The sequence below is a fragment of the Mercenaria mercenaria genome, chromosome 6 (assembly GCF_021730395.1).
Source record: "Mercenaria mercenaria strain notata chromosome 6, MADL_Memer_1, whole genome shotgun sequence".
Taxonomy (NCBI): Eukaryota; Metazoa; Mollusca; class Bivalvia; order Venerida; family Veneridae; genus Mercenaria; species Mercenaria mercenaria.
The window spans coordinates 78,060,472-78,132,560 of NC_069366.1; the positions used below are offsets into that span (position 1 = coordinate 78,060,472).

A 72,089-nucleotide genomic window follows, 5' to 3' on the forward strand; every position below is an offset into this window, starting at 1 on the left:
TAGAAACAAGAGAAAATTTCAACAGCAAATTTTCGTCCAGGCATACATGTGAGGCATAATTTTCTGTATGTTACTACATTATGACAACTGTTATGAAAAGTCTTCGCCATTATCGTCAGCTAATATGGATTCTTTGAAATGCTAAACATTTTAATTTGGCGCCAAATTTTTGGCTAATTGTGAAAGTCCTTGGTTAATAATGAATCAACATTCTCAAAAATTAGAAGTCAAGCAGAAATCATGAATAAACAGAGATAACCTAATAGGATTACGCAGATTGTAAAAACCGCCTCTTAAATACTGTTGGCACGAAAATGATAACATACAAATAATTCTTATATAAACTACAAAATTCGTAAATAAACTTCAAAGTGATATAACTACGAACGGATAATCGTGGTATTTTCAGTAAGTTTAACACTATAAATTGTGCATTGGAAATAATGCGAAAATGTAAATAATACAACAACATAGAATGACATGTCTATTCACGCGAAAGAAGTGTTGGCGTAGCGCAGTTTCACTACAGTGATTATACCAAATGATTTGTGGGGTGTTTCGGATGTCAGTTTATATTGTAACTGTACTATACGCGTGTAGCATTCATTCATATTTATTCTATACCTAGAATTTAGAAAGTTTTTTTCTCATAAAACGTGGTTCGAAATAATAATCTAATTTGTTATTTATTAACTGTTCGTAGCTGGATTGTGTTTATTTGACTTTGCTGTACATTTGTGAATAACAAATAAAATTTCCTTTTGGAATTCAAAAATGTGGACAAATGCGAAGGATTTAACTTGAGTTTGAAAACCATTAACATTGTAAAATAAAAATGAAAGCAAATTTCCTCATTATAGGTAAGTGTTTTTTTTTTTTTCATAATTTTAATTAAATAATAATTAAATGAAATGTTACAGAATATTTTTGAAAAAGAAAAAAATTACTAAAGGAGAAGAAAGACAAGACAAGACATTGAAAGACTGGTTACATTTAGACATAATTATAAAAGGTTCACCTGGTTTAATTTGTCAACTTTTGTATTTCCTTGCATCATTTTGATTTGCTTACTAAAAGGTGGTGTTTTTTTTGTGTGTGTGAAACGCATATCTTTCAGAAATATATGCAGGACTTCTACTTTAGAAACTAAGGCCCTGGTATTTTAAAAATCTAAAAATCACTGCTTCAGCGTCATTAATAGACATAACGTATCAAGACGGTATACCTTTTGACGTGACGACACACTGTTAAATTGGATTCAGAAAACGGTTGCATTTTTTTGTGTGTCTTCAGTTATTAAATGGGCACGCGTCAATGCTTGTGCTATTTTTCTCTCAAATTTTAAGTCTTTTCTTATCATAGTAATTGTAAATAAAAAAAAAAAGAATCCATAGTGTATCTTGTTTAATTTAAAGGAAAAAGTGAATGCATTAGACCAGCTGTAAAATGTAAGATAGAAATTATTTAGATGTATTGTTTTACATCTCAGCCCCTAAAATACAAACTTAATAAATAATAACCATTCATGACAGCAGTTTCTATTATCTTTGGGTGCATCCGGACGCATGTCCCTATAAAACTATTAGTCGAGTCGGACCGACCACCCTGAATCACTAGACTAAAAACAAACTTAATTTAGTTTATTTTCTTCGTGATTCTTTGTCTCCATTAAAGATGAATTAATAAAATAAAGGAGAAGATCAAAAGACCATATCAGTATTCCTGGCAAATGCACCTTTTATTAAATTATTTCATTTTCAGTTTTCCATGCATCTTTAAAATTTTTCGTCGCTCGGGAACTCGTGCATTTGGCAGCAATTAGGAGGGAGATCTTGGTTCAAAGATACCGCCAATTACTTGATTAAACTCTTGTGAGATAACAGACATAAAGTTTGGCATTAAAACCGTCTGAAATCTTGGATAGGCAGGGCTTATAAGTCATGTTAATTTAACATTTCTTTGAACTTGGAAAAAACTAGTCTTATCTTGATTTCTATTCAAATATTTTTATTGACGAAAACTCATTTTTAGAGCAAAAATGTAGAAAATGTTTGTTTGTACTTCAAAATTAATCTTCTTTAAGTTCGTATCAGTTTAAAGAAATGTTTTCTAAAATCCTCCTTTCCCCTCAGAACAGTGACAACGTTGATTGATCAGTGTGATAGAGCATTGATAGAATCAACGTTATGCACTAAAAAGATTTCAAAAGATTATGTAAAATCTTGAAATATCCGAATGGAATTCGAGAATGAAGAACAAAAACATATCAACAAATAGATTGTAATGAACCACATAATTAAAATATGCCCATTAAATTCAGAATCGAAAAAATACTTGAAATTTCATACATGTGAATTAAGTTTGAAAGGAAACATTAAAATACTCAGATATCAACAAATTAAGAAAGACAGGTGGATCTTTAAGAATTTTTATTCACTTTTTACAGAAATCTGTATAAAACCTGTTTTACTATCAACATGCAAATTTAAGTACATGATTTTCATTTGCCAATACCGAAATACTCAATTAATTTGACTCAGTTATATCATTTCGATGTCTTATACAATTTATTATTCAGCGCACGTGGACTGCAGATTTTCGTCTCTTTAATAACAGCTGTAGTTTATATTTTGTAAAAAGCATCCTACTCAGGGATGTGAGCGTAAAAATAAACAATTTCTCATGTCTTATGAATGAGAATTAATTATGAAAAAATAAATACTGTAAATGAAGCCAAGAAATTTCGGCCACCACGATGCATTATAAATCAGGTAGGAAGACATTCTTTTGCCTCTGTCAGTTTTGACTGAATGAAAAATATAGTATAATACTTATTTAGTGAAACTCTTAAAGATATAAATTGTTATTCTAAAATGTATTTTCTAAGCAGCCACCGGCATTTGTCAACGTCGCCGTCACCATCACCACCACCAACACCACTACCACCACCATCATCATCATCATAATCACCACCACCATCATCATCATCATCTTCATCTATATCAGGACATGATTATGATTTAGGTATTTGATATACCATTGTGGTATACGAACAAAATGATCACAAGAAGTACTAACTCCTCATTCACAAGGGTCTCTTTAATCTGCTATCAGTAAAAACAGGCAAACCTGTGATAAAGGCCACCTGAAAACAGACCACCTCTTTTAAAGGCCATGACTTTAATTTCCGATATTAACATTAACAGTAAAATCTGTAAATACAGATCACCTGCATTTTTTTTGTCTCTCCCAAGCCTTTTGTTACGTTTATTTTTACATCTCACAAATATTACCACAAGACAAAAATACAGAATGATTTCAGCGGAAAGGGCGAGTCCTTAATTGCCCACAAATTGAAAATTAATGATCCTAACTAATTCCTGAAATTGGGCGGTAAATTCGACATCAGCGTCGTTGAACTTGATCCGAAAGATAATACCTAATTCGGTGCAGGAATTTTGTCTGTTTTTTAATGAATATTTATGCCGAATTAACTGCAATCTTTTAAGCTTTGCAGAAACGATAAAGAAAAATGTTTGTCTCAAACATTTTTTGCCCATTGATTTTCATCCTTCAAGGTGGGTCTAATCAAAGGGTCTATTTTTAAGCACATTTCGTATCTCGAACACAATACAAAAAATGTTTTGGTTAATTTAAATTAAGCGTATATAAGTGATGAGAACCCTATTCTATAGGTATGGTTTAAGCCAAAATTTCCCTTAAAGTGTACACAGGTGAAGATTTTCGAAAATTTTCTTGGCGTATGTAGGAATTGTTCAGCTCAGAAGTGTAGATAATTTCATTTTGGCGACATTCCCGGGACTTCAGAATGAATCCTTCCAATAAAGGTAAATAAAATTACAGTTTAGATAAATGTTGCAAAAAATGATCTGAACATACCAGGATATTGTTTTGTTATTAAACATACACCGTCTTATCCAGAATTTCAAATAAGTGGCGAAAATAATCACGAAATTCCACTCTTAAAAGCTTGTCACCAAGACAAGTATATAATATTGCTACAAACTAAGGCAGTGAACTTAGGCTAATTACAGGAAGAATTATAACAGTGTATTTACATACATTAATAAAGGAACTTCCTACGATACAGAAATATGACGGGTACCGGCTGCTAGCCATGACAGATAATAGAGATACGTACTTCGAACCACGGCACGGAATCATAATTACTATCTCGAATTAATAATGAAATAATTGATATCGGGATAGTTTAGACGCCTTGGTATGATCATAGCAGTAAAATCTCAAGAGTATTTCCCAGCATTCGAGGAAGCTATAAAAAAATGGAAACTGATAAAGGCAATACAAGAGAGCGATTATGGAATAAAATAAATCAATGATATTTGACAAATTTTGAGACCGTGTGTTCGAGCCCTGTTGTGTTCACGACTACATATATGAAGAGGACGCAGTTACTGCACCCCCACCCCACCCCACGCACACACACCCTTACCCCATCTCCTCTTACACCACCACCAACCCCACCCACCTAATAAATAGATCCATTAACGATTCAGGCGATTTTCGTCGAAATAAAACTGATATATATGATAATGATATAAACCCTTCTGTAGCATCGTATATTAGTATATGTATACAGTTCTGTTGGAGAATAGTTGGCAACAACTTTCTTTAATAAGACAGATATGATAAATGAATACAAAACTTTGAAACTCACACTCCACAGGTAAAAAATATTTTCATTTTTTTAATCAAAATATTTGAAATTATCGATAAAGAAATTAAGTTATAATATATATGTGTTCACGCACTTGGTTTCTATTCCAGGCTATCTTATAAATAAACGAAAACGAATTATTTTGAAATCTTGAATATAAAAAGGTTGCCTTAAAGTTTCGCAGCAATAAGATATTCGTATCTGAAAAAATTTCGCAAGATTTATACCGACAAAAACCTTTATCCAATTATCGCCCTTAATGAATTCAAGATGCTTAAATTTTGACAAATTGTCGATCAATTTGCAGCGGATTGATAAGGAACGTCAATTTTCGTGTTAGTTTTACAATTTATTGAGTACTACACATAATACCGCGTAATAAATAAACGGCATGTGCTTCAAGATAAAAATATTTGATGATTATATTTGCACAGGATTACATTAATATATCTAATGTCTTAAGATAAAAACTCCATGATTTACATGTTGATTTACTAGTGTCAGAGAAAAAGATATGCGGTGCAACGCAACAGGTGGGCTTTAAATATTTTTTGTGAAACGTCACGTCAAAAGGGACCATCTGGTTATACAAACGAATTTTGACTTTTTTGGTTCGTGGAAAATGGTCCATTCTCACGTTTCTGCATATTTGATATAATTTGTCATGAAAATAATGGGATGAATGCAGGCACGATTGAAATGGCGTCTTCAGGTAACAAGTTTCTAAATTTCGCAACAATTTCTCTTTTTTTTTTTCGTGCAACAGCACACATATTTGAGGCACGTCCCAATACATAATGATAACTCTCTTGTAAAATACAACAGCACACGTTTTTCAGATACAACATGTCTCACACATATAAATACATATGTCTACGATTTTCTTGTTGTCAAACGACGCTTAAAGTCACGAATTTGATCATACAACCATAGTTTCGCTGAGCACATACCAGTCTGTGGCATTCTTTTAACAACAAAAAAAAAAGACAACATCTTGAACACCCAAAGTTGACTTTATTGAATAACTGACAAAAAAGTCACAAAAGGAATTTATTTAGCACGTTTCAGTGTTGTTTAATCACAGTGTTGGCTGGCTTTATACTTTATTAGATGACAAGAATAAAAAGTCTATCAACAGATTGGTGCGAAAATATTTACCCTTCTTTTATTGGGGTTAACGACATCATATTGACATAATTCTCAAGTGTTAAAACCTACTGTTCATATAAACATTAATTGATCCTTATATAAAAGACGATTTAAAGATGAAAGGCCCTTCAAAAGACACCCCATAAAAACAAATGTTTGGATTACAGTTTATACTGTCTATTATTAGGATTGAAAAACGGACTAAATCTTTGGAGTGCACCTGTAAATCCGTCACTTAACACGGCCAACCAGTAGGAGGACCTTTCAGAAGCTGTCGTAAGAGTGCTTATAAATAAGAAGCTAACCACGAGAGTTTTAAGGCCCGACAAAGTCTTTTTTTTTTTGCTATCTTGTCATAACATGTAGGTATGATGCATTTTATGTAAGCACCCGATGAATGATTTTCTTAATCCATGTTGTGCCATACTTTATTATTGTTATTTTCATTATAATAATTATTATCAACGTCACCGTTGAAAACATCATCATGGCCCCAAGCTATAGCATCAGCTACAAAACATCATCATCAGCAGCAGCATCAGCAGTAGCAGCAGCAGCAGCAGCAGCAGCAGAATTGCCAATTGCCGAGTTCAAGCCTTCAATTCTCCTGTCTTTTAAGCTTGATTTTATAAAATGATTGTATGACATTCTCATTTTTCACTCCGTTTAATTACAGTTAGTTACATTCTTTCCGCGCAACATTTCCACTGGGGACCCCGTGCATAATTTCTCGAAACAAAGCTAATAACCCATAAATATAACACGTTAACGGAAGTTCATTAAGTACAAAAAAATCTTAAAGTTTTCTCGTAAAACACGCTGATAACTTTTAGAATTTTGAATTACATAGATAATATTATATCAGAGACTTTCAGTTCGCGATCAATAGATTTTCGTTGAAGCCCAGCCGTGATAGCACATATTATTCAACTGACAATATAAACGCCGAAATTGGTCATCAAAATGAAAACTTTGCATGTTAATACGTTGTTAGCGAAGTCCGCGACATGACAAAAATCACCTTCGTATTTCATGATACCAGTATAACAATTGTACGGGTATTACACGTAGCATAAGATCACGCTAAAGACAGATATATCATAATATTAACAATTTAAGTTCTTATTTGTAATTTATGGATATCTCTTAGCACTGTGAGATATCAAATTGAGGCACGATCTTGAACAGTTAGAGAAAAAGAAAGAACCTTGCATATTTCAATAGAAGCTTTCAATTAGAGCCCGTATTTGTATGACATCGGGTGTCTTGGAAACACATTAATGGATCAGTTTGTACGGAAACTGTCTCTAAAATGTTGTTTCCGAGCTATAGGTATGTGAATACATAAGAAAATAACGCATGTATTATATTTCCTTTCAGTTTTAGGCAGTTTTTCAACATTACGAAGTATTTTATAGCTTTATATTGCATTATTTTCACAGAGAAATTTATATTTCATTGCATTAATTAGAACCTTTCTGTAAGAAAATATCATAGGTGTATACACGTGCAGAAATTACCTCCCCTGGCGGTTCCTTTATTTAAAGGGAGACCACTGTGTCGAAGAAAGGCCGACGATCTTGCAGTCTTTTCCTTCATAGATTCTCGATACTGTATAGCACAGTCAGAAGGTCCCATACTTGATCCTTGTCGTAATCGATATCCGCAAGGGGCGCCAGGGACAATGTTGTAAAGTTTGGCTTGAGACCAGTATCTCATTGCAACATTGTCTTTGCCAAGTTTAAAAATTGTATTCAGAAACAACTTAGGCTACGGTATTTTGAATTTAAATTTGGGCACCAGTCTCACAACGCTGCCTTTTCATTGGTCAAATTTTAAACTGAGCTCAGAATCAACCAATCAGAATACTGGAGCTTTTGGACTGGTATCCAGATGGAACTTTGTAATCTGTGCACTGTTCCATTTTAGCTAGAGATGTCGCTTAAGCTGAAAATAAAGTATTGTTAAGGCATCGCCACAGTCACAAGTCAGTATCATTTCATATTTCAGCGAGTTTTTTCTCTGAAATTGCATAAAGCCTTAACATGGTCAAATTTCATCAACATAAGAAGCATATGATGATTTATATACATATGCCGCTTGTAAAATATTTGAGTCTCGTTTAGACTGAAATGTTACCCAAAATATGAAATTTTAGTGCAGTAGAACTCCAATATAAAATATACAAAGACAAAATTTAGTTAATTCATAGAAATATGTATACTGCAAACTCTACGGATTTTTGTCGAAATTATTCCTGGTTTTGCATTAGACCAAAGACAACCATGTAAATTTAATTTAAAATGTGTTTGTCATGCATTACTGACCTACAGGTATCCAGGTAAACCTATACATAATCCTATAATCACCTTTTATTACATGTAAATTATGTGTGAACAGATAACACAAATTGGATAAATTGATGGTGTTGGATTTTGTGTTATTCAGTAATCATAATTTCAAAATAATTTCTGAGACTTTATTCTTCACGATCTCTTACAATTGGCTGTAATATCTTTGAAATGTATGAATTATATTGAGTTTGACTGCAGATAAATTGCCAAATTTTGTCATAGAAAAATATCGAATAAAGGCATAATACAGGTGTGAAATGCATATCCTTCTACTGCATATGTTACATAGATATTAAATAATTATGACAAATTTATTGACTTTATTGTTACCACTTAGTCATCTTTTATTTTTATGAAAATTTGCATGTAAAATTTTGAGTCAAATGGCTGCCACTGTAGGCGATGCCTTAAATGTAGGTCTAATGTACGCGAAAAAGGGGAAGAATTTTAAATGATTCATACCGCAGGCAGTGTCGGATTATATTGAAACAGGTGTTAAATTCGGCGATGGCCACTTCTGATGTGGGTAGGCTTTGTTGACCATTTCAGCTGACCACTCGAGACAAGAACGGTACATGTGTTTGACAGCCTATTCAATAGATGTCGCAGCTTGATAAATCTAAAACATTTTCACTATAACAACAAAAACACATGTGCATTTGTCATGCACTCACGTTTCAAGACATGAACTTTTACCTGTAAGATGAGAAAAAATGTAATGCATTTAGTATGACAAATATGTTTAAAAATTTGAGCGTCCTTCGTTCTGTTTTGCTCTTCAGCTGTGCTGATTGTGGGATTTTTGTATATTTTAATGGAAAAACAAATAATATAATTATGGAATATCAGACAAAAACGATTATAACACAAACTTTTTGATGTTAATTCAGAGTTACTCCCCTTGGAACTACTAACCTAATTCATGAAATCGATACAAAGCAATTCAGTTTTAAATTTCTCGTTTCAATTAACAAAATAGAAAGAACAGTTGGAGTGGGTCAGTTTGTATATATTTCCCCCATTGCCTTATTATAAGGAAACGATCCAATATCGATTTTCCTCGCAATCCGGATCGATCCCTCTGTCGTATCATGTTTGATACCAAATTGTAAACACGAGTTATTTCCCATCAGCGAACATAAGATATAAGATATTTAGCGGTCGTGCAGTTACACTTATTACAGATAGACAATCTGACAACTGTGAGATTTCGAACATGAGAAAATTGATTATGACATCTAATCTATGACAGATTAAACTTTGCAGAAGTACTTGAATAGAAACATGCAGGATGTAGCTTCTTGACAGTCCCTATAACTTAGATAATAAAAATGCACATTTTATATGTAAACAAACAAGATTTACCCCATCCAGCGTTTCAAAGATATATTTTTCGTCGTGCAATGATTTGCTAAAGTAGGCCAGAAAATCAGAATCACGAGTACTCTGTGTTTGTTTTTAGTTCTGAGGGAAAAGTTGCAGGGCTCATCACGAGCGAAAACCCACAACGTAACGACTCAGGTAGGGTTGAATTTGCGTTGAAATACAAATAATACGTTTCATAATAACTAAAACACCTTGTTCATAAACACGCATTTTCATTATCAATTTCGATGAGTTGCAGGCAGGGCGATTCCCGAATTAGGCAGTGCTTATTTCATATTAGTTTTTATTGATTTTTTTCTGGATATCATGAAAATGTCTATTGCACTTTAATTCGAGCTGATTCAGAAAGTATTCCCGATTAGGCAGTGCATTTGTAAATAAAAAAGTTAGAAATTTTTCAAGGGATATATGTCATTCAAACTCGGTTGTCATCGTTTTGAAGAAACTTTCTAGCCCGCTTCTTTAAATAATGTAGTTCCGCCGGAGACGCATTCGTGATTCCTACTCCGGTAGCGTGCAGAATGGACCCCTATCACTTATCGCACGCGGGTTTTGTCTCAGGGCTTTTGTTAGCTCAGAAAGTGTCATTAAAGTCAAAATTTTAAACATGATAACAAAAACCTAAAGCGCTGAGGTCTGCGCTTATCAAAAATCAGAAGTCGGTGAAAAACAAAGACATGTCATCGCCGTACTTCCAGAGGCACGTAAGTCAGTTTTGGGCAAAACTGCATTTTTGGTATCGTTATCATTATCCCTTTGAACTCCACATGCTGGTGAAATCTGTTTCCTTGTACGACTTCATCCCCAACTCTTAACTTAATGACATTCCTATCTCTTAACTACGGAAGCCTTGGAGGGACTATTTTAAAAAACGTGTATAATGCTACTTGCGTCAATGTAAACCATACTAAGGTGAGGCTGTGATGATTACTCTTTCATTTACGACGTACAAATATCAACAACAAATTAACAACTCAAGCGCCTTGTAAAAAATTTACGAGTTTAGCTTACCTATCTTGTCTCAGTGTATACTTAACATACGATTTGAACCCGTAATGTATTTTAAATTTGGTTTCATTACAGAAAAAGGTAACGTTTTGCAAAATAAATCGTTTATTACGTTTCATTAAAGACGTATTAATGAGAAAATTAGTATTTACATAATTTTGCCATTTAAATAGATTGATTGTAGTGCATGAGAAAATTGGAGAAAATTGCGTTACCAATTTAAAACGCGTTTGAATTCAAAGTTAACCAGCTGTTAAATAGAAATTTTCGATCTTTTTTTTATTTTTTTGTTTTCTTGCAGTCTCTCGAAAGTCTTGTACTTATAAGTTAATAGCTTTTTTAACGTAGGAGTGTCTTTAAACTCCGTTTGATCGCCTGTAATTATGTTTATTATCACAAACTCTCAAGTGCACCTGTTAATAAGAGATTTTTTCGGAAATGAGTTTAAACCGTTTTCAAAAGTTCAAAATGTTTGCAACCTACCGAAAACCTTGTCGTAAAAAAATAATCTCCCCACTTCAAATAAATCGTCTTTACTCCAAACAAAGATTTTAACTTTAAGCAAACCCTTGAGTGGATCGTTTTCGTTTAATAAAATAATCAAACTCTCAGATTTATTCAAATAAATTGAAATCTATTGTAGCAGCTTTGGCCAGATTCTAAACAGTGTTACAACTTCATAACTAAAAGATAGATTTAAATTGCATAAGAGTACAAATCTAAGGTTCATATCTCCAGGTGTGCATGACAATATCTTATTTTTAACATTGTAACATCCGTATAATATCAGAAACAATAAATGGTTTAAATCAACGTATTATGAGTATACAGTTAAATTCCTTTTTCTGTTTTACATCAGTTGTTTACTGCGTGACTGACGGAGTAGAGTGGTTTTCTTGATATTTTAAAAACTTCGAGAATGGCGGCCAGTGTTTTTATATGACTAAACACTGCACCCACTTCACTATTTGGTTTTGTATCTTATTTTATTATCAAAATTATCAAATAAATGACAGACGCCTTTCCAATATATTTCAGGAAGCTTATTACTGACCTTGACGTTGAAATGCACAGAAGGTCAAGGTGAAACGTTTCCAAAATGGGCGGAGGACGACTGCCGGAGAATGCTCCGAGAAGCCACGGAAGTATCGGTTAAATCCCCGAGCCCTCCAAAACTTTCGGGACACTGGACGTCTTCTAGGTGAGAATGAGGCTCTTAGTCTTTGAAATGTTAATGTTGACATTTGGACCTTAATTAAATTAACTTATTCACAAATTTAAAAATACGTTAAAATATACCAACAAAACATTGCAGTACTTTAACAAACCCATCGTGTAATAATCTATATGGACTCAACCTCTAGGGTATTGTTTTATCATATTTTAATTGATTACTTACGTTTGGATTTAAATGTTAGGGATGCGCCATTTTATGTTAACCCCGAAATACAAATTAACGGAGGGGACTAAACCCCATGTGTCGCGAATTAAACGATGTCAAACTATTTTGATCACACTTTAAACTTTAATTTGCACAGCAGAAACTAAAGTGACTAAAACTTTTCGGTAGATCTTTAATAATTTTAGAGGTTTTGATATATGTTATTTTCTACGTTAATATTTGTACATTGAAATCAAACAGGTATGTCTTCACAGGCGTATCGAAGTATGTTTTGTACTGATTTAAATGTCTGAAATGTGACTGACGAGTAGAGCTATTTTCTTCATATTTTACAATCTATTACTGCTGCTTGTCTAGAACTCTAGAAGGACTTACCTTTTATGTTTATCTGTTTCTTTACAGTTATTTGCAAATTAAATTTCGGAACAGTTTGATATATAAATCTGGGGATTTTAGCGATATGTCACGAATTTCTACTAATCTTAAAACCACGAAAATAACAATATTCTGTCAACATATTGTTTACTTCACCTTAAGCCAGTTAAAGCCACTGAACCCGGGCGTATAACCATATTTCCTTTCATGCCTATAGTGTCATTTTTGCTCTAATCTGAGATACTTAAATATGATTTAGAAAGAAATAGGACTATGTTGGTATTTCAAATATTACATTACTATGAAAATTAAGATCCAATTATGAAAAATAACATATCATATTATGACATGTTCGTAAAAATATACACACATTCTGTTTCGTTTTTATTCCTAGAGATACTATTATTTCATTCAGATGAAAGGTTACGTGTAAAAAATATGCAAATTCGCCTAAGTATCTTTGTAATTTAAGATTTACTGGCAAAAAAATAAAGTAATATGGTAAAAAAAGGTTATAAACAGACATTAAGTAAAAGATTTAAATATTTACCTAAATATTAAGTTTGTTTTTATAACGACATTAAGAGTTTTGTAAATTTGAAAGAAGAAATACATATACCATACAGTCAAAAATCGGTCGGTGAAATCCCGTTAATATAGCCGAAATTTATGTTTCTTTTACGGAATCGCGTTAGGACTATGTACATAAGGATAATATACATTCTTTAAAAGATCTCGCCATCACTTTTTCACGTAAGATATTTTTTTTGCTGGATTAACCGATCCAAAATATCACGATATCTCATGACGATAATAATCGTGCCAAAATATCGGGATATCTCACTACTAAGAAGCGAGATATCAAGTAGTGTTTTTTTTAGCCCGAACGGGATTCCATTTGTACATATAGTGAGAGTAAATCTGCGTTTCTGGACTGATTTAATCATTTTTGTTGGACGTGTGGGCGAAATCCGGCCCCTTTTCTCAGTCCAAATAGTGTTTTATTCCTCCAGTTTTTGACAAAAAAAATCCTTCCAATTTCTTTGCACACTATTCCAACAGAAACTCTTAGTAGATATCAATAATTTTATGTAAACCCTATCATTTAAAAATAGACAGTTTGCTTTTAAGTCTATGACGTATTTCTGAAAAATATTGCTTTTATTGCGACGCGGTTTCCTCTTTTTTAAACTCGTTATGGCACGATTCACCTCTCAGCATTCTCCCAAAACTGGAAAAAAGACTGAATTATCAAGATTCATCTGTGCGATGAAGGATTTTTCATAAGCCACAGAAGTACAATACGACTACGAGCGCTCCTTATACATTACTGTTAAGTTTTAGATCAAACCATACTTTGAAACAAACAGAAGCTGTTTTCATGATATTTAAACATAAATGTTATGACAAGAAGTTTGATTATTATTTTTGTGATAATTTTATACGGTACAAATATGTCAAATGAATCTGGTTTTTAAGACATGAGCTGTCAAATACAACTGTTGCAATTTGATCCGAAATGTTTTTGACAGATATAAGTATGCCATGACAAATTGACTGTCATAATAACATGATATGATCTACTTTTTTCTTTGTTAGATTTAATTGAATTGTATTAAATTAATGGTATTGGCGATCTTTTTTTTATATCATAAAACTTTTTTTTTCATGTTTTCATTTTCTTTCTTTGTATGAGCGTTTACTTTTAACTTTAAACACGAACAGAAAATGTCATTGTTTTGTTGCTTTTTATAAATGCCATACTAAGTATATTTTATTATTTGCATTAAATTGGGATGGCGTAATTGGCGTTGTCGTAGACATTTTCTGACTAACTATATTCTGAACTTCTTACACGCTTCCCGGTCAGTAGTCAACTTTATTGCCCTGGGACCGAAGGACCATGGGTTAACAGTTTTGACTGCTGAACGGCAAAGTATTCAATGAGTGATTTATAACACGCCATCAAAATGAATTGTCATGTTTTCTTTCGAGTTTTGACTTTAAGCCAACATTATTTTGTGTCGAACTATTGGCTGGTCAATAGCTAAATCTGTGGACCTTCGATTTCTGTAAGGAAACATGTAGTTGATGATGAATATAGTCCAGTCTTACAAAAAAACTATGGACCGGCTATCTTTATGAGGAATCGTGTAAGCATTGTGGTAATTAATATAGGTCTCGTAATGCCTGTCAAATACGAGTCGCACGTGCACCATGACAGCGACTCTACATATATTTCAGACTGCGAATTCTAGAAAAGATTCAAAGAAGCTGAAAAAGTTCTTCACAGGCGAACTTAAATGGATTAGAATTTTACACTTAACCGAGGACAAAACAATATGCTCGAATTAAAACTATCACATTCTTAAGCCCACTGTATGGACTGCTGTCCATTAGTTTAATTGTTTACTCGCATCTTTTGACATTTGACACGCGTAACTTACATAGCAGAACATTATAGTTGTCATATAAATGTCATATACATAATTTAGCCACGTCGGTTTCAACTGTGCCATTAACAACATGTAAATAGTAATTCTAAAGTTGGCAGTGGTCTTCATATTATATTACTGCAACTGGAAAACTATCAAAAATCGTAAAACGTTGCGTAAAACGCAAAGTTTATTAGAAAAAATGCAGGCTACAAGAAAACCATTATTTTCGCTAGTTGCTGCAGCTTTTTGGTCCCGATACCAATATATACCAAATTTTGTTTTCGCATTTACGTACTTCATACTCTTTTAAAATTAAAACGATTTGTTGCTTGAAGAAGGGCCAATTATATTACTCGGTCATATGTGGGAAGACATTCCAAAACTGTGAATGAAATTGTTAATATATATGAACTCCGGATCGTGATCTTCAGAATAAAATGGATCCTAATGAAAATATATTGGCCCGCCCCGAAAATACAAACATGTAAAGACATTATTTGTGAAACACTTAAACATGTAGGAAAAATGAATGGGTAAGGAAAAGGGTAAATAAATGGTATTTATATTTTTACCGAAATTTAATTAAGACATCTAGAACAAACAGGGTCATTTGTTTGTTTAACTGGCATGGCGTGACATATACGATTCTGGTATACTTATATGAATGTACGGCCAGTGTAAAATGAATGACTGGGTATTACCCACACAACGGGGCATTGAATGGACTACATTTTTTTCAATTAACAAAATATTTGAGGTAAAGTATAAGCTACTGTTTTCTGACCGCCCAGAATATATGTGATGGCGATGGCACATCTCGATGGAAAAAGCTTTTAATAATTTCTTAAGCTGGTATCCGCAAAACTCTACACAGAAAGCAGGTCTTATAAGACTGAGGTAAAGGTATGTCCAAATTGATCTACAGCATTCGCTCAACAGGTGATAGTGTGCTAAGATTCGAATCCCAGTGAAAACGGAATTGGACTGTTATCCCTGCAACTGTTTATGTTCTATATAGGCGTGCAGTCGATGTAGAACATATGTCCGTTTTTCAGGGCACAGAGTGTGCGGATGTTTGTTTTATAAATTATCGTGGACGCTTTTTATGTACATATCTCTGTCTTGGTGCCATGGGATGACTTTTTGGTTTCTTTTTTTTTCCATTTTTTGTTATCTTTCGACTACGAGATAATATAGAAATCCACACTTGTCTCCTCTTTGCTTCCGTATGATTGCAGTATTCCACAAGTTATCCTTTATCTGCAAAATTTCTAAAATGTACTGATCCATCATTCAGTTTGGGCAGTACCACTTATTATTCAAAGGGGTGTTCACAGAAAATTACTGAATAAATAGCGAACAGTGCAGATCATGATAAGCCTGCACTGGTCGCAAAGGCAGAATCACTTACTGCCAATAGGCTAAAGCTTATCATTACGCAGACAGAGTATTATTTAAAATTGGGGGATATGTTCAAGATGAACTAAGCGATTATTAATTATCTTTTAAACTGTAAAATTAACAAATACTTTAAACCCGACGTAATGGAGACACCATACTCACGTGCAACATTTATTCTAAAAAATATCCTTTTTATCTAGATATATATATATTGAAGAGTGCATGAACATTACAATGGAACTATGTCAGAATGATTGATACCATCTATTTTTCCATTAACTGCAGACGCCCTACTTCATTTTGAATAATTTCACAAAATTGATTCTGTCGTAAGTTGTATTTGCAATATTTGTGATTTTAAAGAAAAAAAAAGCAAAATTGGGATCTGAAAAAAGAAAAATAACTTTAAAACAGAATTATTTTAAAGTTTAAAAATAAAATTTGTATTCAATTTGATGAAATTTTGTTTTCAGTTGATTTGCGCTGTTGAAAACTTACAGAATTTATAAATTGTTATTTCTTTTGTCGTTTTCTGTCATAACCTAATACGAATAGACCAAATTAGTTTAACTGCGACCAGATGATTCTAAAACACTATTTGTCATTTTATTCGAAACTGACTATATAAGGCGAAAAGCATGTATTTTCATACCAAAGAAAAAGACAAGAATTTTAGTGTGCAAATTCACTGAGAAACTGTATCAAAACTATCTGTAATAAGAAAGATAACTCATCAGACACGTATATCATTACCGGGGCAAAGTGTGCAACTCGAGAAAAACGTGCGGAATCTCTGGCATTTTTGTCATGGATTTGGTGGTATTTAATTCTAAGAATGGATCAGTAGAAATTAATGTATTGGGAGTTAAACAATTAAGGCCTCAACAGACGGTAGGGCTAAAAGGTCTGTTTCAGAAATTTAAGGAAACGTTTTATTTCACGTGTGCCCCTTTTTTTTGTTTTATGTCACGGCAACTGCCGATTTTGCTGAAATTGTTCATAAATGAATGTTTTTCTGTAAAAGTATGCATTTCTGTTCACAACTTTTTAAATACAAGATCAAAACTTTAGTGGTTGGAGCATCCTTGCAGAGTCTTGCTTTCAGACTAAGAAAATTGGTCATTACGGGATTGTTCTTAGTGTGACTATTGTTCTAAGTGTGACATTTAGACGTAGACCTAAAAGTGCCAAATATTAATCTCCCTCAAGTTTGTTTGCAATATACCAAAACTCTATCATAGAGGTTTAGCCTTCGGTAAAATCTGTATTCGTGCAAATCCGTTGAGTTGAAAAGAAGACAAAAATAATTTCAGAGATTGAAAATTGATGAATACCTACCCAGGTATCACAGATTAATTGCAGGGTTGTTCTATGTTATTTTTAGTGTCTTTAATACTAAAAACGCAATGGAATGCAAAGTTAACGTGGGGTTTAATGCCTGGTCATATTACTCGGGCCATTAAAATGTCAGTGTAAATAACCAGAACAAGGTCTGTTTAGGTTTTCAAGGTTAAATTGAATACTAAAAATCAATTCATGGTACATTGTTTCCGAAAAAAACTAAATCGCAGGATGTTTCAAATATTGTGCAATGTCTTCGGTAGTACTGCCAGGTTTGTAAAATAATGCATGATGACAATTTTGGGAGCACGTATTTGTAAAAACTCGATAACATGGTAATAATAATACATTTAAAATAATTTGTTTAAAATTGATCTTGAAACAAATGCAATGTAAATTCATTATTGACTTGTGAAAATTCACATGTTTTAGAAATGTATGTTTTAGACGAATACTGGGAACTATTTCACTATTTCTGTTAATCTTTATTTGTGATTTGGCTGTATCGGAGTTTATTATTTTCGCCTTTTTACCGTATGTTTTTTCCTCGGTGTCAGGGATGTACTTGAAATCCATACAGCTCACGTGAAAACTTCCATTCATTTAAAATTTCTCAATTTCATTTTGTTTCAGTTGTGAAATAAGACCAGGTCCGGAGTTTGTTTTGAGGAAATATTTGTTCCGGCGGAATAGTTTCCAAGCTCAGCTGTATTACTACGCAGATGAACACTGCAAACGTGCCACGCACTTTATTAGTGCAAAAGGTTCAGTGAAAATATCCCGACCCTCATGGAGGACCCCCGGGGCGCACGAAACCAGATACACACTGTCAGATATCTCCGTCATTCCGTACACACAAGAAAAAGCTGAACTATTTGGTAAACTCATGGTCAGATACTGTAAACGTTCTGAAGTCACGTATGTGCTTCCGTACAAAAAATTCCCAATCTTTCAGTTTACAAAATATAGTAAAAACAATGATAAAAATGATTTCATTGAAAGTGATTTTGATTGTGCTAAGATATTTAATTTTACAATGAATGAGCTACAGCTAGTTCGAATGGAAAAGAGAAAACTGAAATCAGCTCGTTACGGTGATGTTTCGAGGAAAACACGTGCAAGAAGTGAGCTATTTTTAGGTGATATCAGTACGAATATGAAGTACAGAAGACAGTACGTACCAACACACTACCAGACGCCTCTCGTGAAGTCCAAGGTTGGTATAACATTTCGTAACTTGATTTTATTTTGGGCCTACGAATCTAGATTTGAGAACTATTGTTACTCCTTAATTCTTAGGTAAGGCTGTATCATTTCCAAAAGATAGAATACAGATTACATAAAAAATGTGTACGACAGTCTTCCATGTTAATCGTTCTCGGGGTAAATTACCCTATGAATGAAGTTGAATATCAATGGCAATACAAAAAGATTTTGTCATTTATTCAAGCCCATCTTAACGCCTTATCGTGTTTCTTAAATTGGGCTCGTTTATTTTCACAGCATTTTAATGCAGCAACCCATGGGCTTTACGAGCATTTCAATTAATAAATGTGACATTAAGTATAGGGCATGGTAGCACTTACTATAAAATGTTATCACTTGACTTAAGCACGTCATTTGATGTTTATTACCATTAACCTTTACCCTGCTAAATTTCTAAAATGGACTATTCCATCATTATGTTTGGACAGTACCACTTATTATTCAAAGGGGTGTTCACTGAAAATTTACCGACTGAATAGCGAACAGTGCAGACCATGATCGCAAAGGCAGAATCAATTGCCGCCAGCTGGCTAAAGGTTAATAGCATTTCTTACAATTTATTACATTGAGGGTGACGCAATTACACATTAGCTCCTGAAAAGGTCAAGTAAAGTTCCAGTATACATTACTAGTATGTTCATTTGCGCATGTCTGTTTTCCATAAAAGTACTGATTTTGTCTGAAGTATTTTGCACACTTTTTATTAAAACCTTATTCCTGTTTCATAACTTCATCCCACTATTCCCGCGCCCTGCCTTAAACGGTGTGCCTAGTGTGTTTATGAAAAGATCCAAAGATACGGAAACTGGATAGGGATTCTGACGACTAAGCTGCTTTGATTTTTAAAATTTTAATGAAAGATTGGAATTATCCATTCTTTACACTATCTATCTGGTAGAAAATGAGAATGCTTGTGCCGAGAAAGGCTGAGAATGAGGCTGATTTGAACATGTAACTGTTTGTTTTTTTTGAAAGTGTCAGTTTCATCGGGTAAATTACCTATTTAACGCATTTAAATTTAAAATTTATTTAAATACAATATAGCAAACAATCCAAATTACAATACAATCACATATTTATTCTAAACAACGAATACCCCATACAAGAAATTGGTTTGGGTATTTCGTTACTGTTTGTGAGCCATTTTGGAAAATTGACAATACTACACCGCTGCGCTAAGGGAAATTTAACTTCGGGGTGAAACATTAAGTAAACGGGTAAAAGTTTACAAAAAGAGATAAATTCTGTCTCATAATGGACTTAAATGTATCCCAAACCCCAAAATTTAAATAGCACGCCCAATTATCAAACAAAGTCCCTCGACACGTTGCCGTCTCAGTTTTCACGAAATTACATGTGGATTTGGGTATAATTGCAGGTGTATCTGGGTATAAGTTAAATTCTAGTCTTACGTTATTCACTGTAAAGTAAATGACTTTCGACCCGGAGCAACTTTGTTAAATAGGATTCACTTATGTCCTGTCATGAATACCCTTGTAATGTTCCCTTTGATGGAGTTTAACATGACTATTAAACTTGTAATTAAATACTTACTTACGCAAATGAACTCAATTTGCATAAAAGTTACAAATGAGATCTAAAAACCTCTGTATGGTGTGACTTATCAAGGTTTTCGAATGCCGTGTTCGCCGCTAAACATGCATGTTTAAGGTGTAAACTGCAAACATTTCTGTGGATGATAAAAATAAAGGACTGCAGTCTTTAAAACTCTTTAAACTTTCAGGCGAGACCTTGTTTATATGGAATTTCACATGGGTATGTTCCCTCTCTACCTTGTTAAGACACCAGTACCAGTTGCTCCAAGACTCGCACTCACGACTTGTTGATGATATATCAGTCGGTCGAATGAATGAGCATCAACTAGACTCAGTCTTCGGTTGAATTTAAAAATACTTAATTTACAGAAAATCATTTAGTTAAACTATAATATCCAAAACAGCTGTAAAAGTCTCAACGTAATATGTTACTATCAAAGCTGTGATAGAAAATAAAAACAAAATGCTGTCTGAATCAACTGATTTTACTTGTAGCAAAAATATAAAGTGTCGTAATATTACTAAGAGATCAGCAAAGCATTTGTAACATGTTACAGTTTACATTGACTGTTACAGTTACGACTTTGAAGGGGGCCTCCGTGTCCGAGTGGTTAAAGTCACTGACTTGGAATCACTTGCCCCTCACAAATGTGGGTTCGAGCCTCGCTCGGGGCATTGAATTCTTCATATGAGGAAGCTATCCAGTTGTCTTATGGAAGGTCGGTTGTTCTACCCAGGTGCTCAACCATGATGAAATAATGCACAGAGGGGCACCAAAGCTGGGAAGTCGCCATATGACCTATAACTGTGCCGATGTTGAATCCAACACACGCACACACACGCACGCACACACACACACACACACACACACACACACACACACACACACACAAACACAAATACAGTTACGACAAAAATGTGTAACTTCGATATAACCGATTGCGTGGGCACACTCATCCCAGAATATAGCATTACAAGATATATATCATAACATTTGCATTTATGTAATTAATATCTTTTAACAATTTCATTCTCAAATATTGTTTTCATTATATTTGTATTTCTTTGTAACGTTATCACAAGGTTAAATCGCAAACAATGCATATTTTCTCGTAGTTTGTACGGTATAGTATTCACGTACTATTCACAAAAAGGCAAAAAGTTTTCAAAATTTATATATTTAAAGTTACAAAGTTATGTTTTTTTAATATCATTGCGTAAATTGATATAGCATCAGTGATTTTTATGAATACTTCAAAGTATTATTACCAGTGTATCAAATTAAGCTTTTTTTTTGCACGGTTAAGCTTTGCTATTATGTAATAAAGTCAGATTTTCGGAAGTGATTATCATGTTTAGTTTCTTTGATGCATTAGACGACAAATGGACTTCTTTCGAGGTGTAAACATTAGTTATGATGGTGACTTTAAGGTTCATACGTTACGTGTCTGACCGGTTAAAGTACTGAAAAGTGTCGGCAAAAGTGTCAACTTAAAATATGTATATACAGTAAATTACTTATATATAAATAACATTTATGCCTGACGTCATAATTTCTGAGTTATGTCTTCAAATGCTCTATTTTTTCCTCTTCATTTCAATACTAGTAGTCCAATAGGTTCTGGAAGGAATCAGTAACGTTCAGTAACTAACCTTAAGTAAGTTATTGTAAGTTATTGTAATATAACCTAAAATAGAAACAATATCCGTTCAAAATGATTCTAACAGGAAGTTTGTTATTCGCCATTAAATTTTGTGCCAGTATACTTTTAAATCAACGTAAAGATTTATTTTATTATATATGTATGACATCGTTTGTATTTTTTTTCAATGACAAACTTTCCCCTTTTGACTGGCGTTTTTGATAAATATTTGTAAAAATCTAAGTGAAATTTCTAATGTTTTTTGCCTATCAAAATGGACAACTAAGTTACAAACAAATTACTTATGTAGTAAAGGGCCGAATTTTCAAGATGAATGTCTCATTAAAAAGTAGATAGTTGAACAATTTGTTTCCTCGTCTAATAGGCCTGTTTAGCAGGGAAACATGGGTGGGTAACATGTCTTTCTCTATATCAGATGTTAATTTGATGATTAAATTTGAAATGTGATGATACACAGACTGAAGATTAAAGGGAGATTATCGCATTTTTTCATTTAATTTTGTTCTACGAATGTATTTTACTCAGTTCATCATTAAAAGCAAGAAAACGTTTCTTTATCCTAAAGCCATCTTTTAAAGGCCGGTAACAGACAAACACGGAATATCGCGAAAACATGTGACAATAAGTCCGATAAGAACGATAAGAATTTTACAGGTCTTCTCTTTTTAGTTACTTTTCTGATCTGCTAAGGGCAAGGTAAAAAAAAAAAAAAAAAAACCCTCCCCCCCTCCCCCCACTCCCCACAAAGATTACAGAAATATCGACTGGTTTTTGTGCAGAAAGAAATTATGTATGTGCCTATTTAGGGCAAGTTATGAAACGATTGCGTTTTATCCAGGAAAGAAATAATGTATGTATCTAAAGTATAAGTCGAGAAGTATTATATATCTGATATAGACTTTTCCCCCCCAAAAATTTATAAATACCCGTATCTCCCTTTAAAATAAGAACACAGACTATTATTTTGTAAAGTCATCCGTCTCGAATAACAAGATATCTAAATTTTTTAGATTTTGTAATTAACGACGGTATTTATTTGTTACCGATAGTGGTTTATGTAAAGGTAGTCGAGTATTTTTTCGGTTAACAGTCTGCCATGATTTTGCTGACATCTTTACTTACTATCATCACACTATTTAAAAATAAATTAATCTTTATATATTTTTGTCTTATCTCATGGGTTCAGGTATATTTTCGCTCTAAATTTTGTTTCATCCGTCCATGTGTCCGTTTGTCCATATAATATGTTGTTTCTCCACATTATTTCAACCATTATACTTTTATGTTCTTTGAGTGGACAAAATGTCCGCCGTTTAATTCTGGTCCTACTCTATATAAAAGTTATACACCAAAACTTACATCATTAATTATTTGCATTGCTTCTCATGTATACCAGTAGTAAACTGGCTTTCTTTCACATTCCATTTTCTCCTAATATACCTTTAAGGCGAATTGTCTACACATCAAAATGTCTTTGCAAACTAATCAAAGGTTTTGTTGGCCTTAACATCATTAAATAAATTATGCCTCTTGACCATTTCCTTAATCATTCTGTAATCAGCAGCCATCGGCACTAGGTGTCACTTGCAGACGACATTCTCAGAACGCCGTTCTGCAGACGACACCTTTCATTGTCTCCACGGTGATTAAGACGCTCGGAGGACACATATCCGGTGTCAGCATTCAATATTATTGAATTCCTCGTGATATGAGGAACCCTAAGGAGGGATCTCATTTACGCTTAAAAGTTCTTAATTGAAAAACGTACAATGTCCTAATGGCCTGGAAACAAGTTCTACGTATAATGTTGTAAAAATATGTCGAACTTGAATTGTTATCCGAATTGTAATTTTAGTCTGTCAAAGCTCCTCAAATATTAATGTATCAAGACTATTCAGGGCAAGCACTAATCGAAATTCTGTCTACAGTTAAAATTTAAACAATTAAAGGTAATGTTAAGACATTTTTTTAAAAAAAATCTTATTTTGTAATATAAGCATAAGGGAGGTAAATCATACTGGTTCATCGATAATTTAAACAGAGTTATTTTTCTTTCAGACGCAGGGCTGCAATGTGTGTCGCGTAATTGCTAACGCTACGCACATGTCACCGCCGGTACTCGACGATCAGGGAACCATAGAAGTTGGCCTGTATGGCGAATGGGTCAGTCAGAGGTGTGAGACCCGACCGAATGGCCAGTATCTCACTAGATATTTATCCTTCTTGAAGAACAGAAAATCGTGGCAGGGTGTGTATGAGTTCTATAAAGATCCACTCTGTTCGGAAGCAACATTCAAAATAGAGGTCAAAGGGACGTACGTCAAAGGGCGTAGGTCAGACAAGATACATTCGGCGAACAATTACCTTTTCAAGACATCTAGGTTAAAAGTGACCGCGTTAGATTTCCATACTGTCAGTTACTTGAACAGTTACTATGGAGACGGGTGTGGTAACCCGGGTACATGGAAGCTTGGTGTAACACAAGATGTCACGGACACAAAAGGTTGTGTCACCTTTGGCATTTCGTTACCAAATATAGAATATGAGTTGATGAAAACAGAATACGAGGGTAGGAAAAGTTTCCTGTTTGTAGGTCAAAGGCCAAGTGATTTTGTATCTATGGCGTCACCTAAAAATAGACCCACCTCGTTTCAGGGTGCACTTGTTAAATGTGGCGCGAAAAATGACGTGTCAAACGAATTGAAGCCAGTTTATAAACAGTACTCAGGTCATAGCGCTGACGATGGTGAAATTCAAGCAAGTACGGGTACTGTTTTAAAGCCATCGGCATTGATTATAGCGTTTATTTATACATTTTGTCAAATATTGAATCACAAGCTGGTGTAATATGAAAAACTTGCCTATAGTGTATTTCATTCGTTTGGTTTTCTGATTGGCGCTGATTTAACTTTACGAAGACCAAACCAGCAAAGGCAGTGATTTCGGAACTACTAGCTAGCAGTCCGAGGTATTGTATAATACTATGTGAACACTGTATTGAAATAGTTAGAATGATAAACAACAATGGCTTTATTCTTAAAGTCTTTAACCAAAATGTCATGTAACGTATTAAAGGAATTTGTCAATAAATTAAAAAAAAAAAGATGTTGATAATTCACGAGTTCGGTCTGTAGTCCGACAGATATCGTTCTGTTTACATCAAATTTTCTTTTTGCGTGATAGCGCTGTTTGCTACATGTTTTACGTATTTCGCACACAACATGAGTGATTTACATACATGTACAACACAGATCTCGTCGAATCAATTTTAGTGAACTTTTGAGTTACCAGAAGAATTACGTTTATTAAAAAAAGACAAAGTTGTGAATGGGGCGCTGGGGGAGAGGTGGGGCGGGAAGATGGATTATTTTTAGCTTTCGAAAGAAATATCTAGAGACGTGTCCCTTGAATGTCTGCTTTGGTAATTTTAACACATCTTATTAAATTAAAAATTTTCTCAACTCTTCATACGACCCTATATATATTTAAGGAAGAGAAATCATGAAAGAAATCAAAATTCCAGTATTAGCTAAAAATCAAAATGTTTTCATTATCTTTTTGTATCGTCTAAGGCTATTATCTTTCTTTTCAACATATCATTGTATTGTACATGTTATATTATGGTATGTGCATTATTTTTTTGTACTCGTAGAAATCCAAAATGTCATATTGAAGCATCAATTTTACACATGCCGGAGATTAACAAACAGGGTAATATAACATTTTCATTGTAAATGTGCTTGCATATTTTACTCTGTCAAACTTACCTTATTGATTTGTTTTCATATTGAGTTTTTGTGTAACATTATTTTTTCTCAAGTTAAAACATTGCCTGTAATCTTTTATATTAACAGCGTCAATTTTCGGTTTAACTACGAGACAACTTATAATATTAGTTAATATCTACACATGTTTTAAACGTATAAGTATTTCATTGATAATGTACATTATGAATTTTTTTTTTCATTTTGCACACCAGTTTGAAAATTAATCGTATGTTTTTTTTTTGTTTTTTTTTTTTGCAAATCAGTCAAAAACATATACACTTAAGTTCCGACATTAAAAAATAGTAATCACTTTTAAAACTTCTTAACAAGTGTCTTGTTAGAAACATAGGAAATTGCTTTTGTTGGCTTTAACACACATTTTCGTTTCGTTTATTGCCTCTGTTATTCTTTATTTAAAGAAATGGTTTGTTGCTCAAACTTGTCCCATTTTTATGCCAGTTTTGTTATAATGGTAATCACATGAATTTTTTGTTTCATTTCTAACAGATATACCTCTAACATTATGACGAGAATGTTTATGTAGCACATGTATTATATGTACATTTATGTATCAATGTACATAGAGTAATAAATAAAAAATGATGATGAGCATAGATGTCTTTTGTTCTTTAAACAGCAAAGGGAATTCTTTTTACAGTCAAACATAAATGAAGACCATAACTGGACATGCAACAGTGGTCTCTATGAACAGGTTGTCACTGAACCAGTGTAGTTATATATTCTGGTCCTCTGAGATCATAGAGTCCATTTAATGTTCCGATGTAAGGGAGTCTGACTGAGCCGGTGATGGTGGGGGTGGTGGTAAGCTTGAGGGTTGTTTTAGGTTTCATCTTCTCTGACTCGAACAAACCGAGTCTGCAACTGCATTGCTTGGTTGCGTTCTATGCTTACGACGCATCTTTAGATTTATTTTCATTGTTTGACGACTGTAAAATAAAGTTGGCAACAATTCACAACAACGTGAAGATAAAAAGAATATAAAGGATATCTGAAACAAAATATGAAAAAGGATAAGTGAGCAGTGAGGTTAACACTACTCACTGAGCAGTGCTGTACTCACAGTGTCATGATCACTCCTCAGTAAACATTTCTAACAGTACCGTAACACTATTACGTGAGCAGTATTCAGTGAGTTGTACTCAGAGTGTCTGCTCAATGATTAATACTCAAAGCGCCATGAGTGCTAAACAGTAAATTGCATAAACACTACACAGCGAGTACCGTGAAGACTGCTGAATGAGTTATACTCGGTGCCAAAAGCACTCGTCAGCAAGAATGATTAGTGAGATGTACTCAAGATATTGTGAACATTATTCATTGGGCCCTATTGAATAGCCTACTGAATACTTTTTGTTAGGAACTGACCATCAATCAACTGTTTACACACAGATCTCATATATATGTATAATAGGATGCAGACAAACGCCTTACAAGAGCCTTAAATTGAACAATAAATGTAAAATGAAGTTTGATTATTTAGAAAATAATGCGATTGGCCTCTGAATGAATCAAACGTTTTAAGTATAAAATAGTGGTTCTTTGCACAGTAAAAATGATCTATGGTCAATACTTCACAAATGCTGTCAATAAGACATGATATACACTCTTGTTTCGAAACTTTGTTCCCTAAAATATATTACGGTAGCCTATAAGAGACATTTGGACTTCGAACCTACTAATCAGAACCTTTGAATTAGATGTGCTGACTTAAAATGTAGAAGTAACGGTCGATGTACATAAATACCTTTATTTGTTTTTTTTTTTTATATATCTTATGTTTTGAGTCCGATTGACCCTTATAAGTTTCCGTACATTTTACTTCTTTATGAGCCATGTAAAGCCAATCCTTGTAATATTGATGGTGATCACAAGAACAATACAAAACTGAAGAATCAATATGGTGCCGTGCAAATGTGATTCAACACTCCATGGATACCTTGTCCAAATACATTTGGTGGTTTCTGTTAAAAACTGGAATTAACGCCTGAATTTTTAGTAAATTTGTTCAAAAATTAGTAAGAAAAATGTTTTCAAAAATATTCTGGTATTTACAATGATGAGAAGGAAAGACACAGACAAACGAATACCAGTACTGCACGTGCAGCTGACTGATACCATTTTGAGTACTAAACTGTTGAGTTCAGTACTTGCCAAAGTAAGGAAACAGTCATCGAACATAGCTATCATTATTCTGCAAGACCTTTCTGATGTCTATAAGCGATCTTAGGCATAAATAAAAATAAATAATATTTTTTTTTACCAGTTTCATATTAGTTGATACTACAGGCTCTCGTAATTGTACCAGAGGAGAAGTATTCTGTTGCTTTGTGGATTACAGCGAAAAAGTATGTGGAGTTTCAATCAGTTCCCATAATCAATTACTGGTATACCAGTTTATATCGGCAAAAATCTAATTCGAGAATGGGATATAAAAAAAAATACAAAATAGAGTTATGGACCTTGCTAAGTGTATGTCATAACGTTACAGTGAACAAGTGAGTGAAGATTCCACCCATTCCAACTAGTGGTTACATACAAAACTTACCCGAATCGGGACGTGAACGCCAAAACCGACGAACTGGTACGTAGAATAGTTTGATGCGCGGAATAGCTCTAGCTCTCCGAATAGACGACTGTCAATAAAGGTAACTCTGCACGTTATATTTTTGCACTTTTCTTACACTTGTCTCCCATTGCAAACTGTAAGGGACAGTGAGGTGGGCTTAGAAAATTGACTGTTTGGGAGATAGGGAGCGGTGGTCTAGTGGATAAGGTGTTGGCCGCACAATCCAGGGGTCGTGTGTTCGAGCCCCACTGGGGTCACGACCATGACGTCTCATATGACACCAGTACTGGTTTTTTTCAAGAAGCGGACATGAGTGGTTCCAATAAGCTTGAAGCTTTCATCACAATCGAGCTAAAACAAATTCGTATAAACTAAGAGATGGGTGAACTGCTTTCTAAAGGCATATTATGAGTATAGTTTAGTATGCGCAATGAATCAGCCTAGAGAGCACACATTTACTTGCATTACTGCATTTTTGTAGCAAGACAGTGATCATTCATGTAGGACAAAGTACTCTAAAAGGTTGTTCACGGAGCAAAAATAATTATACTGGATTGGTCAAGCTACTGTTCTGACTTTAACCCTATTTAGCATTCGCAAAGGAAAGCAGAAAACAAACGTATTTGACCAAAAGTAAGTATCTACACCATTTTCATTACAGAATTTAATTAATGTTGAAAAACGCAATCGGTTGACAGGTAGTTCTGTAATATGCAGAATAGGTAGGGAGAGGATGTGTGCAAGGATCTGTGCATATTGGGTTTCGTGCTTTTCCCCTACTTTTTGTCATCGGGTAAAATATGGTATAATTTCTAAATTTCACGTGTTAGTTATGTATGGATTACAGAGTCTTATAAATGGCAGATATTGTTTTATCATACCAACGCATGCTTACTTTATGTTTTATTTCTTTCTAATTTCAGTGTTAAGGTGATATCTGCTGAATGTAAGGAAGACGGTCTCTGGCCAATTTTTGAAAAGTCCAAACACTGTAATATGCATGACCTGACACAATTCTATAAATAGCGCACATAAAAATTTCACTAAGTTCCATTTTAATACCGAATAACATTGAAGATTTCGTTCAGTTAAAAAACAACAAACAAAAAGGTAGATGTATATAATAAAAGGGTCATTATAACAGTAGCTAGATCTGGGATTTTGTATTCGGCTCTCGTGGATTTTGCAAAGTTGGATCACACTCGGGGCTTGCGCGCATCGTGAGATCCTATCTGGCAAAAATCCACTCGAGCCGTACAGCATCCCAGATCTAGCTACTGTTACAATAACCCTATTTCATCGCACAGAAATACAAGCGGTCAATAATGACTCGGTTCTATTCCCGACTCTAGTATGTCGTATTGCTTCATTTCGTATCAAATTTGACTGTCGTAATCAGTGTCCGGGGAAATATCCTAATTACAAATACACCTCTTAGGCATGGGAAAAATGATAAAATATGCTATATTGTTTATAAATGCTTTATTAGAATTAGAGACACGCTAAATATAATAGAATTAGATGCTAATTAAGTCTACATACAATATTTCAATACTGTGAAAAAGCTAGATGTCACTTGAAGAGGCTTTCACTTAATCTTTTTTTTCATACAATTTTGTCCGAAGTCCACCAAGGAAACCGCATAAAAATAACGAGTAATTACTTAGTTTTTCTTTAATTCCTTGTATTTGTGAATCAGCTTAGTTGTATGAAACATTCCATCCTATGGTTTAATAGAAAGCTACAGAAAATGTCCTGACAAGAACAAGTGGATTGCAACAGTATTCCATCTGTGTCCCTTCTCTATCTTCCAATTATCAATGATATCTGTCCATCTAGTTCTTTGATACGATTCGAACGGACAGAGAAGGCAGAAAAGAAGGATGGACAAAAATACAACGTCAAACTGATATTTTTCCGCTTACAATGGATAGATTTAAGAACTATACTTGCATAATTTTTAATTCCTCGCAAAAAATCGTGACTGGAGAACAAGAGAAAATGTGCTTTAGTAGAAACAAGAAATTTAGCTGAATGTTTAGTAAAAAGTGAAATGTGAAAACTATGCTTTTATGACGCACCAAATAATGAGATCGGCCACAAAATTCACAGAAAATGTGAAAAATATGTTCGGTTTTCGTGAAAAATTAGAGCGTATGTGAACTTGACGAAATAGGGTCGTTTTTCACAGATGTGAATAATATGATTAGTGAAAAAGATGGGCCAACACGGCTCTAATATAGTCTGTTACGGATATGATTAGATCTTTTAAAAATGATAAAATGTTTCCATTATTTGATCATTTCTTTAATTTTTTCTTTTCTTCTTCTAATTCTTTTCTTGAATTAATCTTGATGGTTCCTTTTGCACGTGCCAGCAAAACGTTCAACATGAAGTCAGCAATTATGTCATTTCCGATTATGTCGAGCTTATAGCCATGCATTTCAAACGAGCGCTTTTCCAAATCTTTATCAAGCTGAAAATATAGTATACATATTTTTACATATAAACATTCACCTTAAATCAGAGATACAGAAAAAGATAAATTGGAATATCACAAAAGTATCAAAAGCATATTGACTTTTCTTTCCTCGTTAGATTCTGCTGACTGAATTTAAACACTTCCGATGTTTAAGATCCCGCACAGGCACGTACAAGGCCTCAGTCTATTGTTTCTTTTGTAAGAACATTTAAATCAAGTGGAATAAGTCGCCGAAAACGATTTGGTTTAGAATTAAAAACGTGAAATAGAATTTATCTCTTTAAAATCCACTAAAAATTTCAAAATGAAAAGGCGTCAGTTTTCTGGTTCAGTAAAACTATTGAATAAGGAAGCTGCACAAAAATAAGGACCTAGTGGTATTTATATCTAATCGATTATCATTCATGATGATGCTATGGGCACTATGAACTATGAGCACATCAAATACTTCTTTTAAAAATATTCTTACATTATTTATTACTTGTACAAAAATAAAGTGAACATTGCATTCATAAGAAAGAAAAAGGGAGTCTTAATCCTACAGTACAGGTATACAATGGGGACTAGCTCGTATGGATAGTCCCATGTTATTTGGGCGATATCTTATTTGTTGGTTTATTAAATTAGTGGTATATGTCCGTAAGTCAAAGCAAATTTAGTGGTGTTTGTCCGTGGCGCATATACCACGTCATCGTACTACGACACATTCTTTGTATTTGTGTTTACTATTTTTTGCTTTTGAAAAAGTAAAACGCTGTCCATCTTATATACTTGTTACTTAAGTCTTTTGAGAGTACCAAATAACTGTTTTAGCAAACGCATCCTCATTCGCAATACGATTTTAGCTAAAGAATGGTTTAGATTTTTGGTAAATAGGCATTCTTGATATACTAAATAGTTATATATGGTATATGGTTTTCATATCACTGAAATCTTTTAAAGTACTGAAAATGATGTCTGAGTGTATAAGCGTTTATATGAAATAAAGACAGAAATTAATTAGTATCACATAACCTATATCTATTTTGGGGAGAAGTTTTTATTTTTGTGCATATAATACTGAAGAAACTATACAGGTCAAACATAAGATACATGCTCTGGAGTTATCATTTATTTTTAATTATCATATTATCTGTTTTGTGCAATTTTGAAGAAAACTAGACTGAGATTAAAAAATCCTGAAAATACTTATCTTAAATATTTCAAGTCATAGTTAAAGCCTCGAAGTCAATGATTGTGTTATATATTTTTCACATAAAATGTCTATTTCGTATTGTAAAGAAATTTGCTTCGCGATTTAATTTTGTAAAGTGCTTGACATCTTTTCTGTTTAGAGATTATTCTACACCATCCTGGAGTTTTTCAAATACAGTCGCCGGCCGGCGACTTATAACTTTATTAAACACGTTATCTTCTAAAAACGAAATCCATTTTCTTGTTGACCTTGTATGGGCAAACATAATCTTGATTAATGTAAACATTCAATTTCTGTTAATACATTTTTGCGTACCCAAATGGTTGATCAGCATACATTTAAACAAAATGACATAAACATACAAGGTTATACAAATAATGCTTTGGACAAAGTACTGTTATTTGATACCATCCATTAAAAAAAACCTTGTCCCTTGATGCGGGTGTCAGTATTTATCGCTATTTTAGACACATTTAAAGATTATTGCTAATAATGTAAATTAGAATGCATACCATTCGAAAATGGGGGAAATGAGAATGTACTGCAGGAGAATGGCGCTTGAAAAAATGGCCATCATTCTAATTAAAGTTTGTGAGTGGAACAGAGACGGTTGTAAAATGAAGGAGGGAAAGTAATAAGACCGAGAAAAAAAAAGAGAACGTGGAACACGTTCAGACGACTAGAAGAAAGGCGAGAGAAATTAAACTAAAATTGTAGTACACAAATAATGTTACATACTTTAGGCTGAATGAACATTCCGATTCTCACTTCATTAACCGCGACTTTTGTGTCTTTGAACTCGGTCTGAGCGGCCTGTGAGATGCCATAGACGCAACCGCCGGCCACAATTATTAATGAAATATCAGGGATGTCCCAATCGTGCTCCGTGGCTGACCCTGATGTGATTGTATATGTCGATCCTGTTGAAAAAAAGGAGATTTACATCATCATACAAATAACACGAGAATCCCACAGCATATAAAAATGTACAGTCAAACATGTGCTAAACATGTCACTATTATAAACCGTGCATATCTAGGCCACTGTTTTCTCTTCCCATTTGACCGTAAATATAGTAAATATACGATGTGCTGAGAGAACACCTGACAACAAATACCACTCTTCATTTCCCAAAAGTGGTTTTTACTGTACATAACTGACCATAGGAAAAACCTGGCAATCCCATAAAATATGAATTAGATTTATATGAAAGTACAGCCTGTAAGACCTTGAATAAATCAAGGACATAATAACCTCAATTCAAACATATTTTATGATATGATATTCTCAGGGGAATCCATGGCCTTGAATCACTTGCACCTAACCAGAGTGAGTTCGAGCCTCACTCTTGGCGTCGAATTCTCCATCTGAGGAAGCCATCTAGCTTGCTTACGTAAGGCCAGTGGTACACGTGCCCGCTCATGATGAAAATAATGCACGGAAGGGCATCTTGGTTTTTCTCCACCATCAAAGCTAGAAAGTCATCATATGACCTACATTGTGTGGGTGCATCGTTAAACCCAACAAAACTAAAATGATATCATATTTTCAGTTAATCTTCACCACTTAAGTAGAAAATTCGACATCGGTGACAAAAATGTATACGAGTAACCCGGATTCCTCGTACACTAGTCTCATGTATAAAGTTTGTTCTGTTACATAAACGACTGAAAAACTTATAATGAATAAAGGCAAACATATATATTAGGAAATATGTTGTTGGTGACAACTGAGGTGGTGCTTGCGCTTGCAGCAGACATGTTCTAAGCCGGTATACCAATACGACAGGTACGTTGTTTTGGGAAAACGGACGTGTATAATGTGATGGCGTGTGCGCATGCGTGCTTCTGTCCGTCCGTCATACTTCTTGTCCAGAGCATAACTCAATAACCATTCAAGGTATTGACTATAGGTAGATGGCAATGAGACGATGTGTAGAGCATATGAACCAGGTCTTTAGGTCAAAGGTCAAGGCCACAAATGGAGCTCAAAGGTCAAATTTGCTTCTTAATTCTTGTCCGGAGCATACTTTAATATTGACTTCGATATTGGTATATAGGTATGTGACAATGAGACGACGTTTAGAAAGCATGAACCAGATATGTAGGTCAAATGTCAAGGTCACAGCAAGGTTAAATTTGTCCATCATGCTTTGTGTTCAGAGCATAATTTGATAACCATTCAAGGTATTGACTTCAAACTTGGAATACAATGTATAGGTATTTGATGACCAGGTGATGTAAGTAGTTCAACAATCCACATTATTCTTTCCCTGCGCCCCCACCCCCCTCTCCCCTTCCACGAAACATTATCACTTTGATATTGGCATGACTCAGTATTCTAGCGCATGAACCAGGTTGGAAGGAGTCAAGGTTAAATCTGTCCGTTGTATTTTGTATAAAGAGCCACATTACATTCCCACCCCACTCCTCAACAAAAAAAAAATCATTGGGCGTGTATTGCCGCGCTTTGCGGAGCTGTTGTTAATTATTTCTCGGTAATTGGTAATAAACCATGTACGGAAGCTGTAAAAAGTGATTTGCATGGAATTAGAGAAATAAAAAATGTTTCCACTGTTAATTTGAGACGAATTTCATTCAGCTACAACAGACGTTAAGAAATGTTTCTGGCAACATTCTATTTAAACATTTTATTACTTAAATACCCTTAAAGGGTGACAGATGAGTAAATTACAATGGAGCATGTCTCCTACGTTATTGGAAGCAAGCCAAATATCACATTCGAAAGTGCATTTAACTAAAAGTGTCTACTTAGGTAGAAACAGAAGCCCTGGAAGAGAGCTATGTTATCATAGAAATAACATGACGACCCTGCACATATTGATTATTTTAATCTGATCCTATATATATATTGCATTTTTCTGTTATCTATTTTATATCTTTTAAAAGCAAATGCTAATATTTATACGAAACATGAAATATATAATTAAATGTAACAATTACCTCTTAACGCACTCTAATAACGTAATGGACACTTACCATCAATATTTGCCAAATATGGGAGAAATATTTTAGCACAGATGAAATGTGACCTTGCCCTGTCATTTATTGCCTTGTCGAACTCCTCTACCGACTGTTTAGTCAATGATCCTCCCTAGAAACGGTGAAAAGATATTCATTATAATGCATACATGTGGATTTGAAATTCAAATGTCAATATTTTTCACAAAGGTAACACGGGTTACATAAAGTTTACAGTGTACACAACCTACAGAAAACATCATCATCAAGATACAAAGAATTTGTTTGTTCTGTTATTTGCTTTACATAGCTGTATTATCTTCTGGCAACGTTTAAGCGGATATACAAGTGTTTAACCAAAAGGACCAAACGCTGCGAGATCAACTTTGTATGTTCAACCACACAAGTTTCGCCATATCAAGGACCTTCCGTAAACATTAAGGACAAGATGTATTTCGTTTGCAAAAGCATTCGGTTCGTCGAGGTTTCTGTTCACTCATGTCCTCTAATAAATATACTAGCTTAAATTTATATATCTTCATATTTCTAATGTGGACTGATCCATCTTTCAATTTGGACAGTACCATTTATTACTTGAAGGAGTGTTCACTGAAAATTTACTGACTAAATAACAAACAGCGCAGACCATGATCAGCCTGCATGGACGTGCAGGCTGGTCTTGGACTGCACTGGTCGTAAAGGAAATATCACTTGCCACAAGCAGGCTAAAGGTTATAAAGATTATATTACATTATTGTAATATATCTTCATGCAGTTCCTCACTTACCTGCCACCATGCTCCCATACATGCCACAACATGTTGAACTCCCCCTTGTTTGATAAACGCCTCTAACGCATTCTTGGCCCCTGACTCTGTAGACACGTCTTCCTGACAGGTTATTATAAATATTATATAGTCAGTAATTCGTTAGCTTTCAAATCAGTACATATATTGGATTTGCATTTCAAAACTGTATTGTGTTATTTTTCACATTTAGGATTAAACTGTAATTTATCATTTTCCAAATTTTGGACTTTTAAATATGGCATAAATTGTATATATCATTTTTTAAATTAAGGACATTTGAGCCGCGCCATGAGAAAACCAACATAGTGGCATTGCGACCAGCATGGATCCAGACCAGCCTGCGCATCCGCGCAGTCTGGTCAGGATCCATGCTGTTCGCTTTCAAAGCCTATTGCAATTAGAGAAACGTTAGCGAACAGCATGGATCCCGACCAGACTGCGCGGATGCGCAGGCTGGTCTGGATCCATGCTGGTCGCAAAGCCACTATGTTGGTTTTCTCATGGCGCGGCTCATTTAAAGACGAAGTAAACTGTTCAAATCCAGGACTTCACAGACTGTTAAAATTGTTTATAATGAAACTTACAGTTTTCTTTCGCTTGCAATTCTGGCACATGCCAAAGTTAAGGGTTAATTTTGAAACAGAATTTTGAAGCTGTGATTTAAGGTAAAATAGCTATATTTTGGTACATTTCGATCAGATTTCTGTTTAAGTTATAAACTGGATTAATTAATATATATTTTAAGTTACACATATAAAGTTACATACCTTAATCAGTATTATGTTGGACTGAAAAGCTTGGTCCATTGACTTTTTGAACTCATCTAGTCGTTCTTGTGTCCGCGAGCTGACCGCGACCTAAAATGACAATTTTCTGAAAATGTTTTGCAAAGTGTAACTGTAAAGAGCCCAGTATAGACTTCGAAGCATACAAAGCAACAAAGAAATATACTCGAGCTGCGGTGGCTTAATGGATAAGGCACCTGCCCCGCAATTGGGAGGTCGAAGGCTCGAGCCCTGTCAGAGGCGGGTCTTGTTACTGAAGAGAGACCGGTTGTTGAGCCGCCAGCGAAGATTGCCACACGTCACTGACGTTACTGATGTCAGAAATTGATATGTTTGTCAATAAGCAATAACAAGTAGACAATCAAGTTATCATTGTTATTCACTGAGTATTTAACTTATTTTTCATAAAAGAGAGCTAGAAAACGCGTTAATAATTTCGCTGCTCATTTTTTTTTAAAAATACATTGGTGGATACGTTCGTTAACCAGAAATTGTCGAACCGTCACGGGTCTCTACAACAGCGATGGGGTGCACTTATATATTTTGTTTTTATTTACTCTGCAACACAAGCTTCAGCCCTTTTAAGCAGTAAATTGTTAAGGCACAGCTTCTCAGGCAGGGTTTGTTCGCTATACTGGTGGCGGTTGTCAAGAATTTTCCACGTTATTCCAAATTCTCGACATGTGGCGGTTAGGTCAGCCTCCACCAGTATATTCTAACGTTGTGTAATAAGAAGTTTGTTTGTTTCAAATATACTGTATTAGGCCTCTGTTCACAGGGCCTCCACATCTGCATTTTAAACATATACTTTATATCATATGTATTTGTATATTGACATTTATGTGAAGCTGTGACCAATTTCTGCCAACCATTAATTTAAACGAAATTAGATACTAATTGCTTGCTATAGAAAAATTGTAAATAGTAAAAGTAATGTATTCATACAACTGTCTTGGGTTGTTCTTTTTAGTATTATTATTTCTGTACCAAGCTATCTTCAGTAACAAGTCTTAGCACTACAAAACGAACTTTTAATCCGCGAATATGTCACAATAGTTTTCACTGATGACTACTGAAAAACATAACTACAAATCATATGAGTATGTGTGTTGTTTTGATGTCAATTGGTAATTGTTCTGGTTTGCTGTTTTTACTGTTTATTAAAAAATCGCTTTTTAGCGTGCGACGAAATGTCGTTAGGGGTAAAATTTGTATTTCTTCATATTTAAAACGAAACAACCCTAGAATTTAATATTAACCCATTTAATCATATTGAATTAGCTCACATCTTGATCTAATTTCTATAATAATACAACGATGAATAAATGCACAATGGACGAAGTGACATTATTTCTGAATCAGTCCTCTTTTTCTGCAATGTAGAATTTAATAACACTTTTCACAATCGTAAATAACATATGGTCGCTACTATGGCAAAATAATATGTATACACAAAATGTATGTCCGTTTTAAATCTTAAGGAGGCAATCATTTTAATGAAATGTTGTGATGATATCCACTTTACAGGTCAAATTGGTATAGTAAAACAGAAATAAAGAAATTATTTTGATAGAAGTCGCAAGAGTATCTGATACCTATTATACGGGATTTTTCATGTGCAGTTAGGAGATGGGACAATAACAAAATTCTATATCTAAGGATACAGTGTTGGATTTCTTCATATATGGTGAGCAAAAAGTAAGCACAAAGTGTATCTCACCCTTGCACCATTCTGGAGGAATGTTCTTGTTAATCCAGTACCAACAGTACCACATCCACCAGGAATAAAGATTGTCTTCCCTGAAATAATAATGATAGTAATTATACATTGTATATAGTAAATGATATATCAGTAGTTCAAATATTGTAGTAAAATACATTAAAGACCAACAACAACCGTGTGACAAAAACAAAAAGAAACAAAAAAAAAAACAAAAAAAAAAAAACAAAAAAACAAAAAAAAAAACAAAAAAAAAAACAACAAAAAAACGTGGAAATCTTCATCCCCAGCTTTTATCATATTTGACTGGCTCATCATAGTAGGTTGTCCCCCTTGAAAATTATCCGATAATCAATATTGGTTTCCCTGCTGATATTACTTTGAACAAAAGATTAAATAGGAAATTTATTTTCAATGATTAATTTCAAATATGTCTTTTGGTTTATGAATATTTAAGCAGATATGACATTCTTGCATACCAGACGGGGATTTCCGGTATTTTTGCCGGGGTGTAAGATGACTCTCGTGCTGTAAATGACGTATTACAAACTGCATATATGTAGAAGATTTATGTAGTAATTTATATTTTATTTCAAAAACGGAATAAAAATCCAGAACCTTGACAGTTCCTCTTTGTTCCTGATAGTATATTTCTCGATTCAAAACACGTTATTTTATCAAAGAATTACAAAACCGGAACTAAACATTGTTATTTGTCATTGAAATGTCATGACGTCTTTCCTTTTTACGGCCGATGGTTTCCCGCGCTTTGTTTTAATACGCTGCCATAAGAAATAGTTCTAAAATGATAGCCGTTCGATTGATTTTATTTTTATTATTATTCCTTAAAATCGGTATGCAAGAAAAAGATTCTATCACTGGTTATAGGTGCAGATGGGAATATCCGGCTCTCGCGTAACTGTTTCGGCGGTAACTCGGCTGGAGCCTCGTTACCGCCTAAACAGTTACCCTCAAGGTCGGAAATTCCCATCTGCACCTACAACCAGTGAAAGAATCTTATAGTATACATCAATTTCTTCCCTTCAATTTAATGTGAAAATATTTATTCTAACTGAACATCTTCTTGCTTCCAATTTTGTTTTAAAAGTATCTACAACGGTTATATTGAACATGTAGTGAAAATCACTAAACTTTTCAATTTGTTTTACTTTAGAGGCAAATAAGTTATATTTTCCAAAGCATGACAATTTATTATCACATATGTAGGTATTCTTGACTTTATAAACAATACAATAGTATAATTATATTTGTAATAGGGTAAAGGCTTCTTGCTTCCATTTAGCTTCAAAATGTATCAAGAAATAAAAACCTTTCTTAAAGTTTTGATGTAACTTAAACGGTGTATCAATGCAAAATCCATGAGAAAGAATTATTGACCCGGGTCATGAATGACATGACTTTAGCTAATGTAAGAGAGACAATCCAATTTGAAGGGTATTGCTTTAACACAGTCAATAATTAAGGGAGAGAATTCTTGAAAATTCTCATTAAAAGCGGACCTTGCGTGAACATTTCTGACAATACAGGTATAATACAGCTATACTACAAGTATTCCAGACTCTTCCTGAATTAATGTTTTTTCATGACTTTATCTGTTAGCTTTTCTCAGCTATTTTATTCAGTCAGTTTCTTTTCAGTGCAATTTAAAGTTTCAAATACACAGTTAAGTACCTAGCTTACACTGTGGGCACAAAGTGTGGCGTAAACTTAACAAGTAAATACATCAAGTACTGTGCATACTGCTACATTAATTCAATAAACTGTTTTTACACGTTAACACATTGCCCTGGCCTCCTATATATATGTATCCACTGTCCTTTTATAAAATGAAAACTGTAAAAGGTAAATACTTGCATTTTTCAAAAGTACTGCAGTTATTTTCAAATGGATTTTTAACAAAAATCCCTTTATATCGATTTTCTGTCATATTTAATTCTCCCATGTTCCCATTACTGTTTGACATTTTAACCCCTTATTTATTTGTTTAGAGCGGTTAGTGTTTTAGTTTAAACTAATTTATAACTGAATCGTCAGATAACCAACACAAGTTAGGTCATATGGCGACTTTTGCCAGCTTTTGATTGTGGAGGAAGACCCCAGGTGACCCTCTGTTGATTGTGGAGGAAGACCCCAGGTGACCCTCTGGGTATTGTTTCAGGCACAGGTGGGTATCTTGGTAGACCCCTCGACCTTCCGTAAGCCAGCTGGATGGCTTCCTCACATGAAAAATTCTACACCCCAGCGAAGTTTCGAACCCACATCAGGGAGAGGCATGTGATTCGAAGCCGGCGACCTTAACCAATCGACCACGGATGCAATCGCCCACGGAGAGCCCCTTTGTCAGGTAACAGTCCCGGCAAGTGTTCAGTGGGGGTGGAGTGGGGGCGGGGGCGCTTTAAGCATCTACAATGCACCCCACCCTTAGAACGGTTATGGAAACAGTGAATCATTTATAGTTCAAAATAGTTTCTTCATGGGAACATTTTTTATTTTGAAAGAGTTGGTCCTGCCGAACAATTTCGTACCTATGAAAAAGTCTAGAGGGGTGGAGGGGGTGCATGGTAGACGTTTTTGGCTCCCGTACTAAAAACATGTACATTTAAAAAACAGGAAGGTGCTGAAATAAGAGATATGTGCGGTATGTTTACCTTTGATTAATCCGTTTCCGAAAACTTTCCAACCTGTCATTGATTGGAGATAGTAGTAGAACCTGTTTTATCCCTTACCCTGCTAAATTTTTGAAATGAACTGGTGCATCATTCAGTTTGGGCAATAACATTTATTACTTGAAGGGGTGTTCACTGAAAATTTACTGAATGAATAGCGAACAGTGCAGACCATGATCAGCCTGCACGGATGATCTTGGTGTGCACTGGTCGCAAAAAATCACTTGCCGTCAGCAGGCTTAAGGTTAATATCAAAAGCAAAGGTCTTTCAAACTATGTACTAGATAATGTGTCTTCTTCTTCTTTTCTTCTTTCTTTTGTATGGTATAAAGATATTGCGATTATCAGAGTGAGATACTTTATGACACTTTCTTTTCGGTTATGCATGCTTGCGCCTTTTGCTGCACCAAGTATTTAGTGCATAATTTGAACCTTGGATTAGCAAAAACAATCTAGTTTTAAACGTATATATAATATCAATTTTGCACTGTTTATATTTAACTGTTTACACAGTGATTTAGATGTTTATAAGATACTTTTGTGTCTTATAATTCACTTTTGTGATATGTACATTTTAAGTAAAAATTTTTTACATGTTTTACTATATGTGTATTGTACATTTTTTGGGACTATAATAAATTATAAAACTAAATCCAATGGAAAAATATTGCGCTTACGTTGAAATTACCACTGACACTTTGTTACATATTTTCACGATATTGCAAATAAATGGGCTTGCTTTTTTTTTATCTCTGTCACTTTAATTTTAATTTGCCAATGGAATGTGAAAAAAGTATAAAACGGGCTCATGTTCTTAAAATACCTTAAAACTGAAGTGTATCAGCGGGCAGACCCAGGGTTCTTGGTAAGAGGGTCCAGGTATATGCTCTCTGGATAATTCTAAAATGGTATACCTCATATGGTGCTCTTGGAAATTCTTACAAGCTGATTTAGATCTTCAACTAACGACCAAAATTATACGAAACGTTCGCGTTTCAACGGTTAAAAGTTATGCCAAACACTACTTATGAAATATTTGATTAAATCAACAAAATAATATCAAAATTTTTCTGAATTAAATAATTGAAATTAAACTGAGAAATGCCTACCTTGTAAAGCCATATTCAGTTATTGTATCTGCTGTTTTAAAATATCCAGAAAAACGGATCAGTTGTCCTATCTCATTTTAATGGATCAAAATATAGAACATTTTACTCTTTGTGTAAATAAAGTGTCTACTTTTAAAGGTACATGCCGGTCACCGGTAGGTCTAGTCTATAGCTGTAAAGACATAGTAAGGAACAAGAAGTTTTTCTGCCCATGCGCGTAATTGAACATACTTTAGTTGCTACTTTACTGCCCTCGTATGCTGGAGTTGAGGAAGTTAAACAAAATATAACAGCGTCCGTACCGTAGACACGTCTCTTACACTTTCTTGTTTTTATTTTTCACTCCCTGGACTTTGTTCAATGTGAGCTGTAGTATAGGCGGATGGTCCGTCCTTCGTAGTCTTGCGTCCTACTTATTCTTTTTTTCTTTATTTTTTTCTCTCTCTTTATGTCTTATCACAAAGTGTAATAGCCTTGCAATGTTCATATTTTTGTATCATGTGTTATTATATTTTCTTTAGTCTATTTCTGTTATTACATTTGTGACAAAATTACAATATTATTTCTTTAAATGTTATCCAACGCTTTAACGCTAAACGATACAACCAACGCTAAATGATACAAATTCGAGGCTCGCTAAAAGACACAAAACTACTAAAAAACTACTTTTTTCACTGGACCCGCCCTTGTATTAACGGGAGAAAAATCGTGTGTAAACAAGGTAATTCACGTGCTGTTAATACTCGATTTTCATTTTTGAAATGCTTTCCCAGGGATGTATATGTATTTCTGCGCAGATTGACATCTGGTATCTGCCTCTTGTTTCTTTCATAAAAATCTCTTCTTGAAGCATTAAAAATGCAATCTAAACCAGTTAAGTTGGTCTGCAGTTCGCAGTTCGCGTTTCCAGTTGCGAACTGCAAACTGGTCTGCAGTTCGCAGTTCGCAGTTCACGATTCGAATTGCGAACTGCAAACTGGTCTGCAGTTCGCGATTCGAATCGCAAACTGCAAACTGGTCTGCAGTTTACGATTCAAACGTCAAAGTGCAGTCTGATCAGCACTGCCCTGCGAACTGCGGACAAGAATGCATTTCACAATTCGAAGCCTAAAGCTTTGGAATAGAATGTCAAACTGCAGACTGGTTTGCAGTTCGCGATTCGAACTGCGAACTCCAAACTGGCCTGCAGTTCACAATTCAAATTTCAAAGTGCAGTCTGATCAGCACTGCCCGGCGAATTGCGGACTAGAATGCGTTTTACAATTCGATGGTCATGACTTTGTAATCGAATGGCAAACTGCAGACTGGTTGGGGGCGTGGTGGGGGGTGGGGGAGTGCAGACCCTTAACATTTCAGAGTAACATTCCAATAAACTTTCATTATGAATCGTGAATTGCAGACCAGGTTACAGTTCGCAATTCGAATCGTGAACTGCGAACTGCAGACCAGTTTGCAGTTTGCAATTCGAATCGGAAACTAAGAACCGCAGACTAGCCGGCACTTTGCAATTCTAGCGGAGGGGGCGGGGGAGGGGGGAGAGGAGGAGTTCAGACCCTTAACATTTCATTTCAGAGTAACATTCCAATAAACTTTCATTTTTCAGACCAGGTTGCAGTTCGCAATTCGAATCATGAACTGCGAACTGCGAACTGCAGACCAGTTTGCAGTTCGCAATTCGAACTGAAAACTAAGAACCGCAGACTAGCCGGCACTTTGCAATTCTAGCGGAAGGGCAGGGGAGGTGAGGGTGCAGACCCTTTACATTTAAGAGTAACATTTCAATAAACTTTCATTATGAATCGTGAACTGCAGACCAGGTTGCAGTTCGCAATTCGAATCGTGAACTGCGAACTGCAGACCAGTTTGCAGTTCGCAATTCGAATCGAAAGCTAACAGCCGCAGACTAGCTAGTACTTTGCAGTTCTAATGGAGAGGGAGGAAGTGCAGACTATTAACATTTATATTTAGCAAACAATGACCTATTACTTAAAAAGTATAAGAGTAACGTTCAAATATATTTTCATTTTGAATCTTGAACTGCAGACCAGTTTGCAGTTCGCAATTCGAATCGAAAACTAAGAACCGCAGACTAGCCGTCACTTTGCAATTCTAGCGGAGGGGAAGGGAGTGCAGACCCTTAACATTTCAGAGTAACGTTCCCGTAAACTTTCATTATGAATCGTGAACTGCAGACCAGGTTGCAGTTCGCAATTCGAATAAAAAACTAAGAACTGCGAACTGCAGACCAGTTTGCAGTTCGCAATTCGAATCAAAAACTAAGAACCACAGACTAGCCGTCACTTTGCAATTCTAGCGGAGGGGGCGGGGGAGTTGGGGGTGGGGGTCGGGGGTGGGGGTGGGGGGGGGGGGGGGGCGGGGGGGGGGGGGGGGGTGGGGGGGGGGAGTGCAGTTCGCAATTTGAATCGTGAATTGCGAAGTGCGAACTGCAAACTATTTTTTAGTTCGCAATTCGAACCCGAAACTAAGAGCCGCAGACAAGCCGGCACTTTGCAGTTCTAATGGAGGGGGAGAAAATGCAGAACAATAACATTTATTTAGCAAGCACTGACTTAGTACCTAAAGTGTAAGAGTAATGTTCCAATACACTTTCATTTTGAATCCTGAACTGCAGACCAGTTTACAGTTCGCAATTGGATTCGCGAAATGCAAACTGGGCTGCAGTTTGAAATTCGACTACAAAGCTATGTGCTTCGAATTGTGAAATGCATTTTTGTACACAGTTCGCAGGGCAATGTTGATCAGACTGCACTTTGAAGTTTGAATCATAAACTGCAGACCAGTTTATAGTTCGCAGTTCGAATCGCGAACTGCAGACCAGTTTGCACTTCGCAGTTCGAATTATGAACTACGAATTGCGAACTTCGAACTGAGAACTGCAGACCAGTTTGCAGTTCGCATTTGAAAACTGTCAAATGCATTCTTGTCCAAATTCGCAGGGCAGTGCTGATCAGACTGCACTTTGAAATTTAAATCGTGAACTTCAGACCAGCTTGCAGTTGGCAGTTCGAATTGTGGACTGCTGACCAGTCTGCAGTTTGTCATTCGATTCCAAGCCATGACCATCAAATTGTGAAATGCATTCTAGTCTGAAATTCGAAGCGTAGTGCTAATCATACCGGGCTTTGAAATTTGAATCGTGAACTGCAGACCAGTTTACAGCTCGCAATTGGATTCGCGAAATGCAAACTGGTCTGTAGTTTAAAATTCGATTACAAAGCTATGGGATTCGAATTGTGAAATGCATTTTTGTCCACAGTTGGCAGGGCAGTGTTGATCAGACTGCACTTTGAAGTTTGAATCATAAACTGCAGACCAGTTTGCAGTTCGCAGTTCGTATCGCGAACTGCAGACCAGTTTGCAGTTCGCAATTCGAATTATGAACTAAGAATTGCGGACTGCGAACTGCAGACCAACTGTGAAATGCATTCTTGTCCAAATTCGCAAGGCAGTGCTGATCGGACTTCACTTTGAAATTTGAATCATAAACTGCTGACCAGCTGAGCTTGCAGTTGGCAGTTCGAATCGTGAACTGCAAACCAGTCTGCAGTTTGTCATTCGATTCAAAGTCATGACCATCGAATTGTGAAATGCATTTTAGTCTGAAATTCGAAGCGCAGTGCTGATCATGCTGTGCTCTGAAATTTGAATCGTGAACTGCAGACCAGTTTACAGTTCGCAAATGGATTCGCGAAATGCAAACTGGTCTGCAGTTTGAAATTCGATTACAAAGGCATTGGCTTCGAATTGTGAAATGCATTCTTATCCAAAGTTCGTAGGGCAGTGCTGATCAGAATGCACTTTGAAGTTTGAATCATAAACTGCTGACCAGTTTGCAGTTCGCAGTTCGAATCGCGAACTGCAGACCAGTTTGCAGTTCACAATTCGAATTATGAACTACGAATTGCGAACTGCAGACCAGTTTGCAGTTCGCATTTGGAAACGTGAACTGAGAAATGAGAACTGCAGACCAGCTGTTAAATGCATTCATATCCAAATTCGTAGGGCAGTGCTGATCAGATTGCACTTTGATTCGTAAACTGCAGACTAGCTTGCAGTTCGCAGTTCGAATCGTGAACTTCAAACCAGTCTGCAGTTTTTCATTCGATTCCAAGCCATGACCATCGAATTGTGAAATGCATTCTTGTCTGAAATTCGAATCGCAGTGCCGATCATACTGGGCTTTGAAATTTAAATCAGACCAACTGTGAAATACATTCTTGTCTGCAATTTGCAGGGCAGTGCTGATCAGACTGCACTTTGAAATTTTAATTGTTAACAGCAGAGCAGACCAGTTTGCAGTTTGCAATTCGAATCGCGAAGTGCAGACCAGTTTGCAGTTCGCAATTGGAAACGCGAACTGCGAACTGCATACCAACTGTGAAATGCATTCTTGTCCGCAATGCGCAGGACAGTGCTGATCAGACTGCACTTTGAAATTTGAATCGTAAACTGCAGACCAGTTGCAGTTTGCAATTCGAATCGCGAAGTGCAGACCAGTTTGCAGTTCGCAATTGGAAACGCGAACTGCGAACTGCAGACCAACTCTGAAATGCATTCTTGTCCGCAATGCGCAGGAAAGTGCTGATCAGACTGCACTTTGAAATTTGAATCGTAAACTGCAGACCAGTTTGCAGTTTGCAATTCGAATCGCGAAGTGCAGACCAGTTTGCAGTTCGCAATTGGAAACGTGAACTGAGAACTGCAGACCAACTCTGAAATGCATTCTTGTCCGCAATGCGCAAGACAGTTCTGATCAGACTGCGCTTTGAAATTTGAATCGTAAACTGCAGACCAGTTTGCAGTTCGCAATTCGAATCGCGAACTGCAGACCAGTTTGCAGTTCGCAATCCGAAACGCGAACTGCGAACTGCAGACCAGTTTGCAATTCGAAATGCGAACTGCAGACCAGCTTAACTGAAATACCATAGAATGTTTTGCTGTATCAGTAACTAACGCCAAATGCGCTGCCCACAACAATGTTTGTACTCGTTTCTTCCCTTGTTTACTCCCGGTTTAGAACTCGGCGTCGATTCATATTTTGTGGACAACCGTGAATGTTAAAGAATCGCGTGTAACCTGTGCGATTCTTTGTTTTTAGGAATTATATTTATGATTTTGGTAAGTATCAGTCGGTATGTTTTTATCTAATTTCTCGAAGAATTTATATAACAGCTTGGAAGCTTGACACTACGTTCGTACTCATCCGTCCTCCAACTGTGTCCGTACTCAATATAACTCGAATCTAAAGTTATTATTCTTGAAATTGTGCTTCAGTCCACCAAATTGTGAAGTGATATGAACAATTATTGGTAATTTTATGTTTGTAAGAACGAGAGATAAAAAAATCGTTTAAAAACCTTCAGGATGTGCTTTTGATAGTGTTGTTTATTTCTGGGCCCTGGATACGGATATTTAAAACATGTTTACCGTTTCAAGAACAACAGAATGGTAAATAAAAAATGTACCGGAATCGTCAAGTCATCACATATGAAAACAATACATAAAGTCGTCGTGTAATGTTTTTTATGCAAGAATAGCGACAATACACGTTTGTTTTGTGTATTAACGTCTGCAGAAGCCCTTGGGATATGTTTGTGACCTCAACCTTCGGTCTCGGTCACTAACAATCCCGCGGGCTTCTGCAGACGTTAATACGCAAAAAAACGTGTATTATCCCTACAATGATACAACATTTTTAGGCTCGCTAAAAGCTACAAACCGTTGACGCTAAAAGATAAAAAATTTCTACAGTTTTATATGTTTCCTGTTAAATAAACATATACATGATCCCAATTGTATTTTTCTGGATTGCTCGCCAGCGTATAATAGGTAAAGAAAGAAGAAATTGTGATGTTTCAGCAGAAAAAAACAAAACAATTTACATATGATAAAACGAATATTACAAGTGTGTCTTCCCACATTGAACTTATTAAACTCGTTGAATAAAATTGATAAAATGCTCGACAGAGCCTCGCATTTTATTATTTTATTCAACTTGTTTAATGAATTCAATATGACAAGACACTCGTGTAATATCCTCTATATAAGTGAACGTATATTTTGAAATGTGCGCGCACGCAAAGCAGACTTCGACCGAATAGGTTTTAACCATATGTACGGGCAGTCTGTTATCCAGGCATCCTCTCTTGTCGTAAGACAGACAAATAAAAGGTAAAAGATGAAATATGATTTATATAATCTGTATTGCCGGCTTATAATGCATGTGTCATCAACTTCCTTTCCATTTTCACTAAATTATGTAATAAGTTTTATGAATATGTTACGCATCAAATTATGTTGTTGGTATATCTGAAAGGATGGTTATTCTTTCGGCCTGTACTGTATAGTACCCATGGCCGTTCGATATAGGCTCCTTGCTACAAGAGTTTCTTTCTTCTCTTTCTCCGCCTCATGGCTAAGGCTGCGGGGATACTAAGATCTATAAAAGAATAAAAATCTTGTCAGCTCCCAATAACATTTATTTTTTTACGAAGCCAGAGTTTTTTGGTTTTTTTATTAACATTCATATAAATCACATACATAACATCAAACATACATTAAATCAATGCTCAATAAACTTTAGAAAATGATAAATAATTCACCAAGCCTAGAGATTAACTCTTTAATGAACCAGAAAATCATACTCTAAGTTTATCAACAAATAGTTTTAATATACACAAACAAAAATCCTACCATTCTGGTTTCTTACATTAAATCAAAATTCATGCAACATAAATATCATGTATTCTAGTTTTTTCTTATAAGCTTTGGAATGCCTAAAAGTTATATTTTCAGTTTGCTTTAGTTTTTTTTTTAATATACATCTAAATTTGTTTTCCTACGAAGAGTACTCAATGCCTAGAATATTATTCCAATGGACGAAAAACGCAAATTAAATAAGTTCTCAATGAGAGTACGCTTTAACTGATCGAGAATTAGAGTACTCAATACGTTTCTTTTCTCTATGTGAATAATAACTAGTTCAATTTCATTATAAAACATAATTTCTGTAATAAATCAACAGTAAAAAGAACCTACTAAATCTTACTCATAAACAAAAATACTTTGAAGTTTTCTGAATAGCGAAATGCATATGTATAAAACTAAACTATAGAAGTACAAATCTTACACATGAACAAAAAATACTAAGTTGTTGTCTGAACAGCTGCATAGATATAAACAAACAATTCCAATACACATGTGCCTAGCATTAAGATAAGATCTCTGTTAAAATTTAAAAGTTACCAATCCAGATTTTACAAAGTTGAAAAAAAATACAGAGTACAAAATTTGACTTACCTATAAAAAGAATAAAAATCTTGTCAGCTCCCAATAACATTTATTTTTCTACGAAGCCAGAGTTTTGGCTTTCTCGGGGTAGCTGATGTGCTTATAAAGGATTTGGAAACGGTTGATTTCTTCGAAATTATCCAACTAAAAATCTTATTACAAATTCAACTGACCAATGAAAAATACGTACATAAAATCGGTTCGTCTCGAACCCTAAAACAGGATTTGGCAAGTAAGCAAATTAACTGCCATAAAACTGCCCGTAATACAGAAAAATAGTGTCTAAGTAAATCTTTGATGACACAATCTAATCCCTATTTATTGATTAAAAGTCATGTAACTAGTGTGCTAATTGTAAAAATGTGTTTGATTAAAGTCATGTAACTAGTATGCTAATTGTAAAATGTGTTTGACATCTCAGTTAGATATTTCTGTTCAAAGGTCCTTATGCGTAATCGCAGGTAATGTATTATTAAAGGGATATAGCGTTAGACATCTTCAGGCCAGAGATTTCCAATTTACGCATACCGTTATTCAATTATATATCTATCTTTTATTTGTTTAGATCTACCTTAACATGTTATAATGTCTGGACATGTCGAATTGCTTAGACTCCCAAATATATACAATTATTAGAAATCAAAATTAAAAGAATTTCATACCATATAACAACAATTTACATCCCCTTACTTATAGTTATTAAAATCAAAATTCATAAAGAATTTCATAAAATATACCAAAAATTTACCGCAGAACAAATACAAGAAGTGCACGGATGTTACTGACGAGCACTCCAGAAAAATTCAATTGGGATCATGTATATGTTTATTTAACAGGGAACATATAAAACTATATCTAAATTTTCGTGTGACAAGTCCTGCATGAAATAAGGTAATACTTTCGTGAAATCGTCAACAAATGTAGAAATTCTCCATATACTCCTATACAAAATTTGTATCTTTTAGCGTCAACGGTTTGTAGCTTTTAGCGAGCCTAAAAATGTTGCATCATTTAGTGTTAGTTTTGTATCTTTTAGCGAGCCTCGATTTTGTATCATTTATCGTTGGTTGTATCATTTAGCGTCAGTTTTATATCATTTAACGTCAGTTGTATCATTTAGCGAAGTTGTATCATTTAGCGTTCCCACAGGGTATCTAATCTGTAGAAACATCATTATTTACTAGGTTTCTACCTGCTTCTACAAAACTGTGTATAACATATGTTTAATAACCAGAATTTTGTTTCATATCAAACATTGCTAATGTAGTCTTTGCAAAAGCCATACAGCTTGAATGTTATTATATTTATATGCTTTGTGAAATAAAATATATGCCCCCCCCCCCCCCCCCCAAAAAAAAAAAACAAACAAAAAAAAAACAACAACAACAAAAAATACTAGTTATTTTAAAAACGTTTAAAAAACAAAGAATAAAAGAAATTTGCATATTGCAAATGTTTTAATGCCAAACTATGTAATTCATAATATTTTCAACAATGAATAAGATTATATTACCTTTACAGGTCTATCAGCGTGTGGCTGCCTAAATCTCAAAATGATTACACAAGATACTGCAAGACCGTAGAACAGCCATGCAGCAAAACTGAAGAAATCAGTCAAGGATCTTACGTCGGCAGGAATTACCATAAGAATCGAAATGGTACACTGAAATGAACAGAAAAATGATAATGTATATATTTATTTATGTCACATACTCGTTGATTGTGTTATTAATACTCATACTGTACCTATTTTCTCTTACAGTCAGCGATATGCATTTGTACCACTTCACCACTTATGTTAACTAAATGATAACTCAAATAATCGACTGTTTCAGTCGTGCCCATCAGTATTGCTTTCCCTTTTTTCTGAGAAATATCATGAAGGATAAAATTAAATTAAAGTATCGGAGACGTTGGTCAAATTGACCTGTTTATAATGGTTAAAGAAAGTATATGTTTCATGTTTTGGCTGGAAAAAGCGTACATGTGATCAAAAGAATATTACATTTGTGACTTTCCACATTGAATTTATTAAACTCGTTGAATAAAACTGATAAAATGCTCGGCTTAATATTTTATTCAACTCGTTTAATAAATTCTGAAAAGACACTCATCATGCAATATCCTTTATTTCCTAGTATAATACGGGAAATTGAAGGAAAACATATTGGACTTTATCGGCTCGTCCAATGTTTTTTTCTAATGGATACGAGTCCCAATACAGACTCGTCCAATATGTTTTTCGAAAGAAGACGAGTCAAAATATATTGCCATATCATATAGAAAAATATTATACAACCTATTATATGTTATTATCTAATGCTGTGATAATATCGACGCCCAGAACGAAAATGTCGAAAGTGCAAAAAAGTAGTGAAAAATATTTGTTTTGTTTACAATTTTCTTACAGCTAATGTTGTTAAATATCGACAGTAGCGATTTTCACATAGGTACCGAGCTTAAGTTACACACGTCTATTTACAATCGTGGAACAGGAAATGTCCTATCTCTATGTGCCACTTACGACATATTTTGCCTGTCTCTACCCCTTTCTCATTTTTCTATCTTGCATATAATTAAGATGTACTTGTTGCTGCATTTTTGAAGCAACCCTTCTGCAATATCTTTCTTGTCTAAATGCAGTAAAAGACCACGTGCTGAAGTATTGCTCTAAGGTATATGAGAACTCGGGTGTTAATCTGTTTTGGTCCATCAAGAATTCCGGAGATGTTATCAAAAAGCTATTAAACAAACACTATAAATGTTTGATGATTTTTCTACTCTTTATATCACTGTACCACATGCATTGTACATAATAGTATATTTTAGACCTTACTCGTATATGACCTATTTCGGAGACTACATTCAAAATGGGATATCATACACGTATACCATGCATAGGTGACGCTATTCGTATCTCTCACTTATTACCAGTTTTTATCAGACAGTTAATTCTGTTCTACTGAAATAAATGACAGATATCAGTTAAGACCTTATAAAAATAAAAGGTAAGGGGAGATTTCCCGGAAGCACAGTACACCCAAAACACAGCCAGAGAACCGTGCATCGCAAATAGGCACACAACAAAAAACTGTAGTGAAAAGATATAGTAGACGGATTGCTTTAAAAATTCAATAACAAGTACATTTTAAATAGGTTCAATCTAAGGCATGATTACACCATTGTACTCAATAACACAACGGGCACGACTAAATATGTTGCAAGACACATCTCTTCTTCCGTTTTTTTTTTTAGGATTTAGGAGAAAAGCATCACGGAATCTTATATATAATAAATATCCTGTTGACTTTGACCTTGACCACTGAACGAAGGGTCATCTAGTGGACTACCAAGTTTGAGGATCCTAGGTATAGGCTATGCAGAGCTTTTAAGCGTTTTTTTTTCGTGGTGGCACTGATCTTAACTTTTGATCTAGAGGTCACTTACTCATCAGGTCAAACATACCAAGTTTGAGACTCCTAGGCCCACGCATTGCCAAGTAACAGACGTTTGTCCAAATGATCTTGAACTTTGAATTACTACTCATCTACTGGTCAAAGCCAGCCTCATTTCAAGATGTAGGGTTCTAGACCCAGAAATTGTCGAGTTACACAGTTTTTGGTAGCAGTGACCTTGACCTCTGACCTAGGGCTCATGTACTAATCAGGGCCAACCTCCCTACCAAGTTTGAAGGTCCCAGGCCGAAGTATTGTCAAGTAATATGAATTTTGGTTAGGAGAACTTGATCTTTGACGTTTAGATTATCTTCTGTTAAGAACCAACCTCCCTACCAAGTGTGAGGGTCCTAGGTCTTAGCATTGCAATTAAAAGGATTTTTTTTGCAATAAAAGTCATGGTAACCTTGACTTTGACCTTGGGGTCATCTATTATGTCAAACACACTCTGTCAAAATATGATTTAAGAATTGGTTAAAAAAGAAGGTGCTAGAGTGTCCATAAAGTGAAATATATCATATTTTATAAATCAAGGGCCCATAACTCTAGACCAACCAGTCCGATATAACCCATAATCGAACTTGGCTGAGATCATTTGGCCATATTTATATATTGTCAAATTCTAGGAAATGTGGTTGCTAGAGTGTACACAAACCAATTATGGACGACGACGGACTGACAGATGGACAACAGACTTCCAACGATCAAGCAACCACCATACGAAGTTTGAAGAATGTAGGCCTCCAGAAACCATTCTCAAATATGAAGGTCAGTATGACCTTGATATTTTAACGAATGACCTGAAAATAGGTGTGTCAGGATACTGGTTATATGACCCAGGGAAGTGCCTACGCCTTTAGTATCTTGAACAATGAAATTGGCCTTATCCCTAAGGTGACTATGTCTTAGACTAGCTGACAAACGAAATAGAATGTCCTTTGTTAAAACGTATAGCTGGTGAGACCAAATATCTCATATATAGAATTTTCCTCTAGCTACCTTGCCTAAATTATTCGTGTACCAATGATTCGTAAATGATTTTAATTATGAGCTAGACAATTTCAGGGATCAGGCAGATCACTAAATGTTTCAAACTAACGAGTTTCTTTTAGCTCAAACTCCCATAGGCTGGAGATTCTATACTTGATTTGTCTTTTTGTTGAAGTTCCCGTCAGACAATGTCTTTGAATCAACAACATACGAGTCCTGTCGCATAGATGCTCGGCCTCTGTCCTCTTAATTGAAGTTACAACTCTATATGATTGCCCTGACTCCTGGATGCTCAGCGCCAATATGCTATCACATGTAGCATTCAACTACCATATAGGTATATATATCCCCGATGCCTTGGCTGTACTTCGCCAATAACGCTGAACCGTCTATAAGCTGGAACTCTCCTACTCTCAGTAGATTACCAAACTCTGGGTCTCTGTCTCAGCTTTCCGATGCTCAGCCTATATTTGCTATAGTCTATAGCATTCAACTACCATAAAGGTAAAATTCCTATGCGCTGGCCCTATAGCTCGAAACCTTGTTGAAATTCTGCAACTCTTCTTTAGTCTATAAACTTCAAACGTCTTTTTTTTTTAAAAATAATTTATCCGCCCTGACAAGGTAACTGCGATAGTCTCCTTACCAAGGTACTGGGATAAATTATTAGTTGAATCCTCGATGTGTCTTCTTCGACCGCTGGATACTGAATGAGCTCTCTGTCATCTATCTATCTATTTATACCCTAGCAGACGTGCTATTTATAGAACTTGTTTCTGATTAGTCCAAATTTAAACATTTAAACATAGTGTTTTACAACGAGCACTTGCTCTATCAAATATCTGGTTCCCTTTAACTATTGTATATAACATAATGTGTGATGCTGGGATCCAGCTATCAACATAATGAACCCAAATCAGCCGCAAATGACCCAATGTCTATTAATAACAGCAATTCAACAATACTTATAGCAATGATAGCATAGAAAGGGAGTCAGGCACTATCTGTGCTTAATGTGTTATGTTATCAATATATCAAACATACAAATTATTCTGACAATAGCCCCCTTCTCAAGAAAATACTTTCAGTTTTTCAAAAACTTAAGGAATAATTTGTGTACAAAATCTCCTTTTCTTTTTACTATTTCTCGATTTTTACAAATCATGTAATACTGCTATCATTAACATACATTCAGTAATATACTTATTAAATTAGTATCAAAGATCAAACATCTCTAAAAGACTCAACATAAAGTATATGATTTCAAGAATATCATATAACGTTCATCTCCTGACCCTTTTATTTTACTATCATCATGAATGATATTCATTTGTTTCTCTGATCGTAAGAGTACTTGTCATCTTTTTTGTTGACATAATAATTGTTATCACCAAAACCTCGTTTTACACGATAGCTCCTGTCAGACCTACGTATAAACGTCTTTCACCTTTTTTTTATTTGCAATGTACTTAAATGACATTGAAGAACGTTTTATCTTAAATGGATTCGAGGGGGTAAACTTAGACATGTTTAAACTTTTTCTTTTACTGTACGCTGGTGATATTGTTATTTTTTCTGAAACGGAATCTAGCTTACAAAAAGGCCTTGATATGTTATTTGATTACTGTATAAAATGGAAGCTAACGGTTAATGTAGGCAAAACTAAGGTGATGGTTTTCAGAAAAGGTGGCACAAACAGGAGAAATTTGAATTTTACATATAATGGTCAAATTGTAGATATTGTTAAAAGTTTTACATACTTAGGAGTTACATTTACCGCAGGTGGCTCATTTACTGCAACTCATGAGGCACTGGCGGGCCAGGCGTTAAAGGCGATATACAAACTTAAATCCTATTTAGTAAAATTTACTAATATTGGTGTTAGCCATTCTCTAGAATTATTTGACAAATTAATCGTCCCTATTTTATGTTACGGGTGTGAAATATGGGGATTTAGGGAAATTAATGTTATAGAAAGAATACATCTACAGTATTGTAAACAACTTCTTGGTGTACGTACACAGACTCAAAATAATTTTGTATATGGAGAGTTAGGTCGTACAAGTTTACTTAATAAAAGGTTGTTATCTATATTAAGATACTGGTTTAAGTTATTAGAATGTGATTCTACAAAATATGTAAAAATTGTGTACAATATGATGTTACAAGATTTGGATGTGTATCCTAATAAGAAATCATGGGCATATCACACTAAATATTTACTTGAATCTTTAGGTTTTAACCATGTATGGCTGTTTCAAGGTGTTGCCAATAAAAATATGTTTTAGAAGTATTTAAACAAAGACTGCACGATACTGGAGTGCAGCAATGGAACGCCCAACTAGAAACCTCGACCAGGGCAAGAACATATAGATTATTTTCTTGTTTTAAATATCAATCTTATTTAGACATTGTTAATATTAAAAAGTTCAGAAATGCTTTTACAAGACTGAGAGTATCTGCACATCATTTAGAAGTAGAAGCAGGCAGATGGCATAAACCAAATAAAATAGCGTTTGACCAAAGAAAATGTAAGTTATGCAATACACTGGAAGACGAATTCCATTTCCTATTTGAATGCCCACTGTATCAAGATATTCGACATATGCATATGAAAAAATACTACTGGAAAAAACCAAATACCCTAAAATTTAAAGAACTGTTTCAATCTGATAACATATGGATAGTCAAAAATCTAGCAATGTATATATTTAAAAGTTTCGAAAAAAGAGGTGTTATACTTTACCAACAGTAACCATGTCCCCTCACCATTTAGTAAATTTTATTATAAAAATGTATTTTGATATGTTTATATAATATGTGTATGATATGCCATTGACATGTTTACATATTAATGACTGTATATATATTGTGTACTGATGGGTATATTGCCTTTGTACGAATAAAATCTATCTATCTATAAACCCTTTACCGAGCTCATCTCTCATGTCATTTTGTGTCCATGACTTCTTATGCTCAGATTTATTTTGGCCATGGGCTTTATTACCCCTATCATCTCGTCTGTTAACATCTCTGTCTATACCCTTTCTATTAGGCCAACGTGATCCTCTGTTCATATACTTAATAGATCACCTCTCATGATATCGGTTCAATCCTCTATCATCACAATTGTGTGACTCTGGTCTGTCATCAGATTGTCTCCAGTTTCTTTCTGTTCTATCATGATGCCTATATTCTTGCAAACCATGTCTACCGTAACTGCTCTTTGATGCCAGGTCAGTCTTTACTTTCTGGCATACATCACATGACCGGCAAAACCTTGTTACTTCATTTGTGATGCCTGGCCAGTAAAAACTCGTTCGTATTTTATCAAGTGTCTCTTTAGCTGATAAGTGCCCCCTGGCTATTGACTTATGAGCTAATGTCATAACACTTCCCCTGAACTGGGTTGGGACTACTATCTGTTTAACAACTCTTCCCTTTTTCTTCTCGAAGATTTTATATAATACGTTTTTCCTCACTTCATAATGAAACATGAAGCCTCTTTTTGTTTTCAGTTTCGTTTTATCTGTAACATTAGTCCAAAGTTTCTTTAACTTTACATCATATTTCTGAGAAATTTTCATTTGCTCAACATTAAACGTTCGATCAGACGGTTCCGTAGTTTCTATATTTATTGAATGCTGGGTTTTCGTCATCCCAGTTGCAGCAGTATCTTCGCCGGATGAAGACTGTCTTTCTTCTCGGGCTTTCCAGTTTTTGTCTGGCATGAAGCTGTCATCAAACTGTCTGTCTTTCTGCGCCTGGTCTTCCTTTCTCCAGTCTGTGGGTGTAGAATCTTGCATGCCATGCCTATTTCTCTGTCTTTCCTCATAGGATCCCCTACTAGCTAAAGCAGCACCACTTATTTTCTCTTGGATAGGTCTCTGCATTCTCTAGCTATGTGACCGTCCTTATTACATATAAAACATACAGGCTTTTTAAAAGCTGGCCTTTCTCTTTGTGTAGGCTGAGACACTGGCTGAACCTCGGTCAAAGGCTGTTGCTCCTTGCTGTATGACAAATTACTTCTGTTTATCCGGTTAGATGTGATAGAGCCACCATGAGCTTTAATATATTGTTCTGCCAACTGTGTAATCTCAGCTCTTGACTTTGCAACTCTTTCCTTTAAGAATAAAGCAAGATCCTTGGAACAAGTTTGTATGAACTGTTCTCTGATCATAAGGTCTTTCAGCATTTCAAACGTCTTGTCAGCTTCTGCCATATCTCTGTCCATCGACTGAAATACCTGTCCAGCGTTGCCATAAACTGAAAAACAGTTTCACAACGCTCTGGCTTGCATTCCCAATCAATGTAGAACCTTCTTCTGTTAACTGATAACGCTTCAGAACTGCCATTTTCAATGCCGTATAGTCATTGGCTTGGTCTGGAGGCATGCTTGTGTAAACGTCCAGGCCTTTACTGTAAGTAATGAGCTGAGGCTCACAGCCCATGTCTATTCTTTCCATCCCTGGCATTTTGCAAACCGCTCAAATAGTTCTAGGTATGCATCCATATCATCTTTACTTTCCTCGAACTTCGGCAGCCTTGGCCACAGTGTCTTACTATTATGGTGCTCAGCACCTTTATCATCTCCCAAAGCTCCAGCATCAGCCTTTATTTTATGCATCTTCAACTCCTGTTCCTTCAAAGCTCGTTCTTCCCTCAAACGTTCAATTTCAAACAATCTTTTCTTCTCGGCCTGTTGTTCTTCATAGTCCCGTTTTTGCTCCTCATAAAGCCGTAATTTCTCGGCCTGTTCAAGCTCAAACAGTCGTTTCTTCTCAGCTTCTTCAGCCTCAAACCTACGCATGTCTTCGTCTCGTCTCTGCATACGCTCCTCACGTTCCGTATATTCCTTCTCTTTCCTATCTACAAATTCTATGAGTTATGTCCCTGACAGACCCATACGTTCACCCATCTCAACCCATTTATCATAGTTCATCTTTAAGCTTTAGGCTGGAACTATGTCTGGAACAAGATTCAATGTAGCTCAGACCACTTTAAGTCACAGCGCCTTCTGGTACAACAACAGAACGTTAAAACCACTAGTCTCTGTACCTCCTTGAATATAGATCCCGGAAGAGCCCCCAAATTGTAAGGATACTGGTTATATGACCCAGGGATGTGCCTTTTTTCAATTATAGCAACCCGCAGCCCGCAACCCGCAATTTAGTGTATATTTTGTGGGTTGCGGGCTGCGGGTTGCTACAATGGAACATTTTTCCATCATAGCAACCCGCAGCCCGCAATTTAGTGTTACTGGATATATGACATTCAACGACCAGACTATTATGGCTTTTCCCATGAAAATCTAATTTACAGCGAAAATCGATAAACCGAGATTAGGGTAGAAAAATAAATATTTGTTTCCTTTTAGCTCATAAATATCGATTTATTTATTTATTTTGTTGGGTTTAACGTCGCATAATTAACCGACACAATTATAGGTCATATGGCGATATTCTAGCCTTTTTATGGTGGAGGAAGTCCCCATCACGAGCATGCACCTGGGTAGAACCACCAACCTTCCGTAAGCCAGCTTGATGGCTTCCTCACATGAAGAATTCAACGCCCCGAGTGAGGCTCGAACCCACATCGATGAGGGGCAAGTGATTTGAAGTCAGCGACCTTAACCACTCCGCCACGGGGGCCCCTTCATAAATATCGAAGAATTCATAATTCATTAGTACAGTGTATTTAACTTTTTTAATCATATTTTTGTACCCACATGTGTTCAATCTGTTATATTTATTATATTTTCTGTAGTAACTGTTTTGTAGTCTTGACGATATATTCAAGAAAATTTGTATTGTATTGTATTGTTAACGGCGGCAGAGAAATAAATATCTATTGTTAAAACTCCCAGATAAAAAACACTGCTGTACAGAGAGAGAGAGAGAGAGCGTGATATATGGGTCAAAAATCGGAGCTGTTGAAAGACGCGCTGGATTTTTTTAAAGAATTTTATGAGAGTATAGCAGTTTAGTCCGCGTTTTAACGAGAGAAAGTCGTGTTTTATACATGCGAAGTAAAAATTATGTCTCGATTATTGAAGTGAAGATTTGTTTCTTGATTTGTTTCTTGGTGGCGTATATTTCATTGTATATAATCATGATAATTGTTAATTTGTTTGGCGAATATTTTCGTTTTTGGTTGTCTGGTTGTGGTTTTGTTTTCAAGTTGATACTTTGTTAGAAGTTGGATTTGCTGGTTCATTTTGTGATTTTTCTTACATGGTTTGATTGATCATTTGCATTTTTGGATTGATCGGTTCTTCCGCGTTTTAGAAGTGTATAAATGTATCTTCTGCTGTTTGGTTGTGAATTGTTTAGAGTGTATGGTGTTAAGCGCAAATAACCAGTCTGTGCGATTTACCAAACGCGCAGCGCATAAAACAATGTTTTTTTTGCCAGTTGGTTATCCGCGCGACGATTTATCAATCGTTGCACCTGAAGTAGCAGGGTACACTTCGAATTTTGGCCCCCGTCAATATTTGTTATAAATAGAACTTCGTGATTTTGGATGTCTGTAAATTAATGTGAGAGATAATGCTTATTAATTCTTTAGAAAATTTATACAGCCGATACATGTAAAATTCTGATGTCAGTTGGAAAACTAACTGCTGGTAGCTTTGTATGATCAATGAGACACCTTATCGCGGAAAAAATCAAATCACGGAAGTGTTCTGTGCTTGTTGATTGATACTCAGGAATATTTTCGCTATTTTGTGGAAAAACGAGCTGGATGGGCCCCCATGTCCTGACGTTCAGTAAGGACTATTAAATTGAGAAATGCAATAAAATTGGGCATTGTTCTTGCAGCGGGATTATTGCAGGCTGTTCAAAAAGTGCAAAAATGATGGTTTTGGCATGCTATTTTTCATGGATGATGTAAACCTTTCGTTTTGATAACTTTCTTTATTCTTGTATGAGAATCCTGATCTTGCCATTAATTAAAAGCACAAAACATGCACGCAATTTATAAAATGGACACCCTAATTCTGCTCATAAGGGAAGTGCAATATCGCGACTCGCTACATGTAAGACCGTCCGTGCCCAAAATTGTCGCATCTAAGTGTACCCTGCTACCTTAAGGGAAATCTGCCAAAATTAAATTTTGAAAGAACTCTTAAATTTGTGCGGTTTCAAATAGTTTAGAACCTCTCCTTCGATATTTTAAACTTTCTTGGGACTTAAAACTCTACCTGACGGCACAGCAGCTCAAAAATGTTACGGTGAGGACACATAAAAGCATAAAAGTCAATATATACGCATACGATTTTTTTAGATTCTAGCTCCAGTAACAAGGTTCTGGTACAATAAAAACATCATTTTAATCGTTATTAGCCCACACAGCGCATATCTGGCCCACCAGCTATGCATTTCGTCAATAAGGGGAATGTTCGGACGGTGGGGACCCCATGAAATAGGAAAATAGGGGATGGGGACATTTTATTTTCGCAAAATGGTGCAGAATTTCCCTTATATCATTCCTAATGACAAAATACGTTAAAAAATGTCAGAAAATGGTAAAAACGGATGTATTGTACGTTCTTTGTCTCGTAGCGACAATTTGTAAATTTTGGCTAAATTTGCGCATTTGGGGTGGGCAAGTTTAGACTATCTCATACAGACTTCTTTTCATGCTATTGAAAACATTTTTATTTGGTTTAATTTGCTAAAGACATATAAAAAGTTCAGAACTAGTAAAACCCTCTTTTGTTCATTAACTGAAAAATCTTAAGGTAGCAGGGTACACTTCGAATTTTGGCCCCCGTCAATATTTGTTATAAATAGAACTTGGTGATTTTGGATGTCTGTAAATTAAGGTGAGAGATAATGATTATTAATTCTTTAGAAAATTTATACAGCCGATACATGTAAAATTCTAATGTCAGTTGGAAAACTAACTGCTGGTAGCTTTGTATGATCAATGAGACACCTTTTCGCGGAAAAATTCAAATCACGGAAGGGTTCTGTGCTTGTTGATTGATACTCGGGAACATTTTCGCTATTTTGTGAAAAAAACGAGCTGGATGGGCCCCCATTCCGTTTATGTTCTGACGTTCAGTAAGGACTATTAAATTGAGAAATGCAATAAAATTGGGCATTGTTCTTGCAGCGGGATCATTGCAGGCTGTTCAGAAAGTGCAAAATTGATGATTTTGGCATGCTATTTTTCATGGATGGTGTAAACCTTTCGTTTTGATAACTTTCTTTATTTTTGTATGAGAATCCTGATCTTTCCATTAATTAAAAGCACAAAACATGCACGCAATTTATAAAATGGCCCCCCTTATTCTGCTCATAAGAGAAGTGCAATATCGCGACTCGCTACATGTAAGACCGTCCGTGCCCAAAATTTTCACATCTAAGTGTACCCTGCTACCTTGAACGATTTGCCAAACGAGCAGCGCAAATAACAAATGTAACTATAAAGATCTGTAATTTGACTTATGGTATATATTGGTATATATATTTGATAAATTTGTTTCTACATCAGTTAATTCACAGCAGTCGGTCATCAAGTTTCAATATCTCCAATCTGATACAACAGACAATAAAACCCAAACATGCGTAAAGGGCTAGCACACAATGTTTTAGGCTATTTTTATACTTTACATAAACTTAGCACATTTCACTGAATCGCTTGTAATACTGAAATATCACATTTGTTTTACCAACGTAAGTATACCTCTTGACATGGCTAAAATACAAAAAGGAACAGCTGGCTCAACACAGATAAAACAATTCTTGACATTCGAGAATACAGTGAAGGAAAGTTTCAGATAATGAAATGAGATGTAGCTCTGTTTTTTTTCCCCAATAGTTTTTAGTTGCAAGTTTATGACACTAAATCATTCATGAAAATGTGATATCATGTTGATGAAATGAAGAACTTCACTATCATTAGTGATGTTAAAAAAGAACAAATCTTGAAATTATACATGTTTCTATGTTTTTATGAAACACGAATAAAAAAAATTCATTCTCTCAACATAAATTTTGCCTGGAGATGCGTGTCCTGTGCTCAAGGATTTACGTGAATAATTTAGGTAATTTAAAAAAAAACAACTCAATCATTGATTGAACTGAACACATAAGGTAATGTCCTAGCAGAAAAAGCAATGAGGTAAACTTGTATTTTCCTTATAGTTACAAAATACCTCGATACTGAAGCAAAATATACATTCTTATAAGTATAGAACTTTACTCCGGTATACCGTGAAGTGCAATGAAAATAAAATAATGAAAACAGCTGTAACGTATTTATTAAAAGCCCAGTATTTACATTCATTTTACAGAAACCGCGAATAATAAAGGCGGTATATATTGGTATTATAACAAAGTTAAGGTTAACATGGTTTATAAAAGATATTCAAAATATTGGAGTAATGTCCAGATTTTCTATTAGCGCAGGACAGACATCCTGCGCAGATAAAAAATGTAATATTTCGTTCACATTTTGACAAAAAAAATACGCTTTCGTTTTAGTATTTTCTACTATAAAAAATATATTATTCTAACATGGTTCGATTTGTTTTCCAGTTAAACAAAGAAGAAAATCAAGCTCTATATATTCTGCGATAAACAACGGTTGACGCGCGGACCGGTAAGAGAGCATTATGACGTCAATTATGACGTCATATTGCCGCATGACGTTCGATACATTACTCCTCAGGTAAACGAAGTCCAGTATAATATCTATTAAAATATATCAATGAGCATGTCAGAATGAAAACAATCAAGGCCTTCTTGTTATTTATCGTCTAATTTACCACGGTTCATCGTTCAGATGCTTCAGTATTTAACCACTCGGGCTAACGCCCTCGTGGTTCAATTCCTACGCATCTGAACTCTGAACCGTGGTAAATCTGACGATAAACAACTCGAAAGCCTTGATTATTTGTTAAATAGGATGTTTTAGAAATAAAATATGCTTGAAATATCGGCGTCAATTCTGGATGTGCTATAAGCACAGGACCGACTGCAAAGGTGGGCACCTTTGTAAAACTTGATAGCTTCCTCGCACCAACAGAATCCATCAATACGAGATTACAACCTACATTGGTGAGACACATATTTTCAAAGAAAGCGACGTTAATTACAAACCAAAGAGCAATCGACTACGTAAAGATATATTCTGGTTATATAAACGTCCATTTGGAGCATTTTCTTCAAAATCTAAGACAAGACAACTTAACATACATTACAGATATACAGTACAACCTCTCCAGAGCGGCCCTCTCTTAAGCAAAAACCTCTCTATAACAACATCATCAAAATTTCCCAAAGCTGAAATATACTATCAAATTTACCTCTCCAGAACAACAACCTCTACATAACAGTCAAAATTGTATTTCCCAACGGTTGTTGCCCTACAGAGGTTGCACTGTACAGTTAATATATCTCTTTTATTTGTAACTGTTTTGACTAGAGCAATCTGTTTTCAATGCCACATCAAACTGTTTACAAAATAAAATAGCAAAATCATATATTTATATCTAATTTCGATCGTCATCCTACTAAAAAGGTTACACAAGTACACATTAATATTTTGCAGTATCAAACAAGCGAATATTACGCTGAAATTATGGTGGCTGATTTCAGCCATCTCGTTCTGGCGTGTTGGCGCGTTTGCAAGGCGCCAGAACGCCAGGACGACAATTATACGCTCCAAGGCGACAAACAAGGCATTTGTCGTTCTGGCGGGGGCGCCAACACGCTAAATTGGGAAGTTTTCGTCCTGGCGTTCTGGCGTCTTAGCGCGTTTGCAGGGCGCCAAGACGCCAACACGCCAGGACGACAATTATATGCGCCAAGACGCCAAGACGACAAGTGAACGCGTCAAAACGACAAATATGGATTTTGTCGTCTTGGTGCGTATAATTGTCGTCCTGGCGTGTTGGCGTCTTGGTGTCCTGCAAACGCGCTAAGACGCCAGAACGACAACTTCCCAATTTAGCGTGTTGGCTCCCCCGCCAGAACGACAAATGCCTTGTTTGTCGTCTTGGCGCGCTTAATTGTCGTCCTGGCGTTCTGGCGCCCTGCAAACGCGCCTACACGCCAGAACGAGATGGCAGAAATCAGCCACCATATGAAATCAATGTGTAACAGTATGTATTAAGAAGATTTCAGAACAATATGACCAAAACATAGACACAATTTTTTTTTAATTTCTTTCTTATGTATATTAGAATATGATGTAATTTTGTTTTTACTGTGGTTTTATTTTCTTGTTTAATTTGTTCAAGTAACATGTGTAAATGTTGAGTTTTGCACAACCCGGGGCTAGCGTGTGTTGACAGTAGCATGCATTTATACTACAGTCCATGAACAGGGTCAGTCAAACCGAACCTGCAACATTTCATTTTTGTCGTGTTTAGCGACCTGTGGAGTTTCCACTTTTTCTATTTTAATATCACAGCAGCGTTATTTGTTTAATGTGTCGGCGGTAAATGTTACATTTCGATCTTTTTGGATCGTTCGGCACGACTTTTATATTGTGTTATTGGTGCCGTTTTGTTTTTCGGCTTGGATGATTCCAATACTCAGACTTTCATAGCTTTGGGTATTGTTTAATCATTCCTTGGATATGTTGCCTGCTTTTTGACTTTGTCTCTCGGCATTTTCTGTGATATACAGGCTCAATAACCTTCGATCTCCTTTCTAAATACCAGTTTGTTTAGTTTTGCCCATTGTTTTCTCGTTTAGGGCAAAACCGTTGTCTAAACTTGGGACCATACATGGCTTTTCATCGAATTACATACTAGTGTATCATTGAAGGTTCCATGTGTACCGCCGTATGAACACATCTGCGGATATCTCTGCATTGTTTTTTTATACTTGTAACATGCGGCACCACTTTCATTTTTGTTGAGTTGAGCGACCTTGGGAGTTTCCTCTTTTCTATTTTATTATCACAGCATCGTTGTTTGAGCCGTGTAGCGGCCGTAAAATGTCTCCCCGTACAGCCAACCAGAGCTGTTATATTTCGATCTTTTCAGATCGTTTGGAGCGACTTTTATGTTATTGGTATTGTTTAGTTTTTCAGCTTGATCATTTCGGTTTGGGTGGTTCCAATACTCCCGCTTTCATAGTTTTGGATATTGTGCTTCATACTTTTGTTCTTTTCGCAATTTCTGTGACAGGCTCCATAACCTCAGATCCCCTTCTAAATTCCAGTTTGTTTAGTTCTGCCCATTGTTTTCTCGTTTAGGGCAAACCTATTGTTTTAAAGGGACTAACCCACATATTTTTGCCGAAAAATAATTTATTATTATTATTATACCAGATTAATAGCGCCCTTTTCATGATAAACACGTTCAAAGGCGCTTTACATATAGCAAACGCAGCCACACAGGGCGCGAAATTCTTCCTCTACTAGTACAGACACAGAGCGATCTGACCATAGGGACAGAGTGAGATAAATCCCACAGAACAGATAGAGAGAAATCCTTTGTAGATACAGGCCTGTCCGGCTAACTTAGCCTAGCTCTTTGCGAATAGACAGTCTGGTTCTTTAACGTACCCGGTGTATAGCACCGATATACGCGAAGCCGTCTTTCCTGGGAAGACGCAGTACAGGCCTCTAGTTAGGTGGGAGACACTGAAGAGCATCTCAGAAATTTCCAGTGCCTGGACCGGGATTTATCTCAAAAAGCCATTAAAAGTGAGTACTCTGAAAGAGGCCAGTGGTACAAAGTTATTGACATAAGATTTTTGCAAAATATTGTTATAAATAACCAAATATAGTGTGAAGAAGTTAGTAAACCATTGCATCGCTTTTGTAATAATGCAGAAAATTTACATTCTTCTTGCATTTCTTTCATTTTTATCCACTTGATCATTTTTCATTGTCATATATACATTCTATGCCAAACTCGGTGGAAATAAACATGTTGAAAAATTTCACATAAACTGTGGGCAAGTAGCTTTACTTGGAAACCATACGCCATTTTTCATGGAATTACACGCTAGTGTATCATTGAAGGTTCCGTGTGCAACTCCGTAGAACATATCTGCGGATGTCTCTTAATTGTTTTTTTTTACTTGTAGCATGAGTTCTGCTCAATCCGGGGCTAGAGAGCGTGGACGGTAGCATGCATTTCCACATACATTCCCACTACCGTCCATAAACAGGCTCAATTGTTGAGCGACCTGTGGATTTTCCACTTTTTCTATTTTATTTTCGTATTCCAAAGAAATACGTATATATGTTGTCATAGTTACTTGGTGTACATTTACAGCAACGACTAAAGTAACGGTGTCTGTTAACTGAATTGTATATAAACTGATCTATTTACCAATACTAAGCATAACGTTGATTAAAATGGCAGCAATATACATTTTATTGAATTTACTGACATTGTATGCGCGTTTCTCGGATTTTAAAGGAAATAACTTTCTGACAAATAGTTCTATATTAAATTTGAATAGTACAGAATTGGTCACAGCTTTGATTACGGAGCAAACGCGGATTTGTCCATATATAGCTCTTTGTAACTCACCAAACAGTTCTGTTTTTACACCAAGATTCAGCTCCATTTTACCATGTTGCCAGAAGTGTTCATGTGACAACACTTGCATTGCGGAAGATTCATGTTGCCCTGATTTCAATGAAGAAATCTTCAGAATAAAAGTACTTCCATCCGAAAATACAACAAAAATTGTTTCCTCCAATGTGAACAAGACAGCAGTGGACAGACAGCTCTGCGTACATACACAACATGGTTCTATCCCGAACAGAGAAGGCGTTACAATGATAGCCTTGTGTCCATCCACATTTAAAGATATGGACGTGAAGAGGAAGTGCGAGATGAAGTTTGATTACTTAAGTACTTTTGACTTATATGATCATACACCAGTTACTGATACAGTTTCAGGTCTTACATTTAAAAATCGTTTCTGTGAATTATGTTACAAAGACAATGAAAGCCTATCCGCTACATTTTGGAATGTTTCGCTAAAATGTAAACGTCTAAACTTTATTTTCTATTACTTCCCTGTGAAAAATCCATTCGACTTTGCTGCGACAACGCTTCTGGACAAACGTTTACTGTGTAATATTGCTTTTGGATATGAACATGCGATGATGGGTTTAGAGTTTGCACCAAAGTCTTGCCAAGTTGAAAATATCATTGATTCATGCAATGATAAGAATTCAAACTATGTTTTACAGACATTGTGTACTAAATACTTCTGGCCAATAAAGGCTAAAGTCTTTCGAGGAACCCGCATATATAAAAATTATGCATGCATGCTCTGTAACGGCATCGAGTTTAAGGAATCGTGTGACATACTTCTAACGGAACAAAAAAACAAATTTGAAGTGTCATTGAAATCTTCTATAAGCAATACAAACCAGATACCATCTTTTCTAAAATCAGACTACGACACTAATTTTACCGATTCAAACCACCAGGGCAAAGTTATCGAGCGATTCTTTCCAAACAATGATGGGATTGTTCATTGCCAAAAAGGATTCGTTTATGATAGCAAAAAGGTATTTGTTCTTATGACATTTGCATTAAGATAAAACTTCGTATAGAAATAACGTCGATTCAAATAAACTGGCAACATAGATACTGAAATCTTTTCATAAACACCTCTTTATATTTAACCGTAGTCTCTGGTTTGGTAAGAGGGGATCATTCTAGGACACTCTTTAAAATCTGTATAATTACGCTCCCTTTCCTCTCAAAACATAGAAAATAATCGGAGGTAAGAGAATTTTGCTGACATAGTAAAAGCGAAAGTAGAAATTTAGAAAAAGAAAGTGTATCTAGTCAGTAGCCAGACTAGTGTAACCATTTTTGCAATCAATATTCTTTTAGAACAGTGTATCAAAATTAAACAACAAAGAAAAGTAAAGTCAGAGATCTATGTTCATATTCGATCGTCATCCCCTTTAAAAAGTCAAACATATATACAATAATAATTTTCAGAACATGTGAATATCATTCATTTATATGGAAGAAAAGCTTTACAGAATTTTGAAACATGCAACAGACACAACATTTACTACATACATAAAAAAACTGGAAACGACTTTTAGATGACTGTTTTGTCATTTGGACTAAATCAAACAATGTATTTGAGCATTTCTACATCCTTTTAAATAGTTTACATCCAGACATAAAATTTACAATAAAATTAGGGGAAACACATTTTTTTTTGATATTCTGGTAAAACAAAGTGGTTGCCATCTTTCAGTAAACATTTTCTTTAAAACAACAAATACAAAATAAGACCTTAATTTTAAATCATGCCACCCTAAACATACAAAACTGAGCATACCATATAACTTAGCAGGACGTATTTGCACAGTTATTTCAGATACAAACGTTAGGAATATACGCTTAAAAGAACTTATGTTATCGCTTCTTCATAGAAATTACCCTAAAACTATCATCCAAAGCACTTAAAATTTCAAGAGAGACACTACTTCAAACACAAATTAAATCACGTAAGGACACAATACCTTACCTATCTACATTAAACCCTAAAACCATGAACTATAAATAATTTACCTATAATAATGTCAGACACTAAAATGAAAGAGGTACTCGCAAATTCAAAATTCATCAAAAGCAAATGGCAACCACCAAAACTTAAAAAAAAAAGACTATTGACAAAAGTTAGATTTACGATAAAGTCGGATAAAAGCGAACATTTTACCATTACAAAATACAAGAGACCAAACTCTAATTTATACAAACATATAAAAGAAAGCACTTGCTTCAACTTTAACAGCAAAACATTTTATGTAAATGAAAATATGTCTTATGATGTACAAAGTGTACTTTATGTAATCACCTGCAACGGAATTTTATATTGGCCAAACTGGCAAGAAGAACTGTTCACGCACAACAAATAAGAGACCCTTCATCTAGACAAGTTCCACTAAGTAACCATATAGATGTTTCCAGTAATAAAGATCCAAAGGTTCAAATGTTCCCATTTTTTAAAATGAAATAAGATAGTACTTCAGCTAGGTTAGCGAAAGAAAATCACTTTATAAAATGCTTTAAACCGAATCGTAACAAACTACAGTGACAGTTTAATGCTAAATAATCAAATAGCAATATTAATTACGCCCCTTTGAAACAAACAACGTCAAAATTACGTCCCTTTATGTTGACGTCGCTTTTTCACTTAATTTATAGACTTCCGTCTTGTGCCGAGTCTTTTTGTTGACAAGTATATACATGTACAACCTTAAAAACCCTGATCAATATTCAATAATCAGAAATAATTTACATATAATAATGTCAGACACTAAAATGAAAGAGGTAATCGCAAATTCAAAATTCATTAAAAGCAAACGGCAACCACCAAACCCTAAAAAACTATTGACAAAAGGTAGATTTACAATAAAGTAGGATAAAAGCGGAAATTTTACCGTTACAAAATGCAAAAGACCAAATTGTAAAATTATGCAAACATATAAAAGAAAGCAATTGCTACAACTTTAACAGCAAAACATTTTAAGTAAATGAAATTTGTCTTGTGATGTAAAAAGTGTACGTTATGTAATCACCTTCAACGGATGTGGAGAATTTTATGTCGGACAAACTGGCGATAAACTAAGAACAAGAAGAACTATTCACACACAATTTTTAACATATATTTATTGTTTATTATAGTCTCATCTACATACAAATACATTACATCAAAAATATATATGCATATAGCCATTCTATAACAGAATTATAAGAGACTTATGTATCAATACTTTACAGGTTAAAACAACAATATATTACAGGACAAGATACATAGAACGTTTGCAAATCATCACATATAACACGTGCTATACCCTGTATATCAATTCCTCCCATTATATGAAATGTCTAAGACACTTAAACAGTACAGCCTTACGGGTGCCAGACGCTCATGTCTCTGTATAAAAGAAATATTGCCATATCCTTGATTATCTAAGTTCAGAAGGGGTCATAATGTAGGGTTATGTTACTTGCTGTGTAGAGTCGGCCTTCAATGGCGAATAACAGCTCCAAGCTTTATAGCAATAGCTTTGACAGTTAAGGAGAAAAGTTGATCTAATCGTAGAACATAAACCAGAAATCTGATATTTTCTAAATCTAGAAGGGGAGATAAGTCAGTTTTTGATGGTTGCAAGGTTTAAAGTCATAACTTTGATAGTTTAGAAGAAAAGTTGACCTAAACACAAAACTTGACCAAGAAATCTGACTTTCCAAGTTCAAAAGGGGGAGTAAGTCTTCCATAAAGCAGGATAGAGGTATGGTTCTTGTTATTCAAAGTCATCTTTTGATGGTGAACAAGTGTTGCAAGTTTTAAAGCAATAGCTTTGCTTGTTCAGGAGAAAAGGTTACCTCAACATAAAACTTAACCAAGAAATCTGATGTTATCTAAGTCCAAAAAGGGCCATAATCCTCGCAAAATGCAGGACGAAGTTATATCTCTTGCAGTTCAAAGTCAGCTATTGAAGGTAAACAAACAAGGGCTGCAAGCCTTAAAGCAATAGCTTTGAAAGTTTAGAAAAAAAGCTAACCAAAACTTGAAACTTAACCAGGCAACGCCAATACTGATCAGTTGGTGACAATTACTCATTATTTTAATATTTTTTTCAAAAAACAATTGAGTTAAAAAGAGAAGACATTCCCTAAGAGTGTAATACTGCATTTCAACTAGACGGACAATACGAAGCCTGATCAAGGAATCTCACACACGCTAAGTCTCTAAAACGTAAATAAAATCGGCATATAATAAGAAGCGTGCATTAAATGCATTCCAAAATCTAAAATAACCTACAGTTTAGAAAGACAAATTTGCAAACTTTCTATGCAATCATGTAAAAGTATTTTGTATTCAAGCAGGTATTAACAAATAAGAGACCCTTCAACTAGACAAATTCCACTAAGTAACCATATAGATGGTTGCAGTAATGAAGATCCAAACTTTCAAATGTTCCCATTTTTTAAAAATGAAATCTGATAGTACACCAGCTAGGTTAGCGAAGGAAAATTACTTTTTAAAATATTTTAAACAAAAACTAAACAGACAAAGTGACAGTTAAATGCTAAAAAATCAAAAAGCAATAAAGATTATGCCCCTTTGAAACAAACAACGTCAAAATTACATCCATTTATGTTGACGTCGCCTTTTCACTTAATTTGTAGACTTCCATCT

The 72,089-nt window shown here is 35.1% G+C and overlaps 2 protein-coding genes across 2 annotated transcripts; one reads left to right on the plus strand and one right to left on the minus strand.

The window, feature by feature from the left end:
* Window positions 1-382: 382 nt before the first annotated feature.
* On the plus strand, window positions 383-25,340 carry LOC128557873 (protein APCDD1-like). The gene is made up of 4 exons (XM_053546401.1): window positions 383-860; window positions 11,635-11,797; window positions 18,187-18,769; window positions 24,098-25,340. Exons 1-4 carry the CDS (start codon window positions 836-838, stop codon window positions 24,884-24,886), a joined length of 1,560 nt encoding a protein of 519 aa, XP_053402376.1. The 5' UTR covers window positions 383-835; the 3' UTR covers window positions 24,887-25,340.
* A 4,536-nt stretch (window positions 25,341-29,876) lies between these two features.
* Window positions 29,877-42,303, minus strand: LOC128558151 (uncharacterized). The gene is made up of 7 exons (XM_053547011.1): window positions 42,161-42,303; window positions 38,365-38,444; window positions 36,627-36,716; window positions 35,839-35,940; window positions 35,070-35,184; window positions 32,809-32,990; window positions 29,877-30,869 (listed from the first exon to the last, which is right to left on the minus strand). Exons 1-7 carry the CDS (start codon window positions 42,171-42,173, stop codon window positions 30,693-30,695), a joined length of 759 nt encoding a protein of 252 aa, XP_053402986.1. The 5' UTR covers window positions 42,174-42,303; the 3' UTR covers window positions 29,877-30,692.
* Window positions 42,304-72,089: the final 29,786 nt, after the last annotated feature.

What these genes read in the sequence shown, in the direction of transcription:
- LOC128557873 (XM_053546401.1), top strand. Translation starts at nt 836, where the DNA reads ATGAAAGCAAATTTCCTCATTATAG. An exon ending in AGCAAATTTCCTCATTATAG is followed by an intron (nt 861 to 11,634) that starts GTAAGTGTTTTT and finishes AATATATTTCAG; the next exon opens with GAAGCTTATTACTGACCTTG. An exon ending in GGACACTGGACGTCTTCTAG is followed by an intron (nt 11,798 to 18,186) that starts GTGAGAATGAGG and finishes ATTTTGTTTCAG; the next exon opens with TTGTGAAATAAGACCAGGTC.
- LOC128558151 (XM_053547011.1), bottom strand. An exon ending in CCAACATAATACTGATTAAG is followed by an intron (nt 35,941 to 36,626) that starts GTATGTAACTTT and finishes ATAACCTGTCAG; the next exon opens with GAAGACGTGTCTACAGAGTC. An exon ending in ATATTTGGCAAATATTGATG is followed by an intron (nt 32,991 to 35,069) that starts GTAAGTGTCCAT and finishes TTTTTTCAACAG; the next exon opens with GATCGACATATACAATCACA.